Raw genomic sequence first — 72089 nt, 5'->3', positions numbered from 1 at the left:
TCGGAGCAATCCCAGGCACAGCTACAGGTTGGGCAGAGAAGAGATTCAGAGCAGCCCTGCAGAGAAGGACTTGGGGGTGTTGGCTGATGAGAAAATGAACATGGGCCGGCAGTGTGCGCTTGCAGCCCAGAAAGCCAACCGTATCCTGGGCTGCATCAAAAGGTGCGTGACCAGCAGGTCAAAGGAGGTGATCCTGCCCCCCTACTCTGCTCTTGTGAGACCTCACCTGGAGTATTGCGTGCAGTTCTGGTGTCCTCAGCATAAAAAGGACATGCAACTGTTGGAACAAGTCCAGAGAAGGGCCACGAGGATGATCAGGGGACTGGAGCACCTCCCGTATGAAGACAGGCTGAGGAAGTTGGGGCTGTTCAGTCTGGAGAAGAGAAGGCTGCGTGGAGACCTCATAGCAGCCTTCCAGTATCTGAAGGGGGCCTATAGGGATGCTGGGGAGGGATTCTTTATTAGGGACAGTAGTGACTGGACAAGGGGTAATGGGTTAAAACTTAAACAGGGGAAGTTTAGATTGGATATAAGGAGGAGGTGAGGGTGGTGAGGCACTGGAATAGATTCCCAAGGGAGGTTGTGAATGCTCCGTCCCTGGCAGTGTTCAAGACCAGGTTGGAAGAAGCCTTGGCTGAGATGGTTTAATGTGAGGTGTCCCTGATGGGCAGGGGGGTTGGAACTTGATGATCTTAAGGTCCTTTCCAACCCTAACCATTCTATGATTCTATGATTCTACAAAGATGTCCTTAAAGCCAAGAAGACCCAAGGTATTTTACTGATGGCAATGACAATTATAACTCATCACTTTGCAGCATGCTTCCTGTCTGCTCCTAGAAACAAGTTAATAGGGAATGACTGATTGGATACATATTTCTTCATTTTTTTAATTTCTCACATCCTCCAACATGTTGGTTTAACTTACAAGACTTGCTAGTGAGAGGGATTGTGATTCAGACCCTTGTGACTCTGTCACTTTCAAGTAGAGCTGAAAAACTTGGAATCTTGAGTCCAAGCATCTTCACCAAAAGTTTTCTTCAGCCCATAAATAGGTTTCTAATCCCATGGAGAGATGATGAAATTATCTCAACTGGCTGGGCTATTATGGCAAGTAGAGTTCAGTGAGGCTCACTGTGTGAAGATACTGTTTTGCAGACAAAGGTAATGGACTCACTAAAGCTCAGAGTCAAAAATAAGGGCCCTTCCTGCTTCACCGATCATCCAGCTGCAGACTTCAGTGTGTATTAGCAAGGCAATTTATGGAATCACAGAATCAGCTAGGTTGGAAAAGACCTTCAAGGTCATTGAGACCAATCATTACCCAAGGACTGCCAAGCCCACCACTAAACTATGTCACTAAGGGCGAAATAATCTTCCTTCAAGATCTCCTCTTATGGCTACCCCTCATGAACTCCACTTGCAGACACCCCTCATCTGTGGCCCCACACTACATGTCTGCTACCCCTACCCTTCATGGCCACTCCTCATCTCCCTTCAAGATCTCCACTCATGGCCACCCCCATTGCCCATGGCTGCCTGTGCTCTCACCTCACAATCTTCCCTCACAACTGTCCCACCAGTCCTCTCATGATCTTCCCTCATGGCTGCCCCTGCTCTACTCACTATCTCTCCTTACCCCTCATGGACACCTCTCCTGTCCCCTCACAACTGCCCCACCTCTTCTCTCATGGTCTGCCCTCATGGCTGCCAGTCCTCTCCCCTCATGATTTCCCCTCATGGCTGCAACTGCTCTCCCCTCACGATCTTCCCTCATGGCCACCCCTGCTCTCCCTTCATGATCTCTCACCCCTCATGGCTGCCTCTCCTGTCCCCTCACAATCTCCCCTCTCAACCGTCCCAACTCTCCCCTCATGATCTCTTCTCACTCCTCATGGTCTCCCATCTCCGACTTTCAACTGGAAGAAGATTTACAAACAAAAAAGTTAGCCAATATCATTCAAAGAATATGTGGTGGTAGCTGATGGAAGTGGCTGGATGAAGAATAAGACAGTTCACAGTGAACAGATGGGAAAAACCCTCATAGCCTCTCTTGAGATGCTAGCTTTCTTGGCATAAACCACCGGATAGGGCTGACTGAGCTGGGAAAACAACTACAGTCATATGCCAAGAGGAAGGGTCAGTTCTGACACTTTTTAAAGAAAGAAAAAGCAGCAAAAGTAACAATAGCTGAAAGGGGTCTTTCCCAAGGCATTTGACAAATCTGCCAACAGATGATGCAGTATCATAGATGGCTTTGATTAGTCCCTCTAAAATGACACAGAAATCACCATTGACATTAAATCCAAAGAATGCTTAAAAGTTGCTTTTCTGCTATGAAGAACAAGCTGCACTTCAGATGAAGGAGTGGATTTAAATGTTCTCTCAGGGTTTTCAGAAAGACCCTGAAGACAACACTTGATAGCTTTGAACAGCCCCATCTACAGTCGTGTGGTCTATGTATTCAGTTTAGAGTTTCCATTCATCAGAAAGAGGATCTGCCTGGAGCAAATACTGATTGTCTTAGAAAAAGTAATTTAGAGAATCAGTAACAGGGGTTTAGAATTGCTCTTCCCAGTGTGGATTTCTTATCCTGGCTAACTGATCAGTCCAGAAATAAAGGAACTCTCACTTTGATGAAGAAAAGCATTCCCACTATTTACAACATAATTACCTTTTCATTGTAACTTTTACAAGTACATCTGGAACTAATTACTGAAAGCTATTTCCCTTTGGAGTTAGATTTACATCAGCAAGTGCAAATATTTCAAAACAGCCTTAACTTTTACTTAATCCTGGTTTTCCTGAGTATTTACACCTATTTAGTGACAATATCTACACCCAGGACAAAATATTTACTGAGCCTAATACCATGCAGACTATAAGATGGATCTTTTCTACTGTTCCATGAATCATACTGCATAGCTTGAGCAGTTTCTTTTTCTTGTCATCAAAGGACAGAATAAAGAATTTCTGCCTTTTTTTTTTTTTTTTTAACTTGACAAAAAAAGGGTATGACTACACAACATCCGATTTCGTATGCTTGAATTTACTCAGTCTGGCATCCACATTTCCCTCTCCCCTCATTAAAGCCCTAGAGATCTACACTCTGGCAACAGATGAGGGCATCAAAACTCTCATGTATTCTACTTTTTGCAGCATAGTCTTCCACAACCTGTGGCACAGCTTTGTAATTACAGTTAAATTGACAGCATATGAAGAGTAAGAAAAACTCTTATTCTTTTAAAGGATATTGGAAAATTTTTTTTTAATCAGGTTCTGCCTGAACCAGACTAAAATCAATCCGACATCACAACTTTGATGAAAAAGGTACATATTAACTTTTATGTAAAAATCTACTATGTAAGTTTGTTTGGAAGAAGCCCCATTAGGTGATTTTTTTCTTGCAGGTGAGGCTGCAACACTTCCAGTCAGTACTCACTACAGTAATGACAGTAGTTTTGTCAATATTTATCTCTGGGAACTGGGTTAAATCACCAAAAGATTTTATTCCAGTCCCTGACAAACATTCCATTCAGCCTAATAAGAGAAGTTTCATCATCTATTACTGGTCCCACAAACCACTTATGCATGAATTCATAAGTTTCCTGAGGGGAGGAATTAGTTCTGTCCATGCATTTACAAATTAATGTATTAGGAGTCATCCTTTTGTGCTCAAGGAAAAACATATATGTACTCCATAAGGCTACAATGTACAACTAACTACAGAGTAACAAACATCCAGCAGACAAGATAATTGGGAAAAATAGTTGAACAGATTTTGGTTTTGGTTTAGTGTAGTTGAGGATTTGAAGAGATTATTATGGTTATCTCAGTTTTCTAGTATGTCTTTGTATTCACAAACATGTCAAAAAGAGAGTCTTCTTTATTTATCTTGTAAAGCATGCCTCTCTTGCATTATGAAAGCACTTCAAGTACTTCGTTTCCAAGGATGTTGCAAAATCTCCAGATATTCCTCTTGGCAAACAGCAGAAACCTACAGAATCACAAAATATTTTGTTGTTCAGAAAAAGACTATCAGACACTAACTAAAAAGCTTTCTGAAGTTACCACATCATGAGTACATAATCTACTGAAGCAGAATTTGTATCAGCCTCCTGAAAGCAAAAGCTACAAGTCTTTGACATCCATATCCTACAGTTCTAGTTACTTCATTTAGATTCCCTGTACCTTCTTTTTAATTAAATATAAATAGCATTTCTTTTATTTTAAACCACTAATACCTCTCAGGGAACAGGTGTTGTAGTAGAAACACACTCACACTTTTTTATACCCTGAAGTAAAAATTGTTGAAATGTCATCCATAACTTGTGCGTATTTCTAGAACAAAAGAGAATTTTTACCATAAAACAAGATAATCACTAAACCAATTAAAAGAAATAACATTATGTAGTGAAATTTTCTAGTGTTACTTTCTGATTACAATTACAGCATACTGTCCAAATTCCAGAGAATGATTAAATTGCGGTCTGAGGTACAGAGAAAGTGTAGATCCTGTGTCTAACAGAAGTACATTTTTTCATTATAACAATCCATCCATTCTCAATGCTCTCTCACAGTTTTGCAAAATAAGATTTGTTTCCTCTAGCCGCAAAATTCTACAGAGAAGATTTCACCTCAATGTCATTTCTAAGTACACAGTGCAGCTATAACTTCAGAAAGTGCCTGGAGGGTTTTAAGCACCATTGTACAATGGTTTACAGCAATACTTACAGATGATTGATGTGCTTAAAATGTGTTCTGAGCCTGAGAAGCCTCTTCTGACTCCTAAGACCATTTTAAACTGCCTGCAATCGCTGGCACGTTTTTATGAAATGCATCTCAGCCATTCCTTAACTTAAACAGAAACATTTATGGTGATAGACTGCCAGTTTTACCATTGTATAAGCTGCACATAAAACACCAACCCTCTCACAATGACAAAAGAGATAGCATTTTCGGATCCAAAACACTCTGTCTCTGGGCAAAATACCCAAGGACTCCCTGTGACAAGTTGCATTGAGTGACAGAGGAGCTTTGGGTGATCCACAGAGATGCTTTAATTTCGTACTCTGTGAAACATCCTCTGATCTAAAAAGGAAGTGTCCTTCTGCCGGCCACAGGCAAGTCCAGTTACTGTTTAGGAATCCCAGTGTGGTTTTGACAGACCACAGAAAGGAAAATGCATTTCCAAAGCCTGGAGAACTGCAGGGTGTTCCTTCAGCAATAAACATACGGATGACACTAAAACAAGTGGGCTGCAAACACAGAGAAGCACACTGCTGTATAGTCACAAGACATTTCTACCAGCTTTCATGTGGTTTGTCACCATGCAGATCTTGACCCTTATTTTAAGAGCATTATGAAATCTGATTTCTGCTGCAACTGTCAAGAAAAACAATTGCTCTTTCTTTAGATTTTCGTTACAGAGAACAAATTTCTTCACATTTTGTGTAGAAATTTCCCTCTCTTTCCCATGATCCCTGCAGAAATCAAAGAAATCAGGAAAAAGAAATTCAATGAGGAGAATACTTAAAATTGTACATGATTGCACATGGAATAGTTTATAAAAATAAAAAAGCATCCTATAAGAACCTTATGAGCATGTTTCCATCTTTGTCACTCATGTCAAAGTGCACATGCTCATATAACAACATGCAGATCTCAGTTTTACAGACAAGCAATAGAACCAAAATATCATGGGCTGCACCGGCTTTCTTGCACATCTATGCAATTTCTGCTGGCCATGGCAATTAAACCTTAGGTGTAAAGGGTGAGGCCAGTTCTGTACATGCTGCGCCTCACCTAAAAAATCCACTGCACAGGCTGGAAGGGCTTACTCTCACTTGTCTGTACGGACAGGCAAGGGTCAAAACGGCAGGTAACAAGGTGCATGGGAAGCTGCAGATCCAACCTTGCATGTGGGTGGACCAGGGCATGGGCTGCTCATGATTGCCCAGGAGACGCCAGTCCTGGTTGGACACTTCCTGTTTGCCTAAGCAGCCTTTTTTCCAACCAGATTTGCCTATCCCACATGCCCTTGGTCATCGTGCTTGTAGTAAGCGTGGGTAAAGCCTTTCCCAAATCTTCATTCGTGAAGCCAAGCCATCAATCAGTCAACCAATTTTGCACTGGGATTCCAAAGAACTGGATACAGCCAAATTTTGCCTAATTCCATTTTTTCCTTTAAGAGCTTTGCTTTCACTGAATTTCATCAGAAGGTAATTTGGTTGTGGAATAAAAAAAAAATTAAAAAGAATTCTGAACATCTGCATGTTCATTTTAAAGTAGAAGTTAACATAATTTGAATTTCAATGAAATAAAATGAGAAAGTGTTCAGATTTCAAGCATTTTTAAATTTCTCATGAACACTTCAGCAGCCTCCAGAACCTGTGTTTGTTCACAAGGGTATCTGCCTTTTCAAATCTCTGTTTCCTGCTACTATTGCTACGCTGCAAAGTTCCTTTTTATAGTATCTGCTTTTTCAAATCCTAATGCAGGAAGAAATGATCTGCCATACTCTCAAATAGAAGTACCTCATTTCCACACAGGCAATAAGTATTATTACAAACTTGATTAGTAAAGAGAGAGTTTAAAAATATTTAACTTCCAAAGCCTACATTTTGGCCAGAAGGATTGGCAAAATACCACAAATCCTCTGAATGGTGCAGTAATTCTCCTCAAAATGAACTAAGTCGTTAAATTCCCACAAAATCTGCTTGTAATCAAGCTAGAAAAACTATGAGAAACTGCCTGTCTTACGACATTTCAAGAATTCTGATTCTGATGTCGTTTAGAAGCCAGAAGTGTCAAACCTGATAATGCAGGAAAATAAGCAATATTCCAAAAGCTGTGGCAACATTTTGAGAAGATCAGCAAAAATCTACTACAGGTTTATTTTGAATTTTGTTCAGCTTTCTCCAGAGTAATTTGGTTAATTTAAGTGTATGCAGAAGTATGTTTCCTTACATTCTGATTACTTTAGAAACAGACTTATTAGCCATACAAATTTCATCTCTTATGCCTTAGTAATTGCTGGCTTGAAAATAAAGTGTATAATAGATATACAAACAGGTACTTGCAAGACAGCAGTACTAGTAAAAGCACTGCATAGCCTTTGGAAGGGAAAGAAGTTCTGGGAACTAAACTTCAATGAAAATATAGCATATGTCTAATGGCAAGAGTCAAAACCAGTAGGTATAATCCAGAAAACATGCAAAGAAAATTACCAAGTATCTGAGACTGTATATACAACTGTAAAGAATATTAAAAAATATAATTGGAATATAAGGTAATTACTTAGAATTTATGTCAAACACCAATCCAAATAAAATATATCTCTCTGGGGGAAAAATTATAATTCCATTAATTAATAAGACAAACTAGATTAATGGAATTAATGAATAATAAAATAAATTATATTAATAATTAAAATAAATAATAATTTAAATAAAAATAATAAAAGAGGGGAGATATTCCCTAGTTACTGTTTCTGATTTTCAAAGATCATTTTTGTACCAGGTAATTTCCTCATCAGACATTGACAGAACAGCAAAATTGGGATAAAAGCTGCAACTTTGGTGGTAAGCCTTTCCAGTAGCTTACTAATGACCTGAAAATTTACAGAAAATTCATTGAACAGTAAAGAACTGCAATTTTATTCTAAAACATCTTACTCTAAACCCTGAATTTTCCCCAGAAGTTTGTTTTGGTTTGTTTGTTTCTTTTCTTTTTGGCTTGAAAAATAAACTAGAAATTGCATTAAGAACTGTATCTATATTCCTATTTTACAGTTACGTTTATCGCTTCTTCATATGCAAGATTAACATTTTGTGTGAAATGTAATGGCATTGAGGAATGATGGGAATGCATTTAATAAAGCTATTAAAAATCAGATATAGGAAAACAAAAATAATCTAGCTATCTTTTGTATGAATGCAAAAAAGGAAAGCAGAAGAAAATACAACTTTTTTTATATATATCTCGATATGAAAGTGATATATCAATTATTTCTACAATTAGTTATTAGAATAAACTTTGTTCTTACTCAGTTTTAGGACTGGTTCTGAGAGACAGTTAATGGTGCCTGGAAAAGCATAACGAAAAACTCAAATCTTGTATCACTGGAAATCAGACTAGAAAACATGCCCAAAAACCACCTTTTAAGAAATCATGAAGTACTCGGAGACCCACTGGGGACCCATTCCAAAACATAGGACACTGGAATAGTTACCTATAAACTTAAGGAAACCCTTTGAAGCAGCATCATGAGACAGTACTGTTCCCTCACAAGCAGCATTGACCAGGAATTTATGTTTTTTTAGACATTATCCTCAGTAGCTCTGAAATTACCAGTGAAAATACCGGTGGCACAAAGCTTCAAGGAAACCGTTCTGGCACAAAAACCAGAAAACAGCTGTCCAAAAGCATGGAACAACCATCGTTCATATTTTGCTTACATATCCAAATAATACCAGAGATCCTGATGACTGAGGCAACAAAAATTCTTTTTCCTCTGATCTGCTTTCACTCTTCAGTTAACATCATTTGGAAAAAATGCTATAGGAGGCAATCATATAAATTCTTAACTGTTGTGCAACTTCTGGTTGAGTCTATGACAATCCAGTTTGTTCATGGGAATACTCACAGTCTTAAATAGGTCTTCTTACTGTGTAAATGTAATTATAATTATTCCCATGATACTGTGGGAAATGGTACTGAAGCTACCATTTCTTCAGATGTCAGTTCTGCAAAAAACAAACTGCAGATGCCTTGTGGACAAATTCCAGAAATACAATCAAAAAGTTTATAGTGTGATTTCGTATCATTTTCCCCAATAATATGTTTGCTGTATTTGAATATGTATTACCAGCAGCAGCCACAGTTTCTGGCAGTTTGTGGTTAAATATCCCATAAAAACTAACTCACTTGTTCTATTCTGAACTCACTACATTCATGCTGACAGCCCAAATTACAGTATTTTATTATATTGCATCTTTACTGTGTATTTTATTTATCTCTGTTGCGCCTTCTGGTTTCTGGCATTTATTCAAAACCTTTACCTGCATTCTCCTGCTGTTCTGGGTTTTTCTGTAGCTTCTTTTGCTTTCTATTCAGAGCAATATCTTTTACTTTCATACACTACAAAGTTCATTAGTTTATAGAGCTTAGGCAGTCTCTCAATGACACCAAATTGTGCTTCTGAATTGCTACACAGCTGTAAAGATAGCCTACGTATTAAATCGCCAATTTTGACAACCTGTGAAACACTGCTCATAAATATGCTATTTACAGCATAAGGCCAACTTAATTTAGCAGTTGAATTTTTAAGTGAAACGACACAGTGAATATGTATGTTACCTATAAGCAATGCACAGTTCAAATTACTTGCACACTGTCTGTTTACTGTTTGTTAGAACTTCATGTCTCTGTTCTTTATGTTTCTTCGCGGTTCCGATAATATAGCATTCATAAAAATTGGAACATTTCATGGTGCATCTAAGTTTGCTCCATTCTTTAACAACTACATTGACTTCATTTTTTCTGAATCTCCTTGAAAGAGGACGTTTTCCCTAGACTTGAAAAGCTTTAACAATTAATGCCTTCATTTGACAATACATTACACTGTGTAGCTCTTAGGAATAAGTACTTTTTCTTCAATTAACTTTGGTTTTCCTCCAGAGTCTGAGATTACAGCCCAGTCTGCCCAGAGGCATAAAATAACATGCTTCTATTCACTTCAACAGTTGCCCAGATATGAACAGTTAGAGAGCTTCAATTGGTGACAATTAACTTTATCATTCTTCATATCCATTGCAAAAACTTGTCTCTTTAATGTTTGCGAAGACATTTTTATCAACAACATTTTATTTATCTGCTTGCTTGTTTGGAAGACCATTTCTAAATAGCAGCTTTTGAAGAGACAGCTTTTATCTATTTTTGTTTGGGTGAGACTTTTATAAGGATCATAAGCACCTGTGTCCTGTAAAACTAAAAGGAATGTTGGTGGCAATATTAGGCCCCCTCTTTCCTGTGAAACTTCCTACCATAGGTTTGAAATCTTGTATTTCAGAAGTGAATTAAACAGAACTTAAGTCTACAACACTTAGAGAAAGTCCTATGTTTTATTATAATACTTTTATGGGACTAGTGAGTTACTTTGCTGAGCATATCTGTTGGATAAAAAAAAGTCCATCCTGTAAAGAGTTAGCTTCTCCCTACACCAATTACATTCATCAGAATCACACTTCTTCAACAGAAAGGGTGTGTGCTTCCCAGGTTGTTCAATCAGCTATATCCTATCAATCCTCTGCTTTCTGCCCCAACCACAATATGATGTTCACCCCACTCTCCCCAGTTCTTCCTTTGTCCTGTCTCTTCTCCGTTACATGTGGGATATTTGTGTGCTTATACAAACTCCTTCTACTACCTCTTGATTTTATGATGCATCTACTTTTATGTTTGTTTGTCGTACTTGTTGGGATGCATTTTTATAGCACTGACACTAAACCTCTTCTGTCTCAGCAGGAAGCTGTTCCTCACAGCAATTACACCTGATGGCTGTCTTTCCATTTTCCTTCAGCTATTCAAGAAATTGTGTTTTCTGAAACCGTGTGAATTCTTCCTTAGAGTCTTACCTAACTCAATGTATTCAACCATCTCTTTTCCATCCATCTTCTCTTTTCCATCATGCTTTTCATTTTGTTAGATATTTTGCTCTTTTGCTCATAAATTATCTACTCTGATACTTTATATTTTCCCCCACTATTTCAATTGTTATTTTCTTAAAAATTTTTAGAGTTTACATGACCACAAGGTATGCAATTCCCACTGATTTTATTAACTCCCATTGACTTTAATGTGAGTTTTGTGGCAAACTCTCTGGCAACTCTGAAAATACAGAGACTGGTGGGTATAATTTATTTTTTCTACCTTTTTTCAATGGGAGTTTACAGTCACTTACAGTCACTTATTTTAAGGAACAATCTTCTAAAAGCTTTTTCTGGTTTTGTAATCTCATATCATCACTTTTAATAGCTAAGGGACCAAAGAAGACATTTTCATGCAACTTGGAGTAATTGAGCTCTGCATGTCCAGATTCAGAAGAGGTAAGGAAGATTAGTCATTTTCCCTTGAGTCACAGCCAAATTTTGTCCTTGCTTTTATCACTGCAGTCTATGGTGGTCTTCTCTTGTCTATTGCAGATGAGCACACATCTTGAATAATGAATGAGCCTGCATCAAAAATATGCAGATCTTGGTCTTTATTTCAGTATTTGGACATATCAGTTTCAATTTCCTAAATCCTCTCTTCTAACTTGAGCTATTAATGATGCTAAGACAATTATCTAACTCCACCAGACTGCCTATTGTTCATCCAACAGAAAATCCTATTTTTACTAGAATGTCAAACTATTTCTGTCATTGGTCACATATAATTTCCTTATTCTTCCACAGTGTTTCTGTTTCTTAACTAGTAGCCAGGGTGTCTACAGCTAAAAGACAAGGAAGCTTTGTCTGAAAAATTAATGTATTCTTATAGACCATGTAATATAACAAAGAAGAACAGGTGAGCTTTTATGGTCATAACCCCTTCATCTGTATCTTAATCTTGTGTGCTTTACAGCAAGACTAGAATCTATTGTCGCACTTCAGTCATCTAAAAAAAAAATCTCCTTTTCTTCCAAATTCTTCATGTATCTCCAAAAGCAGTTTCTCCAAACCTGGGTATTTTTGCAGCCATTTTTCATTCCAGACATCAAGCAAATTCTCACATAGCTACAATTTCTAGTGCAATTGAAGACAGCAGGTTTTAGCTACTTGTCATATTTACTTTTAAATTCAATCCAGCAGTTTACAAAATATGAAACTGAACTGAACATTTAGAAATACCTACTCTAAATGAGAATGTGAAGTTGTTATTTCAGGCCAGACTGTAATTATCCTTTATGTAATTTAAAGGGAAAAAAAATAATGGAAGGATTTTATATCATAATACACTGGAAGCCAGCTGCTACTGTGGTCCTGAATACTTCCTATGAAGACTGAGGTATTGGCAAAGCCCTGAGTTACCTTATCAGACCAGTAAGAAAGCTGGCCATGGAAAAGAGATTCGGGTTCCAAAAAGCCCAGGGTACTTTCATGCACAAAACTTTTTGCATTCCCTGTTTCAGAGAGGTAATACAGTATCGCTTACCATGAGCAAACAACAGGTTTATATTCACTGTCTGCCATTGCTTCTTAGTCAAATAAGGTATGGTTGGAGTCAGGGTCACCACATGTCCTGCATATAAAGTGATTTGGAAACACAATGACTGATACGATACGCATCCTGTCTTCAAATTATGCAAGTTTGTGTTGTAAATAGATTTTTCAGTTATCAGCATTGATTTTAGTTGAGGAGATACAGCTTATTTGTCCATATTTTTCATATTTTCTTTATGGAGGAGACATTTACTCCATGTGAAAGAAAGCTTCATATAAAATTGATAGCATTTATCCAGCAACGAAAGCTGTGGGCATTGGAAAAATGAATATTTGCCAAAATCATTCATTTCTCAACATTTTAATTACATGAAGGATAAAAGCTGCATGTGAACCAAATAGAAATAAATTTAGAAAAACAAGCTATACAAGTAAAAAAAAAAAAAAAAGAAACAAAAGAAACACTCCCTGCCCAAACCTGCAGGTGTGGAAAACAGGTTGGCATAGCAGCAATATGATTTGTTTCATTCTGCCACCCTTATTCACACTATGTCAAATTTCAGCTCGAGAGTCCTGAAAATTGCATAAGGCAGCAAAGTTTTCATTGAAGGTCTGCCTGCAGCACTTTTCAGGATCAGGGCCTGCCTCATCAAGTGGTCCTACCAACATAAATTACACTAGTTCAAAGTGTAGCTCTATACAGACTAATCACAGCACGTATTCAAATATTTATCAAAATGCTTCTCAACATAGTAATTTCAGTCTATAGAATTTTGAGATGTGAAATAGATTAAATGTTTTACCTTAGACGCAGATTCCAGTCCTTTTGACCCTTGAAATGCAGGATTTAATCTTATTCTTAAGTGGTGACCACTCATCTGCCAAGTGAATCTCACGTAATGAGAGAATTCCCTGCATTACAAATGTACAGAAAGTTCTACCTCAGAATTCAAATATGAGTATCAATACTTGCTATTCAGAGCAACAGCTCCAAAATAAAGCTCTTTAATTTCAGATTATAATTTAAAATGTAACCAAATTATTGTATATTTTGTTGCCTTTTGCACCACTGACAAACACAGGAACTAATCCTGTACCTACTACTCAAATTAACAGTAATGCAAGTAATCCCATTCAAATTAAGAATGTGTAAATAAAGATTATTCATGTAAGTATGTAACTGAAATTGAATGATAGAATCCATTTACTTATTTTCTGTCTCTAAGGTGTATGGTTTCACATGCCCAGCTGAAGCTAAAAGTGCAACTGAGAATGCAAGACCCTAAATAACAGCACACAAGGTGCAGTTAGCAGCCCTGATACCAGTTGTTGGGCTTATGAGAAAAGCAGCTTCCAAGCCCTCCCTGCATCCTTCAGTTAATGTTTTTCCACATGCTCATAAAGTCTATGGGGTTCCTGACTCAAGCATAGGGTGCAACCTTATGAACTGTGACTTAAGCAGGTAATAGCATACTGTCATGACAATCCCATTAAAGGAAATGAGACAGAAACAAAATGTTGGCAGGATGACACCTAGAATTTTCTTCTGTATTCTTCTGCCTCAGTTTTATAGATTTTCATCCCACCACTGCTCAGTTACAGCACAGATGACTTACTGAGAAATGTCATTATAACCAAGATAACAACATCAGAAGAGCATCTGAGTAAGAAAAAGTTTCAAAAGTCATATCACTATTCTCCTTAGAAAGGGTGAATAAAAATGCTACGGATAAAAAACAGTTGGATTTAGCATAGTTTTCCAAGGTCATGGTACTTGCAAACATCTGCATGCTTAAAATCTTCTCATACACAGCTCCACAACCAGTACTGGACCATTCTAACACACTTCTGCTGCTGCATAGCCAGGAATGTAATGAGCACACCTGAGCTGGTGAAGAGAGGAGTTCACTTGTGTGGACACAAAGCTTACTTCCCAGTCAGTTTCCTGTGATTTCCAGTCACCCTGAGCCACCAGTCATTTTCAATCTGCCTTTGTAGCAGCTGGACTTCTTGCCAGTCCTTACTAACCAACCAGTGCTATGTAAAATCATCAGTCCTTCAAATGACAAGGTAAATGCAATTAGTTTGTAGGGTTAAAAAATAAGCTTTGTGGATTGACACCCTAATCCATGTCATCACTTTCATAAGCATAAGTATTTTTATATAATTTGTTTAAAAAATAAATCCATATTTAGAGTGAGCATGTCTTCTGTGCAAGAGTAATAATCACATTTCACCAAAAATTGAATAAGTCTATTGTGTAAATGAAGGACTCCCCAAGCACACATTACCAAGAGGGACCATAGCAATCTATCATTTTAATGATCCTTGAACAACAGGAACTGTAAGTAATTTTGATAGAACAGATTGTGACAGCTTCATAGAATTATTACAAGTTGCATAGACAAAAAACTGTAGAATAAAAGGAGTCAAAATAGGACGTAGGCTCTTGTGTTAATTCACATATGATCAAGCATTGAAAGTAGCTTTGCTAAAATAAGTGAAAGAGCTCACTAGAATAAAAAGACACAGTGATGGTAGAGGAGAGACTGAAGTGTCATGTATCAACTAATCATACTGACAAAAGCAAATGCAGATTTTGTTATTAAATTAAAATATAAACAAAAAGATTTCTTTTCATCTTTCAGAAGAAGCAAAACTGATCACTGTACTTCCCATCATACATAAAAACAGCATGCACATATGTGTTTTAGCTTGACTGGCCTCCCAGTCAGCCTCCCAGTCCTGCAAGTTAAATATGTGAGAACAGAAAAATCTGGATCTTTTTATTTACAAGATAAGCCCAAGTTATTAACGTATGGCATAGGCTGGTATAGGTGGAAGTATGTGGGCTGTCCTTATTTGGGTTATACATCTTTCACCGTCACCTCCTTTGTCCTTGTGTATCATCTTACTCAGAGATAGTCAAAAGAAATTTGCCAGGTAGGAGGACAATGTTAGAAAACCACGCTAGTGTTCTCCTTGAGGAACAATTTGGGTTTAAGATTTTTTTTCTCTATTTTACAGAACTCTCAAACAAGACACAATGCAATATTTCAAAGATAATGACAGCCGATAGCAAAATAAGTCTCTCTCCTCTCAGCTTCTCTGCAAAAGAACTAAGTTGCTCTCTGTGAAAGTGAATGAGTGGAACTTATCTGGCAGCCCATTCCAGTGAATAGTCAGAAAAGAAATAAGGTAGAACAGTTCAGAAATTCTCACCCATGGTAGTCCTTTCATGTTAACAATGTCTTTTACTAATGACATTAGTGTATCTTGTAAATAGAGTGGTATTTACATTTTGACAACTTTGCACTGGTAAAAAGAAACAACAGAAAGTTAAAAAAAGATGAGCTGAAAGGAAAAAAATGTTTGTGTGTTAATGCCCTAGCAAAGGGCCATTTTTGTACTTAAAATGTGCTGCCAAAGTTTCAGCATCTTGATGTTATGTAATACTTCATTTACGTTCCTTCTCCTCTGCTCAGGGATCATTCCTTGCGTAATGAGCAAAAGCAATTCAGACTTTTGCAGACCATTTAATCAGTACCTCAGTGCACTTGACAAAAGCTAGTAACTGAGCTCTCTGCTCCCTCCTGCTAAATTCAGCGGGAGCTTTGAAAGTTCACGGGAGTTAGAGGTGTCTCAATTCCCAGCACTGTTGCAAAGTACAAGTATGATTTACAACAACTTTAATGCATTACAGGAGATCTAGGTCACAAGATGGTGCTCTGAATGAGCATTAGAAGCCAAAACCACCAAATTGCAACACACCTTGATAATGACAGTTTTACCTAAACAGTAACACCTCTTTTCTACGTTTTTTGAAACTCTGATGTCCCTCAGTGTTATTGATCACCAACTTCAAACAACTTTTGTAAGTAAAGCAAGCTAAAAAAGAAAAGAGGCATATAACTTAGTAAAATGTGATGATAACAATAAAATATGATATATTACATTGTAAGCTCTACAGAAAGAGCTCTATGGAAACGTTGCAGCATTTGTATTTACTAACACGTTGTAATCCAGTGGGCTGTGTTTATTTTTCTGTGCTTGCCTTCCAATGCTCATGAAACTCTTCCCTCATGCACTGAATATCTTCACTGAACACCTTTCCTTTTTGACTCCCAATCACTATTTTCTCCAACTGAGAACGTCGGTAGCTTGTGTGAAAAGCTTCAGGGAACAGCAGAGACATCAAAGCTTCTTCTATCCTCTTTCACCAATAAAATATTTAATTTTGGTGACCAAAAGTGACTTCAGTCACTGTCAGTGGCTTCATTCATGTGCCCCTAACACTAGAAGACATCTTCACTTTTTTCACCCAAGAAATAGGTGTGTTTTCTAGAAAATTCTGATTGAGACAACCCAAATCAACCTGCCCACTTAGTAAAGAGTTTGGACAGCTACCAAATTATTACTTTGGTGCCATTTGTAAAATACATTAGTGTTGGCAGCCTACTCCTTGTACCTTCTCTCATATAAAAACTCAAGAGTACTTGGTTAGGAATCGAAGTCACATTATTTATCCCATGCTTGACCTCTTTAGAGAGTGCCCTCTCTGAGAACCTTTCCCCCCCTCTTTCCCTGGAATTTCAGGCGAGAAACTTCAAGAAATCAGTTGTCCTTCAATCACTTTTGTTCCATTGAGCTACCAAAACTCAAAATTCATTTTCCTAATTCAGGCAGCCTCCAACACATTTACAAAATTTAAATTTAGTTGTAATAAATACAAAAAGCAAAGAAGGTGGGTGCTATAGAATGCAAACGTGATAGTGTAGTTTTACCCTGCTGAAGAGAAGGATTATGTGACACCAGTTCATAAGCTCAGTGCAGACACAAAAGTGAGACCACAGCAGTTAGGGTCAGACTCAAGAACTGAAGTCTTCACTGAAACACCTTCTCTGAAAATCCAACTGTGTTTGATTTCCAGATTCAAGTTCTCCTGCTCTCTGTTTCAGGGCAGTCAAGTGCAATTCAGCTTCGGTCTAAAAACCCTGTATTGTCACAGTGTATATTAGCTCAGGAAAAACGAAGCACTAAAACAGCTGAGGAGGTTGCTTTTAGACTGAAGTTACCTTCTGTCCAGAGCTCAGTAGAACTTGTGTCTGTTAAAATCAGTCTACACTGGCAGAGACAGTTTGATTCATCTGCTTACAGTTAATGATGTTCTGTCCTGATAACTTTGAAATCAATTTCACTGTACTAAACCTATTTTAAAAACAAACAAACAAAAAACAAAACCAACCAGACTGTAGCTACAATATGATTCTGGGACAGTTGTGATTAATCACATTTCAATTGCTGCAAACAAACCATTTTCAAAAGTAGAGTCCTTCTCCCCAGTAACTGCCAATTACAGTCAAAACATCCTGGCTTTCCTTATCTCAACTGAACATACACATTGTTTTTCTGACTATTCAAGCAGCATAGGCTGTGCTATGTTCCTAAGCCACTGCTTCTTAAAGTACAAGACAACAAATTGTATTTAATTTTGCACACAGCTTTAATATTAAAGTGATTACACTAATCCAATATACTGCAACATTTCAAAAATTCCATTAAACTGAGAAAATACCAGTGCAGAATCAAAATCCTGCTCTTTAACAACTCCCCCCCTTTTCTAAAGCTTTAAGGGATTGTCATCTTTTAAGTATAAAAAACAGTCTTAAAACTTCTGAATGCATACACTTTGATGGAATTTTTTTGACTCCTTCTTCTAAGGTCTATTTTGAAAATCTCTGCATAAGCACATTTCAGGTTCTAAAAATACATAAAATTATTCCCATAAGTTTGAAGTCTTTCACTTCTATACTTTAAGATTTCTCTTAATCATACATATAGCTGTGCAATATCAGCCTGTGATAGTAATGATATCCCTGTAAAATAAATGAGTAAAAATTGTTTTGCTTTGCATATCTTGATGTATAATAATACACGTTAGAGGTGTATGAAATACATAAAAATATATGTCTTGACAGAAAAAAAATCATAAGAGATACATGTGCATTACTATGACAGTCAAGGCAGATACTTAGTGGCATCAAGGAGATCTGTGGTAGAGTGATCTGAATAAATCAGATTTCTAGATTAGGAAGAGGGGCAGAAGCAGCAGCATTTGGACCTTTGAGGAAGATGTCAAATTAAAAAAAAATAAAAACCACAACATGGATTGACATCAACCTGAAAGTTCCTCATTCTGAAGATTTCTGTCCTTCTTCTTTTTACAAATAAATGAAAGATGTCATAAAACCCACACACAAACAAACAAACCCACCCAAACCAAAAATCCCCAGGACAGAACAATTCAGCTTTAGGAGGAAAAAAATCCCCAAAACTTTGGTCAAATGCTCAACATCAGATGTTCTGACTTTATTAAAGTTTGCTTTAATTTTTTCCTGACAAAAAATTTTGCCAGCATTGAGCAAAAAGTTAGGAATGGTTTGAATTTTTCAAAGATCCTTCTATGATGCATACACTAAGAACAGTAAAACCCATCATCCTACCCTCAGAGCTATCTTTTCCTCAACATGGTGAAGATGTAGTAAATATTTACATCCTCATACTTCATTCTACTCGCCTGTATAATGATATGCTGCCATACCTACACTGTCTTTATCTAAAGTCTGATTCATTAATGATTGTAAGGCACAATGAGGCTCACTTAAAAGCATAATATCAGAAACAGCTTTTGCAAAGAGCATCATAAATGAAGTGTCATTATAATAAAATTCAACTTTTTTATAAGAAAAGTTTCAACTACATTCATATGTATTTCTAAACACTAGACAGAAGGATACCAAAAGTTTTTGATCAACAAAATTGCACTGCTATCCAGGTTTAAGTACAGAAGAGATCACTTAGTAATGATTCTATTTTTAACATCTCATATTCGTGATCTGGAGCCCAAGTATAAGAATAGGCTAAAGCTAATCCTTATCAGACACCAGACAACTGAGGGTTAAAATCCACATCTCTGCTTTGTTCCTGCTCTCCTATGGCAAGGTGCAAAAAAGAGGCCCAGCTCCAGGTGATTCAATGTGCCATATGTGCTGCATTTCCTGCACACTCTAGGAGTTGAGAACAGCATTTTCAGGTTTACAGCTAGTCTGATTTTCTTGCTTTTCATCAGTTTAAGCCTGCCCCCTCCTGTTGTTTGTACATTTTATTTAATTTGTGCTTTTTTCTTTTTTTTTTTTTTTTTTAATACCTAGGACAATTAAAAACATACAACAAAAAGGCAAAGGAAGGGAAAATGGAAGTATTCCCTGAATGACTTACAGCCAAATTCATCCCTTTGGAGAATCTGCTCACAGAAGCATGAAATTTTCACAGATGTCTGTGTAGTGCAAGGTTAGCATGAGTGACATGTTCTGCTGCCCTTGCTATTCAGAATATTTTTGTGGGTGGCTTGGGGTGTAGGAGGGATTTCTCTTTCACTGTGTTTCAAAAGTCAAATCAGCATAGACATTTTCAAACGGAGAAGACGTATACTAAAAATGCTGAGCTTTAGCCCCTGTGAGTGGTCTTGCTGACTTTGATGGGGCCATTCACATGCGAACGGCACAGCATTTGGCATGGGCTCAGTTGTATGGTCAGATTTTAGGATGTATGCCAGCTTTGTTGAGGTACCTCAGACTACCAACTGGTTTTGAGCTCTGTCATGGAGGGCAACAACACGGGAGGCAGAGACACTGTAGTTCATGCTCCAGCCATGCTTCTACAAACCTTCAACACCATTGATGCTAGCAAGGGAAGAAAAAGAACAGGGAAACAAGACCATTCAGACTACAGTTTTGAGGTCATTATTATAGCTGCCATGCGGCATATCTTCTACTAGAACACCCTGCTGCAAAAAGTAGTTCCTCGCACAAAGACTCTTAATGGAGCAAGCATATTCACCCAGGTTTGCAGAGCTAGAGTACTGCAATCACTGGCAGTAATCGTCCTCCAGCCACCACTTCCCCTTGGGATTTGGCACAGTGATGGTCTAGGCACTGCCAGAAACACCAGAACAATGAGATTAGTCCAATGCTGCAGACTAATCACATCTCAAATTAATTTGGAAACTAAAAGTCTACAGAAGCAGCTAGCATTGGTAAACATTTTGCATTTGTTACAAGTACTGTGAACCAGACTTCCCCCTCTCCAAATAATTCTATTCAAACCTCCCCAAAAAAAAGACCAAAAAATTTTTAAATAAATTCCATGCATAAACCTATTTTTAGCAGCCACGTGATACATCTACAAAAACAAGACTTAGGGTCAACAGTACGAATCCAAAAAACACTGATTACAACAAAACCATATACTTAATATCACAATCCTATTCTATTTCTGCATTATGTTTTCTGACCACACTCATGTAATTAAATAACAATGAATTTCTTATTAAATACAAGGCCCGATTCTCATCCCACAGGAATTGATGGCAAAGTTCCTAGCTGAAGATTGGAACTGATCACACTATTTATATCTAACATATATAACATGCTAAGTTTTTGTTCATTTGTTTTTTGTTTGGTTTTTTTTTCCCACAGGAAAAGCTCTGGCATCATACATCTGTTTCACAGTAAAAACAATTTATTAATATTACCCAGTAATTCAGCTGCTTCCCAGCCTTTGGGCAAACTTTGGTGAAGTAAGCAGACTCCCTGTTTTCATACTTGTTAATTCTGCCAACTTCCTCATGCGGAATTTACATGAGAATATGTTCATTTTCATGCAAGTTAAAGTCTAGGGTTACTTTTTTTCCAAATAGCTTTCCAGAGTAATAAATATCATATGGTTTTAAAGTTACACCCTGCACTATGAGTTAGCTGCTGAGTGCCTGTTTAGTAGAGAAAATGTAGTAAACCAATATCATAATTGAATAAAATTTAATCCAGATACAATACCAGTAGGTTACATTAAATGCCAATCACTAAGGAGGGAAAAAATAAAATCTTTCTGATAGTGTATCAATAACTCACAGTAACATTGGAAAAAATAATAAACTGTAAATTGCTTTTTGTATTGAACACATTCACCACCAAAACAGGAGGAAGAACTTTCTTTTTATAGAAACTTACATTGCTGTAGGAAATGTACCTTCTGGAATTCCAACTGAAAGGCAGAAAATGAGTGATATTTTCTATTTCTCCTGGGAGACATCTTTAAATTATCAAGGTAGGGACTCAGTAGGAAGCTATTTAACATACGAGTTTTATTGATCCTATCTGCCTTTGGAGTGAAATTTTGGCCTCAGCTGCCTTGAGTTCAGCCACTCCTGCCTCTCCTTTTGCCACTTCTCAACCATTCTTTCAGTGTATCAGCACAGGTCAAAAGATGAACACAGGTTTACATGCACTGCTCCCACAATTCTGTTTCAGAACAGGCTAAGCAAATGCAACAATGCCAGGGCACTGGAAGGGGGCCTTTGTGGAAATAAAATTCAAGTCTTCACGTTAATGGCCTAGGGAAGACCTAAATAGCAGCTGACACCTCTGAGGTAGCCTCCACGGGTATCCTCAAACTGTTGACTGAACTCCCAAAGTCTTGTCCCAGCATGCGCAGGATTCAGAGCTGGCTGCCTGAGAAGACAGTCGTTTCAATCTTCTAGTTTGGAAGTGACTCTGACACAGTGATAGATCCAGATTCACTCTTTCAGTTGAATGAATGAAAATCATTTCTTGAAACCAGAACTACAGATAAGCTAAAATATTCATCTCTCTCTCTCAAAAAAAAAATAGTGTTCTCCTTTAAATGTGACGGTGCATACAATAGCAAAGAAGAAAAAAGAGGGGGGTGGGGAGAAAGTTTGCATGTGAGAGATTCTGGAATACACAGAGTTAATTGCTTGACAAGAAATTCTATCAGTGTTCAGAGATGATCTACATAGTTCAGAGTATAATGTAATATGCTCCTCTTAAAGGAAGTTGTCAGTGTCTGATGGGTTTTTATTACAATTGCTCACTATAAAACGCACTATTTAATTACTAGCATGAAAGTGATTCTAGCATAAAGGAAGAAGGGGAAATGAGACCTCTACACCTTTTCAACAGTTAATGCACTTGTGCACATAAAAATGCAATGCTTTTTCATACTTATTTTTAATGATGCATTGCACTTTTTTACATCTATGGAATGTAATTTCTCTGTTGATGTCTTTAGATATGATGCAATACCAAGCAATATATGATTACAATGGATAATTTAAGTAAATCTAAAATTCTTAAGATATTGGTCAAGAAGAGATTAGTGATTTTGCACCCCACTTGACAGTCCATTAAATGGCACACTGCTAAGTGCTCAGCTTCTAAAATACGCCATCTTTCCCAAGATATTTCATGTTGAACTTCTAAGATCAGACAACTTTCCAAAAGGCTGAATTAATATTTCTGCAATGCTATGTAGAATCTGGAACTTTACTTTTTTTTTTTTAACCAGCCAACCAGATTTCAAAGCATCCCTTCTTGGAGACTATACAGATACTGTAACAACGTAATTGTCAAAATAAACAAACTAACACAGAACATAATGACAGAAAACACAAATATTTTCAACTGTGAACACCAGGTTCTAAACAAAGCGGAGCACAAATCACAGTTTCTGGCAAACAGAGGTTTTTTGGTGTGCATTCTGGAATCTACAAACTGTAAGTGTACATGGCCATTCAATATATGGATGCACTCTCAAAGAAGTAACTGATCATAATGTCAGTTTTGCTTACCCTGACTGAAAACTCAGGGCAACCATATCCATTGGGAAAGCAGTATTATTTGGAAAGAGGCCAAGTCAGACAGATGGCAGAGAAAAGGGGATGTGAAATGTTCAGCGTTTGGAAAGTTTCAGTAGCAGTGTAATATTTTAAAGGACAAAGAAATTGGTCGGTCTCTTTGGCTTCTGATATTACTAAAAACAAAGAAAGGTATGGCATAAACAAAACATGTTTTTCTAGATTAAACCAAATAAATATAATCACCTGTGGTTTTGAGAAAAAGATGTGAAATATTTCTCAAACCAAGGTGTCAAAATGTATATGTTTTGTATAATATATAGTTCATATATAACAGAAAATATTTTCTTGTGTTTTCTAAATGACTATACACTGTATCAAGAAAACTTTGCCTCTTAGCTTCCTTGATTTTAAAGATAAATTTTGAAATTAGGGCAATCTGATTACTATTTTCATGATCTGTATGACCATCTGTAACTTATAGCTTTTTAACTATGATAAAAACGAAACAGATACAGTTCAGGTGTGTGATCAGCAGGCTATTCACTTCAGACCACTGCTGTTTATCTGACGTAGTGCTGCTCACCAAAATCTGAGATAAACGAGCAGATACTGTCTGTTTTCATGTTGCGTGCACTGAGTTTATAGATACCCAGTGAAACCCTAAAGATTTAACCAGATCTAATCAAGCTATTAAACAATGATTCAAGCAGATCTGTTTCTGTTGCCAACAACCAAAAAACTGTTGATGTGGCTCTATAATCCAGTCAATTTGACTCCCACCTGAGTGTCTCTGGGAGATCAATGAACTTGGGAGTGAAACTCTTGACTCCTGCAACTCCACCCATAGTGCTCAGGGAGATAAGTGGCAGCTAATAATGCAAGAAGCATCTGCTCAGACATTGGGGGAATCCTGGCGAACTACAGTGAAATCAGTTTTCTTTTACAGACTCTCTGAACCATTCAGGAAATAATTTAGACAGCCACATTATCAGGTCTCCTGCAAACATTTTTATATTAAACCCAAGTCATGTATGTGTACATACTTTTTGTATTGGCTCCTATCCAGCTCAAACACATGGGCAATATGGAACCCACTGTGACAGCCATCATGCTATACAATTATTTTCATTTGTGCTGCCACAAATAAAGAATTAAAGATAAAAGTGGTACCTCTGGTACGAAATCTAGCTTTTGTTGTTAAGATTATTTCCTTGCCCAGTGACATAAAAGTGATCAGTATGCCATTATGTGGATAAAACAATTAAAAAGTTTCTCAGAACTAACTCTGTCATCTTGGACAACAAAATTACTGCTGCAAGGAGCCACCAGCACATTTGTTTTCATTATTACCAAATGTACCATCCTCATCAAAATGATAATTTGACAGGTTTTTTTTTTGTTCAACTCATGACAATTTATCCATGTCAGTGTTTATTATCTTACTGTCATGAAAGCTCCTCTACAGACTGCCAGTGCATTATCTATACATGAGTTTAAAGCAGTATTTTGCCTGATCAGAAATGCCAAGCAAGTTCTCATTTTGCATTTGCCAAAATTATTTTGTAATAGGCCACTGTTTCTTTTTTCTTAGAAAGCAGCCTATACTGAATCTTTTCTTAAAACATCAGATAGCCAATGCATCTACTAGATTACTATAGTTTCATTGGAGTACAGTGCCATAGTTTCAATGGAGTGTATCTTGGGACAAAAATTTTGGCTAGCTGTAATGAAAATAAGTATCAAATCTTAACCATATTTTCCATTAAATTCTTTAATCAATTCTTAGATGTCATGCGTTTTGTTCACTTAGAAGAATATAAAGCTGGAAAAAAACAGGTTTATTATTAGCAAAACAGGAAGATTCATAAATGCTGAGTCTCAGCACAAATCTGAACATTTTACATACTACTCTGGAAAATCTGCAAAGACATAGCAAAATATAACTACAAGATATAGCCATGTAAAGAAATACAGAAGACTACATTAGTGACCAGTGTCCAGTTATGAGGGAATTGGATTTCTGGCTGCAGCTTGTTCCTTTGAATTCCTCCCATCTTTAAAAAAAAACTCCTATAATCTCTGTTGAACATTTCCTAATCACCACCAACCCTCAGTATGTTCACCTTCATATGATGCTGCCATGTACTCTCTAAAGTTGTTTTCATTTCTTCTGCCTGAAATTTTTCTGAGGTACAGCAGCCCCTGACTCAGTTGGCCTCAACTGTCAGCAAGACTTTTTTTGATGCCCTATTCTTTCTTGACTTGAGGTTTAACATTTTCTTTTACTTCTAATATCTGTTTGCTTTTGTAGGGTCTGTATGGAGAAATCCCTGTGACTGCCCTCCATCTTGCCAGTCCTCTATCAGGCATTTTGTTTCTTTGTACTCCCCCATTCATGCTCGAAATCTCTAACCTTACACCTATGGTGCAGCTTCTTTGGGCCTCCGTCCTTGGTTAGTATTCCCCCTGAAAACTCCAAACATTACCTCCTTTGACTTCAAATAGAAACTCCTCTAGTGGACACTCACAACACAAATTACCTCAGTTTCCCAGCACCTGCATCTTTCTGAAAATACGTTTTCATCTACTCTCTGAAAGCTCCCTCTGAATTACTAGCGGATGATCACTGTGGCTGAAATAGAGCTGTCACTCTCCCCATCCTTCTCTCTCAGAGTTAACCTTGCACATCTTCTGTCATAGGCACAGTAATACTTCCATCCTGCCCATTGCTCAAACACATAATCCAGACATCATCTTCAACTTAGACTTCTCTATAGGTCTACAGAGCCTTGCTGGTTAGTGCTTGAGATATTTTTCCCACTCGTCCATATAGATAAAAGTCTTCTCAAAGTTCCCATCATCTCCCATCTTGGCTAGTCCAGTATTGTTTCTTCCAATCCTGCCAAATGCCACTTTGTTAGATTGTCAAATGAGAACACATGCACTTTATCCTACACCTGGGAGGAGCTTTCCAGAAATACGTGTGCAGGATTCTATCTTCAAATCATTTTCTTCAAACTCTCTTTTAGCACAGTGTCAATTAAATAAATGTTGAGAAAACTGCCATGCTATGCTACCAGAATTGCACTGTCATTGGGTCCTTCTGTTTGCCTGTCTCCGTGTCCACTTGCTGTCATCTCGTTTTACACCTACACTGCAAGGTCTTTGGGCCAGGGACAGCCTCTTGTGTTTGTATAGTGCCACCCAGAGCAAAGCCCACTTTATGATTAAGAATTCTGCAGAACACAGACCAGTATTGCAAATTACAGCAAAGTGTCACTGTGGTGAGAGCAGCTGTCTCTGTCAACATAGCTTTCCTTACCGCAGAAGGGAGAGAAACCCCAGCAGACCTTTCTTCCCACACTTGTCTGCTTGCATCTTCTCTTAACAAAACAGTGTCTGCTTGACTCTAAGGCAGTTTCTCCAAGGGACACATCAGTGTCTCACACTTTGAAGCCTGTCTTGCAGTCAACCAGTCCTTTTTCCCTCTTCAGAGAAGGAATAACGTAAATCTTTAAAGGATACAGCAAACAAAAAGTGTCAAAACAATCAGGGGCCAGATCCAGAACCTATTATGTTTAAAGAAAATGCTAAATTTACTTCAATGGGCTTTGACAAAGGTCTGCTGTTATATAGAAAAACAGGCTTTGGGTGAAATTAGTCGAGTCATCACAGTAAGAAGCAGAGTCCCACCACTTCCAAGTTATCCAGCGATTCCCAGCCACCTGCTGGCAATTCACACTGTCTCTCTGGGCTGCCTTCCTGTAAAACTAACATATTCCAGCTGTTCTGTGGTCCCAGGCCTTAACCCTTGCCTCCTCTTACTAAGTATTTACTGTCTTCTTTTGCATCTTCCCTTTTCCTAAGCAACTTCAAGTCTCGCTCTTTATTCAACTCTGTGATGAGGCCTAAGACAAAGGGGAGCCATTTATATTACAAAGTAAAACAAACAAGCAAATGAGACCCAAATTGGGAACTTCTTGCTTTGAATTCAAGCAATTCTGTAGGGGTGAATAAGACAAAAAAAAAAAACTTAGCCCTGTTCTGAATCTGAATATTTTGCAACAATTTGGTATTCTAATGGGAACATAAAAATAAATTATAAACAGGTCTTTAGCACTGCCCTTTCCAATTAATATTTTGGGAAACAAAATTAGTCCTTGACACCCAAGCTTATATATATACTCTATATATACTTTTCATATATGTATGAATATATACTTCCTTGTTCTAGTTCTATAGGAAAATTGCTGCTTTGGTATATTTATAATATGATATTAAAGCAGATATAGCCTTAGCGCTGTTGCCATGTGCTACTGGACATCATGACAAAAAAGTCAAAGAAAAAACCCTACAGTTTCTTTATGAAAATAAAAAAATTAGAAAAAAAAAAAGTCTTATTTTGCTTTCACTAAACTAACCAAAAAAAGTATGACAAGAATTTTATATGTGTCTTCTTGTCATCCACTTCTGTTCCCAAACACTATGGTTTATACTGATAATCAGATACAGCACACAGAATGAGTAGTTATTCTTCAGCTCCATCTGTGGTTCCCACCTACTAGGGGAAGGGTAAGTAAGTTCTTGGTGCCATTAATTCTTCAAGAAGATTGCCTTACTTTGCTGCTTTTCAAAATACATTTTCACATCTTCAGGCACTGTGTGTGGCCAGCCATCATAACTGTTTCAGTTGAAAGGAACATGAAGAATCTGTCAATAAGTCAAACACAGGGAAATAACTGGGGTTCTAAAATGTGAATCTGGGAGATGGTGGGGAGAGAATACATACACTTCTGAAAGAAGCCTCTCAGGAATAAGAGGTAGTGCACAGAGACCAAGATAACATGGTAACATACATTTATATGTATAAATATACCCTCTCACATTCCAGCTGTTCACATATGAAGAATTAATTTATGTTCTGCCTGTTCTGTCTGTTTTGTGGCAGGACATACACAGTTCATATTACAAAGTCATTAGCTGATATACCTTATTGCAGAACTATTGTATTCTGTCAAATTCCTACAAACAGAAGCACTTAGGGCTGTAAATAAAATATCCATGACTGGTAACATTGACTTGCACATCCTCAATCTTTAAAAATACTTTTTAAATTATATATTACTTCTAAAGGCATCAGGAACTGTACAGCATGGAAAGTAATTAGAGCATTGAATATCCATAGGAAGTACTTTAACAGATATAGAAAAACAGGGATAAAATGGATTACCATAAAGCATGCAGGAATTGTTTCAGAGATGTCTCAAAATTTTGCAATTGAATTCTGAAAGAAACAATGAGCAAATATGGGAAATCCTATGCAAACCATATAAACAATTCTGTGGATGAGGACTCATCTTCTCTGCAGAGCTCATATCCAGAGGCTTTTCCCTGCCCCTAAGGAAGACAATCAGTGAGATATGGAATCTATTTTGGATATTTATTTCCTGATTAAATATAAATTATTCCTTGGTTCCTTTCACTTTTTGTGATTTGGGAGCTTTAGGTCCTGCTTCTTAAGCTCTCAAAACTCAAGAGTCCATTTGAAAGTTTTCACTATGAGTATCTTTTGAAAGAAGGAAGACAGTAGTGTCTATCAACCTAAACAAAAACTGACTTTCAAGACAGTTAAAATAGCAGTCACATGGGTTTTGGTACGTGCTTCGTTTGAAGATGCTAAAACCTTATGTCAAAAAAGTGGGAATTTGAGGAGAAGTACTGATTTTAACCCAGAGTTACCCATTTCTCTGATTTATTTTTCTATTTGACTCCTTAGGAAGATTTATAGGGAAACTGAAAACATGAATTTTTTACTGAAACTTTTTTTTAATGGAAATTGGTATCTTAGCAAAATAGCCTTCAATTGCCAAGCTCTTAAAATGACTGCAGGAAGACCAAGGTATGGGGACACAGGGCAAGAGGCCTAACTTCACCTGTTTTCTTCACCATTTTTAGTAAATGGTGCCCTTACTATAAGCAAGGTTGATATATAGTGATGATTACATCCTTCTAATATACCGTACAACAATGAAGTTTAACAGAGATGCTTTAGCAAGCTCTTGCAAAGCAATGTATCAACTTCTAAAAGCAGAAACTGACCAGTATGTAAAGGCACAAATTGCTATTACAAGTTGCCAAGTAAGGTGTTTAAAAGCATTTAAAAGTCCTGCTGTCTGGGCTAGCTGGCATTTTCTGAAGATATTTGCTAATATTTTTCTTACTCAGATGGCTTCAAATGGTGATTTGGGCAGCTGGAACCTGGGGGCATATTTGCTTCATTACATACATTATTTTGTCAGCTGGAGCCGATTTTTTGTTAATATACAGATGGACACAGAAAACCTTCAAAGACTTTACAAATATATTTTGTTTAAAATGTAAATACGACCCTGGTATCATTAATAGCCAAGCTAGCTTGTTTCTCTTCACATTCTACGCCTTATATGCCAATAATCTCAGGGCTTTATTTTGCTTGATATAAATTTTCATTAAGCCTGAGGAGGGCTCTTTCTGTCTTTCCTGACTGATTCAGGTTTAATTGGCCTCTAAGGATAGTAAGCTGCTTGAGGGTTCTTTCAGAATCTGTGTTCCTCTGCTGCTTTGCCAAATCATCTTTTTTTTTTTTTAATTTCATCCAGCAATTTGTTTCTATCAGGTCTTTTCTCCATTTTCCCTGCCACAGACAAAGCTGCTACGTTTTTCTTCTGTCATTATACTTTGTAAGTTTTCTCCCCCACCAGTGTTCTCAGAAGAAATGCTGTTTTTCAGGTAGCTCCACCTTTTATTTCAGTCTATTATGATACATCCTATAAAAAGGTTTAGTCAGGAAAATTTTGCTATCTGTCTCTACTCCAGTCTAACTGAATCTCCATAATAGATGTGTGAGTTGATCATGCTATTTAACCTCTTTCCAGCAAGGCCAAACCAACTGTAAGGAAGTCAGAACATAATTGAATCTAAGACAGAGGCAGTATGAAAAATATGGAAAACCAAAAACCCCCTCATACATAAAGAATTAAAAAATAATACACAGAAAAGCTCTTTCTTTTCAGCTTGCTTTCTCTTTCTTAATAATCACATAAAATTCTTGGAGCTTTTTTCCCTTCTTTTTAACAGGGATGACTAGGTTTCTTACACAATTTCCTTTAAACTGAATTAAGAGGTTTGCTATCATTGTGTGTTTTCCTCACTTTTCGTTCTCTTCTGTATGGATATGGAAGTCTCTATTTCAGCAGCATATTATTTCCATGAGCAGTACTAGATCTATTATTTGCTTGCTGTACCTCTAATTTGGCTTTCACAGTTTCAGAAATAGTCCCATTCTGCAACTTAAGTAGCAGATTTCTAAGCTCGCAGCTCACAATTTGCTTTCTCGGGCTGTCTTTGCAGCCAGTACTCCTCAGTTCCTCTACGCAGCTTGCTTTATTTAACAAATTTCCAACCATAAAGTTTGTGACAGCCAAAGCCATCTCTCTTTACATATGGCTAAATACTCAGAGAGTCAAGTTTAGCCTGAGATGGATTCTGATCTCTCACTAAAGATACTTGGGTTTTCAGTAATGTAAACTACAAATTTTTAACCATGATATTCTCAAATACGCTCTCATGTCTGCATCATTTTCATTGTGTTCAAGAGCCTTTAAAAACGGAAAAGACAACTATTCCAGAATTTGGTGAAGTTCTGAATACTGACAGAGAAATTGTAACAAGAGGAGTCTAGTAAAAGTCAGTAATTTACTGTACAGTATTTTTTATGTCTAAGAACTAAAAATTGCACAGAAAAGCTAAAAATGTATACTAAGTACTTTCTGTATCAGGGAGAGAGGGCAGAGGAAAGACTCTGGAGAGATAAAGGCAATGGGAGAGAAATAATAAGGAGGGGATAGAGAAATCAAACATTAAGACAGAGAGAGGAAAGACACAAGCCCTCTGCTTCTGACCCGAATTAAGCAGATGCTTCCCATTAAAGCAGTCATCTCAAATTAATACCTTGAATTAAATTCTCCATCCACTGAACATCAAGGAGGACATGATTCCATCACAATCTTTGAGATAAAACCAAATAACTGGATAGATGTTCAAGACTGCTGTTAGAAATGTTTTCTGTAGTCTGTCTTGAAATGAAAAGAATGAGACGAGCACAGAAGTAAATAAACAGTTTCACGCAAGTACTTATGTTTACCTGGCTAAAGAGAAGCAGGAAAGCATGTTCTCCTAACTCAGATGCTTGCTTGTAAATAGCCTTGGACCCTTTTACTACCTTTGTCTTCCCCAAAACATGCAAAATTTTCATGCTCCAAGAAAAAAGAATCTAAGATAACAAGCAATAATATTTCATTGCCTTCAAATGGTTGCATATACAAAGGATATATAATGAAGGATACAAGATCTCTTTTATAAACAGTGAAGCCACACATTACCCGATAGCATCAAATGCTGTACCTGTATCTCAGCCTGTTTGGAAAGTCTTGGGATTGCAGGACCACAACATTTCACTTGTCTGCTATGCACAGATCTTCTGCACACACTAAACTGACAGATCACAAACTGTTGCCAGACAGAGAAACTAAACAAGAAAAAAGCAGAAAACTTTTGGCCTCTGTGGTCTTTTCCAGTTATTGCTACTTCAAGCATTTCCTTAGATAAAGCGCAGGTTAAAATATGCTCAAAGAGAAATGTCATTTGAAATTGCAAGAATCCCTAAGATGTACTGAACAGTGCATTTGAAAAACAAATCACATTTTACGTGCACACACCAGTCTTTTAACATTCAGGTTGCAAACTGTTTCTATTCGACATGTCAAATGTGTGGTGGTTTTGGTGTTGTTGGTTTGGGTTTTTTAACTTACATAACTTTATCCATTTTTTTTAAACGATTCTGTTGTAATCTTTTACAGCTGTTCACACGCTCTGGTCCCAAAATCTGCAATTTTCTCACAGTATCTGGAGATGAATTTCAAAACTAGCCTGATTTTAAAGTATTAAAAAAAGTCATGAACACTGGGAGAAATTCATTCAAAATACTTTTACTCAATAAGTGTTTCATCTGATTTTTTGTTGCATTACACTGAACTCAACTTTACTGTGGTGATCACCCACACATGTCATAAAAGTAGATGTAAGCCTTACCATAACAAAAGCATAAAACTTGTTTGTAAGCAATAAATTATTTATGAATTTGCACACTTAATTGTATTTTTTATAAAGGGGGGGTCTCTAATTGTATAGGCTTTATTGCATGAAATTATATGGACTGTGATACCCTATATGATGACTGGACAAGAGACATCCACAAATAGCTCTTTTAGCTTACTTATCATTGGCAGATGTAAAGATCCCTAAGTGACATCAGGCCACAATTAACTCTTTTGCCCCTTTTATGTGTTCAACATTCAAGAGCAGGGTCCTCATTTTCTTCATACTGCTCCTCCCATAAGCAGGACAAAAAAAAAAAGTTATGAATATTTCTACCCCAGAGCTTTCTGCCTCCCACAAATAGACAAGGAAACATCTGTTGCTCTTGCTCATAAGAGGCAGGAGGAGCAAAGGGGCTTCTTTGGAGAGCTGCAGAAGAGGCATGTGTTAAGTGAGGCTGAAAATGAATGCGGTAGGAGCTTTAATGCTGGAAGTGGCGGTTCACCTCCCTCACTCTGCTCCTGATGTCGGACCTCATCCACAATTGCTCTGTATTCCTATTTGACATCATACACATACCGAGAGGGAAAACTGTAAAATATGCCAGGTCCCTCAAATCTCCCACATTTGAAATCTCCCATTGCTATTCCTTCCTCTGAGTCACAAAATGCATTAAGTATTGATATAATTTTAAAAGGTGTGCTATTTACAGGAGAGACTTGAATGGCTGCTTTGGAAGCATTTCAAGCTGTCAAACAATTATATATTTAGGGCAAATTACATTTAGTAAAAACAGCTACAGACACACATGGAAAAAATATGAATAAATCCCATTATCTCAGACAGCAGCTTTGCCACAAATAACCCTAGATGGAATTACACATTTAAGCCAAAAACACGAGGCACTGGCCTGCACATGACACCCCCTCACAGCTGCAGTGACCCTCTTAACCGCCATGGCAGCACTCTGACGAAACACCACTTAAAAACAAAGCCCAACACTGACCAAAGGTCACTTAAAAACAAAACCCAACACCACATGCTCACACCCTTGGCCCGCACCCCCACCAGACGCATCCCACCCTCAGCCCCACATGCCGCCTGATGAGGGCGATGGGGGAGCAGGGGGAGCTTGAGGCCCCACGGCTAGGCCGTGGATCCCCTGCTGCAGGCAGGACCCGGGCCAGCCCTTTGGACCGGTCTCCAAAATAAATAATGTTACTCAATTTGTGCTGCCTGTGCGTGTGTACGTGTGTGGAGATGGATGCAGCACAGCTGTGGCAGTGTGAGGAGGTCTGTGGGTCCTTTTGTCTGGCACAAGCGTCCCTGTGGTGTCTAGGCCTATGCTGCTGTCACTGGCCAGCTATGTCTATGGCCTTACATGGCAGGAGAGATGCGGAGACCAGATCTAGCCACAGCAGGCAATCAAAGCTTTTGTGGTGGAGGGAACTGAGAAACAGCCTTCTCAGACAACAAATAAAGCCAACATGCAAAAGAGACATAAAAGACAAGAGGCAAACATTGATTTTGCCACAGGACCAAGCCCCACTCTCATATTTAGTTTCCAATCCAATTCCTAAACACTGCTATCCCTGCATTTAAAATGAAAGAACAGAATTACCTCACAGCAGCCTTCTAGTATTTGAAGGGGGGCTATAGGGATGCTGGGGACGGGCTCTTCATTAGGGACTGTAGTGACAGGACAAGGGGTATCGGGTTAAAACTTAAACAGGGGAAGTTTAGATTGGATATAAGGAGGAAGTTCTTTACCATGAGGGTGGTGAGGCACTGGAATGGGTTGCCCAGGGAGGTTGTGAATGCTCCATCCCTGGCGGTGTTCAAGGCCAGGTTGGACAGAGCCTTGGGTGACATGGTTTAGTGTGAGGTGTCCCTGCCCATGGCAAGGGGCTGGAACTAGATAATCTTAAGGTCCTTTCCAACCATAACTATTCTATGATTCTATGATTCAGCCAGACACCACCCAAGCAACAGCTCAGTCTTCAGCACATAGCTGTTCTCCATCATAAATCACCTTCAATTGTGTATATTACCAGATACAAGCTTTATTAGTCCTCAAACAACAACGCATATCTGTGGCAAACCTTCATCTAGCATGTGCTCTTGCTGGGTTTATGGCATATGGTGACCTGTCAGGAGAACTATGACAGGAAAGGGAGGTGCACAACAGCAGTAAAGAGACAAAAAGCAGTAAAGACTGCTATGGAAACATCACAAATGCCGGAAAGCTCTACGTAGCACTCAAAGTTTGCCTTCTGGCCCCTTTCCTCGCTTTATCGCATCTCATCTGATCCGTCTACAGCATTCACACTTGTCTGGAACCTGGACCCCAGAAGGTTTCAGTGGAGGGTTCAGAGATTAGGACCCATAAACTATACAAACTCTCACTGTTGTGCGTCTCCACGGCCTTCTGCGGTCCTGCTCCAAATCCCTTGTCCAACACATCTGTTCATAGCTCTTTGCTGCCATCCTCACTTGGTTCTAACGTTTCACACGTCTTCCTAGCAGCCCATAGGCTGTGCCCCAGGAGCACTACTTTATTAACTTCTTGTTCAGTGGCTAACTAACACTGTAACTAACAAGCTGCTTGTTACCAGCCCACTTACCTCAGCTCTTACCCACTCCCCAGTTCTGCTCTTGACAACATGGTGGTGCTGCCACACAGACCTGTATCTGCTGTAGCAGGGGTCCCAGCCAGGGTCCAAGGCTTACACAGTAAGGGATACAGCCGTGCCAGATTAGCTTGTGCTCAACACCTCCAAAACAGGCAGAGTGTGACCTGAAACAGTAGGAGCTCAGGGCTGGTAGAAGGTCCCAGTGCAGGCTGCAGCCAACCTAACAACACAAGACATCTCTTCTTCCCTTTCCAGAGCCATCATTTTCACCACTAAAACTTCCAGTAGTACCATCTGCAGTACTGGAACCAGACTACAGTACCATGGGAAAGAAAGGCTCGCAGAATGCACACACACAGAGAAAAAGTCTCCAAAATCCACAGAAAGTAGAAGCAACAGGATTTTGTTGCATTCAGCCACCTTCCCTACATACTGACAATGACTCATGCAGTGGCCTAGGAGAGGATAGAAAGCAGGATCCAATTTAGCCAGTAAACGTAGATCATTCTCATCAGAAACATCACCATGATGTCTCCACCATAGGGTGAGCAGATGCACAGAATCCAAATGATTTTTCCTGCAAACCTATACTAGGGTGTCATTTCTTAACACAGCAGCCATGGTGCTTGCAACATGATGGAGTAGACTGTTATTCTCCCAAGTGTTTGACTGCCAAATCAAAACACAATCTGATGGAGGGAAAAAAAACAAAACAGTTAGGAAGTATCTGTGATGAAGTAGCCATTTGTGGGCTTTGTGCATAAATTACGAATAAAGTTCTGTGAGTATCTTGCATAGGGGAGTAAGTTCTAAAGAAACAGAAGGAAGAACTTAAAAATGTGGGTGGCCCAACATATGTGAAAGACAGGGACTCCTTTGGATAACATAACGTTTCAGAGATATTTTATCCATGCCTGGAACCCAGCTCAATGATCTCTCTGAGGGCTCTTTTCCTGTCAGAGTCCTTATTTGAAAGACCTTTCTGGAGAAAGGTGTGCTGGAATATGATACTACTAATCAACTAATCATTAGTGCTTGAAAATTACTTGCTACAGTGATCTAGCAGCCTGTAATCCTTGGTATTGTTCTTCAAGTAGTTTTGTGATAAATGCATGTGTTTTAAGATATACAGAGAAGTAAATCTTGTTCTATCTGTTAGGCATGCCACTAGCATGAGATTTGAGCTTTCAAAGGGAGCTGAAAAGCTGTGCACAAACAATGAAGAGTCACAAGTCTTGCTTTGGAACCTTTTCCTGCTGGTGTCCCTCTCATGTTGAGTTCAAACTCTGCGCAATTGGTCTGTTTGAGAAAGCATAGCAGGGGAAGGAAAGTTATTTCCTTGCAGATAATTTTCAGAGCATTCTTCTGCCAACTCAGCAATGATAGGGCTTGAGAATGTGTACCAACTTGTGTGGACAGGGGCTTGGCCAGCCTCAAGATGCGAAAGTCAGTTCAGGAGTTCCAGAGAGTCTCTGGCTTGAGTCAGAAATGCCTTTTCGTTTGTTTCATCATTATGTAAACCTATGTAGAACCCCTTTTATAAAATATTTCCTTTTGATACAATCTTTCAGAAACTAGAGCACAGAATAACCTGACACAAACCACCAATGCCCCCCTGGTGTGGAAAATGGGTGTGATTCCTGTCTAGTAGAGACACTAAGAGTAGCACAGGGTTTCTCTCTACTGTGTTACCAGAGAAAAGCAGCAGACATTGTTTTACGTGTTCCTTCATTTCAAAATAAGCAAACCTTAAACCTTCTTTGTATGGGCAATTTTAGGTCCTAATAAGCATCAAACTGTGGGATTTACCATACAAAGTTTGAAGCTAACTATAACTGTTAGAGAGAGTGAAGACTTACCACTGAAGTGAGGAAACACTGTCAGGCACATTTCTGACTTCTGGGTGAAGAATCTTCAAATAACATACTACCCCCCTACACATACACAAAACATAGAAAATCTTGTATCCAACACAATACATCCTGTATGGTGAACCTAAAAATCGAGTTATGTTCACATTTTATACACAGTTATTTTCCAAGTACAGAGTCTGAGGCACTGCAAAAAGGCATGCAGCACAATTCTAAGCTAGGGGACAACTTGAATCTTTCAACTGCTGCAAAACCCCAACGTCACACTGAAGAGCTTTTTTACTCTTACCCTTTTTTTCCTTTGCTTGTGGTCTCTTGCTGGTCTCAGGAACTGGAAAGGACAGATGAATCTGGAAGAGGTGAAGGCTCCCACACACCACTGCTTCACTACCAGGAAGTGATCACAGGTTCTTGTGATAAACTACTGATCCCATTCAGAGCAATACTGCTAAAAGCACCTACACATCTGACTAAGATCCTAGCAGACGTCCTACAGATTACAGATACAGATTATATGAAAGATGTACCAGAATACATTGAAGTAGTAATGAACAATTCTGGAGCATCAAAAGGAGGTGGTCTTTTAATAGAAAATATCATCTGCTAGATAAGATTTGAGCCAGCCACATCAGCTGCTTCTGCCCTGTTCTACAGTGCATGATCCACACTTCTGGTCATAATAGTGGTGGTAAAAAGCTGGAGGAAAGACAGCCACCTGCTCGTTACTTCTTTACTTAAAGGAACTAAGAACCAATTAAGAGGTGACTATTAGCTTCATTCCCCAGCACCCACAACTAGTTAAATGCACATATCAAAGCTTCCCTGAAGCCATTGGGAAGGCTTATCTTACAGATTCCAACATCTCAAAATGCCTCAAACCAAAACCTGGTATTTCTTGTCCAGACAAGCTGAAAGAAGAGCTCTGTGGAGTCCCTTCCAGGGGAAAATCTGAATCTTCAAACCAGAAATTCTGCTACTCATCAGTGTTTCAATGATTATATCATTCTCCTTAGTCATAGTGCCCCTTGGGCTAGTAAATAAACCTCATCTTCTACAAGAATCAGTAGTAGTTTGTAACTTGCAAGGATCAAACCATCAGTTCATTCAGGAATGAGGCCAAGAATGCTTAGATTATAGCAAGTTACATAAAGGCCTTGAATTCTGAAAGTAAGTACTCAAAACTGTTGAAATTGGTAACATGGACTGCTCTCAAGCTCACACTCCCTTGCAGAACTATTTTTAATGTCTTCTTAATTAGCAATTATGTCAGACTGCAAGAGATACAAACCACCCAAGAATCTAAAGACTACTGTACCAAGAAACCATGCACGCAAGGAAGTCTGACACAAAGATAAACATGTAAAGTGCAATAGAACCTACCAATAAGAAGCAAGAAGCACACCAAGCAACCATCATCAGGAACACATGAAGAACTGATCCACAGATAAACTCAGAAAGCCTTCTAGAGAACACACAATTTTGTCTTGGTATCATACAAGTTGCTAGAGTGACAATGAAGAAAGCCATGAAGTAGCAACAACACAGATACACCAAAGTTCTTATACTTTGGGTGGTGACCTTTGCCCTGGAGGTAAGCAGAGATCTTTCAAAATTTACAATCCCAGAACACGCAAACACATGCAGCAGTGTTCTCAACACAAACACTATGGCTATGAGCCATTCTTTTTCCTACATATTTCCAGAGCTACTTTCTTCCAAAACTTCTACCTTCTGAAGCTTCTTAACAACAAAATATCTTACCGAAAAAAGGTGCCACCTAAACATTAATTAAAGTTACTACTTGATGCACTGAGCCTTAAAGTTCTGAGAAACTCAGAACTTGAATCTTGTCTTCAGAACCCTTGGCACCAAAACACCTTCATCCACAGATTAGCACGACTGAAAAGTGTCCTTCATAAAACTTTTGAAAAGCAGCTTCATTAAGAAAGTAGCCCTATTCCCTCCCTCTTAAAATAAAGCACAAATATAGCTATAAATGGCTAGAGATATGAGGAACAGAACCTAAGTATTAGCAATTGAAGTAATTTATACTAACACTCTGTGAACTAAACTTTCAGAAACCAAGCCTACTCATCTGCGTGAAGGAAGTGGATTCAGAGTATATTAAAACATTGACAATATCCATGGAACGTTGCAAGACTAAGTAGAACTGTCTTCCCTCCCAAGCTGCTGCTTTTGTGACTTCCCAACCAATTTAATTCTCTTATTTTATTGAATAGAAAATTAAGCTGATAGTGAATTAACTCCCTTTTCTCTGTACCTGTCAATTCCTGTTGCTCTGAGTCTCAAAAGATTGTCATCACTTTTTTTCATTTTCCATTAAACTACAAATGCAGAAAATCTTCCCTTTTTTCCAGTTCTCTCCTTTCTAGGCTGAACGCTACCATGTTTATCTTAAATTATTCAGGTCTTTCCTCTGGCCATTTGATACTTCAAGACTTCAGACTTCACAAATAAAAGCTTTTCACTTTCATTACAGCATAATATACAACCATCGCCCTCTTCAATCTCAGTTCTCACTGGTCTTTCCTACTCCACGTACAACATCCCTTTCAGCCACAGTTCCCTATCGAGACTGTCTGTATTGTGGCATTTAAGTAACAGAGGACTTAAATGCAACTTTATTTTGATATTCTATAGGATATGGACCATGACTCCTGGCACTGCTCAGCGTAAGGTCAGAAAAGTTACCACTTTATATACCAATGTAATATACAGCAATGTGTGTCTGTGCACATACAGATGTGGTTTTTTTGATAGCGAGGAGGTGGTATATTACCATTTCCTCACCCACAAAAGCAAAGGAAACACCATTTCTACTTCCCACCAGCTAATGCAAAATAATAAAACATCTCAGGCTATCAAGAGGTATTATGAAATTACACCTTATTAGTTAACAAGAAATACAGTAAACATAAGTCAAAAGAAAAAAAAAATAGTGTTTTATTAACTACCACACTGTTATAATACACTTTAAACGTACAATAAGGTAGCCTTTAAATTTGAGGTGGTTTTAAGAATAACAAATGAACAGAATTCCAAATGTTTGTAAATAGGTGAACTGCAGTAAGTATCATTGTACATTTTCTGAAAATGGTATAGCACTTACAGACTGGCTATATAACTTCATTTTGTACATTTTTCTATAATTGAAAATATAAACAGTAATTAAAAAATAAAAAGAAAATTCAGCATAATAAAAAACATATATGTTTATCAGTTAAATGTACTGGATACATACAATTTTTAAGGGAAGAAGCAAAAAACGAAAGATGGCTGATATTTAAATGCAGATTGACTAACCAAAAACTAAACAACAAACAAATAAAAACCTCATAAACCCCCTAGTTCACTATGACTATATCCATATGTTTGGGAGTACTGTCAATATGGAAGTGATTTTTCTGTTGTATTTGCATATGTTATATTTTACTGGTAATTTACATAATGGCTTTTAAGGCCCTGGCAGACAGATGTTTTTTGGAAAAAAGATTTGATAAAAATCACTGCTGAGACACAATACACCTTATTTTTGGTCCTCCAATGTTCAAAAGAAGGGATATACTTCACTATAACATTTGCCTTACCACCCAAATGCCTCAACCTATACATATTTATTTCTTTAACATTTTAAGCTTTTCAAACATTGGTTATATTGCCCACCTTGGTTATTGAAAGAATATTAACAAGACATCATTTTGGCAAATTAAATCTTAAACATGGCTTTTCAATAGGATTTAAAAGGTGACTATCCCTAGAGTTCCATGTTAAAATGTAGTTTTCAAAATCTTACAAGAGTAATGCTTAAAATATTGTACATAGTTAACCTAATTAAAATAATTAGCTTCAAAATGACAAGTTGATGAGCTAAGTAAAGCCTACACTATGTAACATTTGCTTGGAAACTTGATTTGTCAGTTATGCATAATAAAAATTCCAGTCATCAAGAAAATTACAAAATTTCTTTTATCATAACATGATTTCTTTTCACCCATCAACTTCTTTTATCTTACAATAGATAAATACCAACATGTTCTCATTTTTTACACTAAACCACACAGGATTGATGCATTTGGTTAGACTACCATTTCCATCCTTAAATTCCTTTTTTTTTTTTTTTATTATAACTTGGTAAAATTTCATCTCTTCTAGATTCCAAAAGTACCTACAAAACCCATGCAATTTTACCATTTTAATATACTATGGAATATCATACAAAGTAAGGCATTTCAGTGTCATGTATAACCAAGTTACTGTCAATCCAAAAAATTTTTGCACATCAATAAAAAGATATCTAAGAACTTAGGAACAATATTCTTCTCACTACTGTATAAAAATAACCACAATTAATAGGTATCTTGTGTAATATTTACTCCATTGTCTCATTTCCCGAAACTGTGACAAGCTGTAAAGGTATTTCAGTGTTGGTAAGAATATCCTGATTGCTGGTGCCAGATGTATTAACAGTTCCTATTCCTGAAACAGAACCTTGTTGAATATTTGCAAGGATAAGTGTTGTTCCTCCTGCAGTAATCAAAGTATCATCAGGTGTTGCTTCTACTGATGCCAGCACTGTACTGCTAGAGTGAATACCTTTTTTATTCTGATGTGTTTTAATGTGTTTGGCAAGGTGGTCACTTCTCATAAAGCGTTTTGAACATTCTGGACAGACAAATTTCTTCTCACCTGTCACAGAAGATAAGAAAAAATATGTTTTCAAGAACATTAAAAATATCACATGTGCACCAAAAGGTGGGGTAACTTACTGCACCTTTTAAGAGTCAGAATTCTAACAACATTTATACTGAAGAAAAAAACAATCCAATATAACAAACTTGCATGTTAAATTTCTAGACACCCATACTTTAAAAGAATTGATTTATTTTTCTGTCTCACCAAGCTTGGAGAGATCTTTCAGACAAGCTAAAGACTACTGCCATGTCACACCCTCAGGCTACCAAGTTTCACTGCAATTACTACCAATAAATAACTTTTAAGAGGAGAACAAAACAGGGAAGACTATAGGAGTTCCTGCAGAATCACACTTTAGACTGATGGACAAGATTACATAATTGTTTGGGTTGGAAGGGACCTTTAAGACTATCTAGTTGGAAGGGACTTTTAAGATTACCTAGTTCAAACCCCCCTGCACAGGGAGGGACACCTTCCACTACACCAAGCTGCTCAAAGCCCTGTTAAACACTTCCAGGATGGGGCATCCACAACTTCTTTGGGCAACCTGTTCCAGTGTTTCACCACCATCACAGATCATACCACTACATGCCCTTGTAAAAAGTCCCTCTCCATCTTTCTTGTAGGCTGCTGTAAGACATCTGGGAGTCTTCTCCAAGACTATCAGCTCCAACTCTCTCAGGCTGTCTTCACAGGAGAGGTGCTCCAGCCCTCTGAACATTGGTAATTCAAGGTTGAAGGATCATCTGTGGGTCTCTAGTCTGATCTCTCACTAAGCGGGGTCAGCTATGAGGTCAGACCTAGTTGCTCAGGAATTTATCCAGCTTCATCTTGAAAATCTTTAGGGATGGAGACCACATAATCTCTCTGAGCCTCCCATTCTAGTGCCTGACTATCCTCTGGTTTGAACCTCTCCCGTTTCAACTTACATCTGTTGCATCTCATCCTTCACCATGCACCACCATGGAACGTCTGACATCTTCTTAATGGGAGCCTTGCAGGTATTAAAAGGTTGCTATTAAGTTTGCCCCTGCCCTTATTGTTCTCTTTTTACAGCAGAATAAGCCCAGTTCCTACAGCCTCTCCTCGTAATGCAAATGCTCCGGCTTCCTAATCATCTTGGTTGCCCTTTAGTGAACTCAATCCTTGACTAAGTTGATCAATGTCTTTCTTCTGTTGGGGCTGAAAACTAGATGAAATACTCTAGATGTCATCTAACCAGTGCTGACAAGAAGGAGATAATCACTTCCCTAGAACTAGTGTCCCTGCTTTTGTTGATAAAAGCCCCAGCCATCTTTGCTACTTGCTCCTGCTCATGTTTTGGCTGTCCATTGAGACTTCCAGGTACTTTTCAGCAAACCTGATTCCCAACTCAGCGTTTAGCCTGTGTTGCTGCAAAAGTTAATTCCCTCCCAGGAACAGTACTTGGTGTTTACCCTTGCTGAATTTCATAAGGCTCCTCAGCCCATTCATTCAGCCTCAGTCCTCCGAATAGCAGCCTTGCCCTCAACTGCATGGACCAGTTGCCCCAGTTCGGTGTCATTTGCAAACCTAAGTGCACTCTGTTGCCTTCACCAGGTCAGTGATAAAGATGTTAAAACAGGTCAAAGGACAGATCCCTGCAGTTCTCTACTTTTTACTGATATGCAGGTACACTAGGAACCACTAATCATACCTCAAAGCTGAATCATTCAACCCACCTCTTTTTTTTTTTTTTAACCCATCGGGCTGTCCATACAGATGGAACATAACATCCTGAACAATGATTTCAAGCATCCAACATGTCTAGCAAAAGCATGTCATTACAAAATATGTAATAAGTACAAAATATGAAATATTTTTCATGGACATTGCAAAGACATTTTTCTAAGCAACGTAAATGCTGATAAGCACTTAACTTATTTATCTGTTGTCACTGGGTTTTTCAAATTGTCCAATTTTAAAAAGTAAGCATCCTGTAGACTGTAATTATGGGTTCAGTTTGTAGGAAAATAGGCAACACAGACAACAAACTGCTCCTTGAAAAGATGGTAAATCTAGACTGATTTCTTTTCTTTGTATTACACAAAAGAAGAAGTGTGAACCTGGAGTCCCTAATGGGGGGTCTAACCATGAAACTAGAAGATGCAGAATGATGCACCACCACATGCTCTTCCTTAATTTTGTTAATGATAACTAATCTCTTAGACAGCTAGTCCACTTTTTTTTTATTTTTCTTTTTTAAAAAGAGAGGAAACTATTGAAGTTTTAAGCTGGTACAACACGTCAATCTGGTTCAAAAAACCTAAATGCACTGCTGAACCTGAATCAAAGTATTCTGATTAAGCTATATTAAATATTACCTTAAAAGTCAGTTCCGAATCAAATAAAGGTAGACCATTTTCCTCCTCAGACCTACCAATGACATCAAAGTGTGTGCACAGCCCTAAATATTACCTGATTTTAGAACAGTCACACATTAAAATCAATCCAATACAAAGATCTGTTCTCCCCTTAAAAGTTATTTATCCAGGCCCCCTCAATGACACATCTTTAGTTAAATGCACCAGAAAGAAAGACTGAAAACCTGTGTGCGTTCTTCGGTGCCGCTGGAGCTCATCGCTGCGAGTGAACCTTTTGCCACAGAACATCCAAGTACAAACAAATGGACGCTCTCCAGAATGCCAGCGGAGATGAGCTCTCAAATGTGAGGTTTTCCCATATACTTTACCACACCCTGGTATGTGACAAATATGTTGCTTCTTTTTTCCCAAATTGGAGCCTCTGCAAATAAATAAATAAATAAATAAATAGATAGATAAATTCTTCCTAAATAATGGTCACACATGTAAGTGAGATAATATATCCCAAGAGATCTGCAAACAAACCTGAGCAGCTTCCCATTTTTATTTCAAATACAGAGTCCAGTACACTCCATAAGAAGCTGGAACTAAATTCTATAATGCCATCCCAATTCTGCAGCAAACTATAAATTATCATCATATGAAATGTAAATGATAGAAGTGTAATCTTTAGCAAGCATACATGAAGTTGGAAATACAGTCGTTACAGCAGTTTGCACCACTTTGATGCTGAAGTGCCCATGTTTTAAATTTCTCCCAGTTTGTTTTTACCATACACCAAAGACAGTTTTGGCAAAGAAAAACACGAATGACTGTAATTGCCAAAACGGAAACTGGAGATTTTGGCAACTGAGAAGAGAACAGATGGGATTTTTGGCATCTTGGAGAAACCTGAGAAGCAGTTTGGGGTTGGTGGACAAGCGTACTAACCTGAGTATTGCCACTAAAGGAGAGGCAGTGAAACAGCTCATCTTGCTGAAACTTAAATGAATTCTTTGGTATTTCAGAAAAATAAAATTCCATCAAAATGAACAGGTCACTCACAATATAATCCAGACCACTGAGCTTGATGCTTATTTTCAGGTGCTGTCTCACTGAAATGGCAGGTGATTGGTTCAGGGAAAGCACCTAACACAAAAGCCTTTTTGTTTTGTTTTGGGGTTTTTCTTGGTTGGTTGGTTTTGGTTGATTGGTTGGTTGAGGATTTTATTTTTTTAAATAAAAACACAGATAAGAGCCTCTGAAGACCCAGAGAAAGAGCTCAGTCAGGACAGTGCAGGACATCGTGAAGGATTTTAGCCTATTTAAGTGTTTGCTGCTGCTGAAAGAAGCACCCCAGGGAATAGAATTGTCTGACAGTGCAGCTATACGAATGGTGAATGCTGGTACAAGGGAGGAGATTGGAAAATGCAGCCAAGGATTAGGCTATCTTATTCATCAACAATGTTAACTTAAAACAGCTTAAGTGGATTCTGAAATCACAGTCTTGGGAACTCCATTCTCCATGGCTGATTATACAATTTTCAGTTGCCTCCCCAGGGCATTTTTTTTTCCTTAAATTGAATGTTCAACTTCTTAACCGTCCAGTGATGAAAGATTTGCCAAGCAACTATTAGACCTAGATCCGCATCCCTGTATTCAGATCAGTTCTGGTTTACACATAATGAGGGTTCAGTGTAAAATGCACATACACTTTTAAGGAGCTAGTGCTCGGAACAAGCATTTCTGAATAGGCACAGAAATTAATTCACTCTAACAAGTCACAGCATCTAAAGGGAATTCCAACCTAAGCACATGCGAACTGAAAACATTACAGACAGTCGTGAAAAGAAGGTAAAATCCAATTAAGTCCTAGAAAATGTTTCTAAGAAGTCTTAATATAGAGTGATCTTCACAGTACTTCTTTAGCCATTTTGTCTTAGAAGAAAAAACTATTACTTCTACAGAGTAATTATTTGGCATGACAGTGTAGGTTTTGACTTCAGAACAGGTTCAATGGCAGTAGAAGTAACAAGTCCAGAAGGCTTTCGACCCTGCTGTGGTAGCATTAGACTCATATGAGCCTATGGGTATGGTGACAGAAGAGATTCTGCTTATCTGTCTGTTTTGGTTTGGGGTTTTTATTTATTTTATTTTATTGCCACCCCTCAATCCTTAGCCTTAGAGACATTTCACCTAGGCCTGTTTTACCTAGCTTGTTTGTAAATTTCATGCAAACGGTTCTTTGACATCTGACCTGATATGACCTGTTAAGCTATTCCATCATTATTAGTCTTGGCAAGAATACTTGGGACTTAATTTTCCCTTTTTAAATGTCCCAAAAGAAGATCACTTCTTTGGAACAGCACAAACACTGCCTTTTTTACATCACCTACCTGAGCTGAAACACCCATTATTGGTTAACCTTTGTTACATCTAAACTGTCAGATTCATGCTTTTCCATGGCCTCCATTCAAGCCAAGGTTAGAAAGCAAAATTAACTGTAATGTCACGCATTTAACTTTGTAATATGCCACCTACACAAAAGCTCAATATTCATAAGTTTCGAACATTCAGACAAACTCAGGCACTCAAAAAAGTGTCTTTAGCTTGCCTCCTTTCTTTTCTCATTTCTCAGCCTCTGCAGATGGCTAGGCCACCACAAAAAACACACTGTATCTATAACAGTTCCTGTGGCATTCATCTACAAGCCCAAAACTCCCAGCTCCTGGGACTCCAAGGAAGTTGTATTCTCCCTTTTGTCCTATTACAACTGTTTCCACAGTTCTCAAGCTCTGTGTTCACCCTCACATAATGATTCAGTTCAGGTCCCCTTGTTTGGTGGCTCAAGGCATTCAGCAATTGCAGTGCAAGGCAAAAGAACACCCATGGTCTTTCCCCATTATACAATCTTGGTAACAGAGAGAATTCTCCAGAGGATCCTTCTGTTCTGTGTCTTTAATTGCCTGTTCAACTCCATGTGACCCTAAGGAGTGCTCGGCCTTACAACAAAATGTATTTCTGCATTTGAGAACCTATTTCTGTATATAGAATTTTTTGTATTTGGCATTTCATCCTCACACCTTCTCCAAACATATTAAATCTTCCCCTCCACAATAATCAGTACAAGTATTTTGTAACCTTGCATGATACAGTACATAAGTGTGACACTAATGACATAAAATCACATCAAAATTCCCCTAAAATAATTTTATGGTTCTTATGTCCATCACTTGTACTTGTTTAATTGCACCTTTAGTCTAGACTGAAGGAAACCAAGGTTCAACTCACAGTCAGCTTAGATGGTGTAGCATATGTAGTTCTAAGCACCTCACCTAAGTGGTGACCAGAATTCCTTAGTGGACTTCTAAGTTCAAAGAAAAGGGAAAGTTAAAGATCCACAGAATTTAAATCCACAAGACTACTGTGGATGAGTACCTAAGTGTATTTATTCTACATAGCTTCATATAGGCATCTGCATGTTTGTTTCATGTGTGCTCTAAACTGACTGGATATGAGCCAAATTCTATCTGGATGCTTTGCAGCTGTGAGTCTGGCACTATGCCCCAACATATCATGCTAAGAGGCCTTTCCTGCTTCACTGGCCAATAACCATCATCACTGAGTAAAACGATACAACTCAGGCCTACTCCTTGACCAGAATCTTCAAATCAATTAATATTTACGTATTTTCATAGTACATTTTAGCTTTATAAAGTTCAGAAACGATGTTTCTCAGTAACCATTCAGAATGCAATGGTTTCAGCAGGAGACAGCTTCATGCACTGAGAAACTAGACTTTCAGTCCAGCAGTACTTCCAGAAGGAACATGAAGTATTTCAAGAGTAAAACACAGCCCTATCAGTTATTTTAAGAACGTGTATTTTAGAGTTACATACCTGAAATGGTATTGAGAAGTACTGTTCCTCTATAGATCCAGACAAGTAGTAGTTAACATCTCAATGTAACTCTAGATGTAACTGAGGGAAGGGTGAACTTTCCACCTAACTTTAGACACCCTAACTAGAAGCTTAACACAGATGTTTAGGATGAGAGTCATTGTTTGAGGTACATATATCTCTCTCCTCTTGCTTATCCCCCATTTACAATATAAGCTTGAGGCTATAATGTTTTAATTTACATATCTAATACATCATCCTCTTCCTTTCTTATCTTCCCCCCGCCAAGTAAGGTAAAGATAACAGTGCCTTCCTACTTCACAGGACTGGTACAAATAGAAATTCTTTGAAGACTTTAATGCAGTCTAATTCCGTATCAAAAAATAAAAAAACACCAAGAAAAGCCAACATCAAAAACTAGAAGGAACTGTTCTCAACTCCCCTTTCCATCCAGAAAATAAAAAAAAAGGCAAGAAATACCAAAAGTAGGATTACACAAAAGATGAAGTTATGAAGAAGTCTCTGCATTCACAAAGCCATGCGCTACCTTTTTCTACCACATTCAGTGCACAGGAGGGACAGTATTCGCTGAGTGAAATGCTATGTATCTTTTCTGTACCAATTTAATGTGATTTTTTTGTCTTACTAGTTACATATTATTTAAGTACTATCTTAAATACAGAATTATTCAAGTTCCCCTGGGTTCTTTTTATCTCATCACACGCACTCACAACACTCAGTGCCTAAGCAATTCACAAACACTAACAAATTTATCATCTTGGACCACTCCTACGTAGTGAGCTTGAACTAGTACAATCATTTTGTACATCCAAATCTGAGGTAGAAAGAGATTAAGGCCAAGACTGTCAAGCAGCTACAAGTTTGAGGCATCGAGTTCAATATAGCAAAAGCACATTTTCTTAAGAGTACTGCAGATGTTCACAATTCAACTCAATCCACTTATTTACAGAAATGAACTCGGTACTTCTGCAGTTCTGCAAAAGGTGGGATGGATAGACAAACATCTCAGAAACTTCAGAGCCAGAGCCCTGTTGCTGCAGTCCCATATCTCATTTCATAAATGTCTTCCAGTTTCTGCAATTAGTGAAGCAGGTGCCAATTGCTACACAGCCCTGATTCACTACCTGTGCATCATCTAACCCATCCACTAAATGTCAGTGAGGTCATCTGAAAAAAACAGTCTGTGGTCATGTAATTAGAAACCAAATTATAATATATATGCACACGGAATTAAAACTGCCCACAATACCTTAATTTTGGCATTTGCCAACTTCCAAGTTTTTGACTTTGCTACCTTTGCATCATTTTAAGAATTGTGAATGCTATCTGAAGAAATTTATAAAAGCAAATGTCCTATTATTCAAAACTCTGCGAGTCATCAGCAGATTTGAAAGACAAAAAACCTCAGAACTACAGCACTAGAGATACAAGTAACTGCAGCAGCTATGGAATGCGATCAACGTATATCAGAATGAGAAAGAAAATATTTCTCCAAGTGGGCTTTTTTTTGCTAGACTCTGATGGAATTATACATTCTGGTGGGAAAGTTGCTCTAGCAACTGTAGACACTTTCACTCTTTCTGTTTCCCACCACTGTCTCCTTCATTATCCTGTTTCTATTGTAGTTTAATTCTTCTCACATCCTGACTTCCTGTCCTACTTTTTCTACTTACTTTGTACACTTGATGTGTTCAGTCCTCCCTTTACAGTGGATTTCAGTTTCTCACCTATCTAAACTCCGTTCCAGCTCTTATCTCAATTCCTCCCCAAATTCCCACATCTGAATTTCAGTCAGACTAAACCCTTCTTCAGACTTTATCATCTCAAAAAGATTCTCTCTTGGGCTTTGACTTTAAAATTTGGCGTTATAACAACATCAATTAGGAGGAAGAGGACTTTAAAGTAAAGATACCTCTAGGTTAAAGACACTGTAGTTTGAAAGAGAGCATGAGGAAGATGGAACATGTGAAATCTCTATGTTTTCTAAGAGCATGGCCAGCGCAAATAACATTTCCAGAGTTCAAATAACATTTTCAGAGTTCTCCTAGACTGAAGTAAATCTCAACCCAGGGTATCCTTTGGGCAGATCTTCAAAGCAGAGCCGAGGTTCACCAAGAACTTAGAAATGTCTGTGCTAGGTTTCAGTGAACTATACATAGGGATTTAGGAAGAGGAAACTGATAGACAAAGATACTATATAACCTTAACTGCAGATATTATCACCAGCTTCATCTGTGATGTAGATGTTTAGAGAAGTGTTTTGTCTCAAACACTTAATATTTACTCTGCATGACCACCTAAAGATATTACCTCTCCATACTTGCAAAACGGGTATCTAGGATATACAGCAGAAACCCACAGAGTTTTGACACAAAGACATATTTAGTACTATTCAGTCCTATTAGAACTCTTAAAGCCATAGAACATCCACAGGTTCTTCAAAAAGAACTCAGTAATTTGCACTATAGTTCTCACATAAATAAAGATTTCTATTTTAGAGAAGAAACTATTCTCAAAATGACAAATTTTAGTGTACTGGAAAGAAGCCCCTACACTATTACATCAAGCATATACACTCCTAAATATTTGCACTTGTAAAACACCGCCTATTATGCCTACTTCCTCCCTTGTATACATAATAGACATGTTTAAAACAAAGGGATTTGGAACAGAATAAAAGCTTTATAATACCAACAAAAAGCTGAAGAATACTTTCATGAGATAAAGAATAAGAAAATACGGCTTCCTATGCGGCCCTGAAGTTTTATACGAATTGGAACTTAGTACCTCTTTGTTAGCCGCTGACCCTCCACTAACTCCACCGACTGAAAACCAATGCAAAATTTGGTATTTAGTTATTACACAAACCTTGTTTTTCTTTGGAAACCAGTGAATAAGAAAACCAGGATAGCTGTATTTTTATAACACTCTCAAAGCAATCAAACTGTGGAAAAAATGCTCAATCAGTGAGGAAATGCGGGAATACAGGATTTAATCAAGTCCTTGACATGCAATAGGAAGCCAATCACGGATGTGCATATTCCAAAATATTTCATTTTCATATTATTTAGGGCAATGTTCTATTCCCCCTCACTTGTACTAGGTGGCATCTAACTCCATTTTTTTCCTAATTAATCTCAATGGAGTAACTCAGAGAGGATGGAATAATCTGCTCATTCATTTGCAAACTCAGAAATAAAAGTGTCAGTCCTTTATTGTATAAGCTCTTTTACATAACCCTCTAGTTTTCTTTCACTGCAGATAATTACTGTTAACTATGGCTCCTTTTTTCCTCACTCAGTTTTTGTTTTCATCATTACATGACACTGAACATTACATACCTTCCACCACCTTCTTTGCAGTTGGGACATGTGCAAGCTACCCGTCGCAATCTTTTTGCCTCTTGATGTGGTTGGTCCCCTTCCTCATCTACCACCTGTACTCTCAAATGTGTTAGATCATTGGTATTCAGTGTAGAATCACCACTGAGCTGCCACTCTTCTGGATCTGGCTCCTCTTCTTTAATCCTAATATCTGAGGAAAAGAACAAACACAGATCCATCAGTAGCCCATTAAATAGAGAGAAGGAAACCATAACGATCAAATCTGTTTTAATGTTGAGAGCGCTATGGCAGTCAAAAGTCAACATCCTTCAGTGCCTACTGACACTGCTCCTGTGCCCTTGTAACCTGTAACGTATTTAAAAAGTTTATCTTACTATACATTTCAAAGTTGAAGACAAGCTATAATGAATTATTAAAGTTTAAGTTTGAACTGTTCTTGGTAAGGAAGCTGTCACCAGAAGGATATAGCTTGCTTGAAACTTGGGAAAAACCTGAAGAAGTTGGACAAAGGTTGAGAAAAAAAAAATGTAAATGCATGTTTCAAATAATCCTGAGTTTGAAATAACCCATTTATATTTCCTCAGGATTTCTCAATTAGTGTATTGTAGTAGAAAAAGCTTTTCTTTTTCAGAAGTTTTCAGTATGCACAGTGATAGGAGCAATCAATTATATAAAAGGTTTTGACCCACGAAAGACCAAGATACCTAAAGAAGCCCAAAAAAAAAAAAATAATCATTCTTTTGTTCCATTTTCCCCTTCTCACCTCAAATTTATGCCTTTTCCACCACACATAGAGAAGAAAACATCTAGGGAATAACGTTATTCGGCATTAGAGAGAGGTGAGCAGCACACAGTGTACTTCATTTTGATGAGCTAGTAGTTAAAATATGTCTTTGCCATTTCATGGATGCAAAGAACCCTCTTAAGTTATCCTTGTAGGATGGACATTTGCAAGTATGTATACCCTCTCCCCACACACACAGAGTATTCATTCAAGCTAATCCAAGAACTAATTACAGCATCACAGCACGTTGCGAAACAACAACTATTTTAACAAACGTACATATTAAGAGGATTTTAAAAGACAGTTTCTATGTGTCATTTCAGAAACCTGAGCCCCAGACCCTTCTTTGGTTCAGCAGAGTAGCTGTGTGTCTTTCTGGATATATTTAAGAGGCTGCTTTCTCTGCAGAAGAGGCTTAGTTACCACGTATATTTTTATCCTTGACTCAATCTCACTGTAACACCAAAACCTTAACTGAGCACTGTGGCCACTCTAAATTCTTTCTGGGAGTCTGTGTATAAGCCATTATCTGTATAATGAAGACGAACTGCATGAAGAAAACTTAAGAAAAGCTGTTGTGTCAGATCATAAACAGCATCCTGTCCCATTAGAGGTCAGGGAAGAAATTTGTGATAAAACATGTAAAGAGTAGTAGCTACCTGGTCTACCTTCCTAATCAGCATTCATCAGACAACGGGTGTAGCTACACACAAGTTTGCTTGTTAATAAAGTCTCAGTCCAGTCTCTCTTAACACCACAGCCTGCCCGCCTTTTACTTGCACATGTATAACCATTTGCAGGACTGTACTGTAAGCTACATTATGGATGTGACTAAAGTTAAAATAATTCTCTAGGAAGCCACTGCATTGGGAAGAGAATTCCAGGTTAGAAACAGGGAAATCTAGAATATTTATCTGGTTTGGCTACAAAAGTCAACACTAGGAAATTATTTGCATTAGTATGACAGGCTCTGAGCTGTGGGAATCCAGGAGCTAGCACACTCACTTTTGCTGACTCTTTGCACATGTGGCAACATCCAGCAGAATTACAGTGGTAAGCCTGTCCAAAGTCACCTGCACACTGAGCTCCACTGTTACCATAAGAAGTTCACAATTTCACACAGCAACTTAACAAGTATCTTCCATGTGAAGACCTAGAAAACCTGTGGTGACCTCTAGACACCAAACTGTCTTTCCTATCAAATTAAGTCACCTTCTGAGACTCACCTACAAAACCATTTTATTATCTGTAACAATCTGTATATACATGTCATCTATTAAATTTATTCTATATAAGCCAAGACTAAAACACAACATACAATGACTTATAGAATTAACCTTTCAAATTTGATACTATTAAGCATACTAATACATTCACATACAGCAACTTCAGAAAAAGGCAAAATCCTGATTTACTCTTATACAACAGGGCACATAAACAGGAATTTAATACAGCAAAGTGGCGAGGCTGCCAGCACAGGCCAACTCTAGCCTCCAAGTAGTTCTTAAGGACTGGGATACATATGCACCATACTCTTCAGTTCTTTTACCAACCAACTGCTCCACAAAACATACACTGCATAAATTTTGGGTTTATTTAAAATAAGAATTAATGTTAATGAAACACTGTAGTAAGAAGTTAATTTCATTATGACCTTACTAACATTAGACACAGGCATATAATGAGTTTGTAATGTCCGCAGCTGCATCCAGTTAGCACTGCACACACATACAACAAGAGATATACGTCCTAGCAAAGATGAATGGATCAAATTAGAGTATGGATCTGTGTTCCCAAGCATCAGCTCTGCTACTGAAGTCAAGTATTCCACGTCACATGTGATTTCTCCTGTTACACTGACACACCCAAGTCACACTCTAATAACAGAGATACACCTAACAATAGAAACATGTCCAGAATGTCTGCTACTGCACACTACTTGGGAACTTCTCTCTTCAACTCATGCAACGTTTGTTCCACTTTGCAAACTTTCATCATGACTTCCTTACACTTTTTTCATCAGTACCTCTCTATTCCCAGTCACCTCCAAACATCACCACTATTACAGCAGCACAAAGGCTCATAATAGCTTTATAATGGTGGAGGAATAAGAAAATTGGAACAAGAAAAAAAAAAAAAAAAGAGGGGCATGTAAAACCCCTAAGAGTTGAAGATACTGAAGAAAATAACAATTTGCACAGACATATAATAGTTTATAATACTATTTAAAAAAATGCAAAACTGAAATGAAATTACTGTCTGTAATTTTATGCTGTTTCCTGGTTATCTTGGTAAGGCAGAAAGTGTAGCTATTTCTTTAGGCATTGCTCATATAGACCATCTTCTACTCCAGACACACGGAAAAGTACAAATGTAGACTAGCAATTCACAGACAAGACTTTTTAATAATTATGTACATTATATTTTAAATAGAACAAAATTAAAAGAATTATCAAGAGATGAAGTGTTTATCTAACCTCCCTAGAATGTAGTATAGCAAAGAATGGACTGTACCAAATCCCGTATTGAATGTGATTGCCTATTTTGGGGGGGTGCCACTGTAATTTAGAGAACAGTATGAAAATGAAGGAGTAGAAGGGACAAACCATGGAGAAAAGCAAAAGGTAAGAGTCATCTCCAGTGTAATGGAACTGAAGATTATGCAAAACCATATAGATGGCACCAACTCTGCATTTCTCCCTCGGTGGTCCTCTGGACACGCTCCATTCTAATTCAGTCTCAGCTGACAGAACACTAGGTTTTACTCACACTCTGAAAAAAATTTGGCATAAAAAAGGAAAAAAAAAATTCTATAATCACTAAAGCCATGACAAGCTGATACAAACACCAGCAAATTACAGGCAACATTTTTCCTACCAACTAAACAGAGGCTAGATAAAGGTTACATTTTCGTTACTATTTTATTTTCATGCTTTCAAATTTCTATATGCCCATTCTTAATTAAGTTCAAAACTTAGTACTAGTTAAGTATGAAGGGGAAATTTTGACAAAAATACTGTTTCAAACTGACTACAGGATGAAAATCATGGTCTGTTCAAGCTGGTTTTGGTATCTAGTGAGCTAGATTTGTTATAAGTTTTGCTTTCCTCTAAAGGATGGAAATTGGGAATTTTGTGTACAACTTTGTTCCAAAGGTAGTATTTCATAGGCACAGAAAGCCCAGAGCTGGCTACAATATGGAGCAAATTTATGTGTATATGGCAAATAAAAACAATAACTAAGAGATTTGTTTAAAATGCTTCAGAGAAGAGTAACTAAACTGACAAGATGAAACTATGCAGATGTAAATGGAGTTTAAACTATTCTTGAGTACATTTCAACTATAATCTAGTGTAGACAGAATTACTGCTGCCCACTAACACACCCAGATCATTTACCTTCTTGATCGACAAATGCATCAGTACGGTTTCACGTTCTATCTTGGGTCTGTTTCAACTAGGACTTTAAAAAAAAAAAAAATACTGTTTTCTTCATCTATGAGAAAAGTTATTAGCTTATCCAACAGCCACAAAAATAGGGGTAAACTGAGAATGGAGGAAGATGCCGTGCAAAAACACTTCCTTTGAGGACTATGCCACCACTTTGGGTTTTTTATATCTGCCTCTGCAGAATATGACATAAAGGCACTCTCAGCATTACCTGTAACTTCTCCAAACTGCAGGCTTCTAGTTTAGCTGTTTTTCCTAGATGCTGAAAGCCATCCTGCCTTTTTACTCAGCTAAGCTTTACAGGTTCCTGAGCTGCAAAGCAGAAATATAGTCTTTCAACTGAACAGATCCACAGCAGCACTCCACATACCTTCACACCAATTTCCTCACAGAATCACAAACTGACTACAGTTTCAGTGTCTTGTAATCAGTCACGTTTATTCATTTCTTTTCCCAAACAGATGCTTCCCTTCCCGTCCAAGAAAACTGATGCGAATTCCCATCCCCTTTCCATCTTTTCCTGATAATTTTATTCTCAGTTTTACCTACAGTGCAACTCACATTCCCTCAGTATCTTGACTTACCTTGCCTTAATCTCTGTATGCCAGGACACTATAATAAAGATGTTCAAATTTCTTGGACACTGTCCTTGTTCATTCCCAACCAAATTAAACTTCTTAAACTAAACTATGTAATTAAACCCTCCCTATTAGTTGGCCAGCTGTGCAAGTCTTTTAGACATGAAACTCAGAGTTAACGATTTCTACACTGATTTGCGGCCTAAAAGTTTTAAATTTAGATTTAGGCATTTTTATTATAAATTACACGGCAACAGAAGATACACTACAGAATGTCATCTTGAAATACCTGTGAACCTCGGCTCAGAAGACTATCATCTAATTTCAACAGTTCTAAATCAGATTTTAAGTTTCTGAAGAAAACAACTGCTGTGTACGAGTCTAAGCGCATGATCTCACAGTGTTGAATATTTAAGCAGTAGCACCAAAGAGATTAAAAATAGGGCTACAGATTTTTTTCTCACAAGTAACGCCACATACCGTACTTCCAAGTGATCCTATGCATTAGCGTAAGCTAATTATTTAAAATTTGAATCACGAAAGTATTTAAGCCAATGCTACAACACATATAACGCATCAAAGAACAGTTACTTAACCCTACAGTAACTGTAGTTCTTTGAGATGTGTTACCTACAGATTCACAACATCTTAAGATTCTTATGGACAGTGATGCCCTTATTTTTTCCTTTTATTTTTCCATAACTGATAATGCAAGAGGGGATAACTAGAAACAGGGAAGAAGAGTTATCATGCTTGATATAGAAGCAGCCAGGAACTGCTGAAATAGGTAAGAAAAGCAAGATGACACAGAGAAGTCTGTGACCAGCATGGTTAACTATTGCTACATAAAGGAGTGTTAGATTGCTGCTAAGGTCAAACAACAGAATTGTCAGCAGTAATTCAAGAAGGCAGGACTGTTCAATAAACATTTCTGTTCTGTATTTAGGTAGAAGCCAAATAATGGTCCTATCACTAGATGAGAATGAAAAGATTCCCACTGACAGAAAACAGGAAGATGTAAAAACAGCTACTGAAATAAACACTTAATAAATCAGCAGATTAGGATAATTTTCATTCAGTAATTTTAAGAGAAGGCTGAAGAGCTCTCTGCAGTTTTAAGGTTGCAAGCCTTTGGCCCTTTGAATGCTCCAGTAGGTTAGAAAAAAGCTAGCACTGTGATAATACTGAAAAAAGGGTAAACAAAGACTCAAAGAAGGAAAGAATTAATGACACTCAAAATGGGATTACAGGAACAATTTGATTCAGAAGTTGTTTGTTTAGGTTTTTTCTAAAAACAAGAATGACCTCATTGTTGCTATAATATACTTGAGAATTCTGCAAGGAAGTGACTTACTGGGTTACAGTAAAACATTCAGACTAAGAAAAATGAAGTACAAAATGTATGTGGAACACATGGATTAAAAACTGACATGAAGTTTAAATGCAGATTGAGAACTATCATTTCTGTATGATAAATAACGATGACATGTCACTGACAATGTCCTTAGAAGTTACTACCACTTGAAAAAATCTGCTTTCTACAAGCAGTAAAAGACAATTCAGCTTCATCTTCAAGACGGCAATCACAACTAGGATCCTAGTGAACATTCCTGGCATTATGAAAAGACTGCCATTGTCCTTGGTAGAAATTTCAGATACTTTTTATGAGCCAGATGCACTGAGAATTTAGCTTGAGAGATCAGAACCAAAGGATGGGATCCTGCCAGGAGGTTCAAAAGGCAAGAAAACTGCACAGAACCTGAAACAATGGACCTAAAGTGCTGAGACTGCAAAAGACAGAAGATGAGCTTCTTCCACACTTCTTTTTTAAGTTGAAGCAGTACTGGAAATAAAATCCCTTGCCTCTTTCACTTGCCATATACTTGCCATACACCCCCACAGATATAAGAGAGTCTTCCTTTTGGTTCAGGAGTATCTTGCAAAACAGGGTATTTGAAAAATGAAAAAGGAAGAATTAACTGAAACTGGGCAATATATTCTTTCATGAACATCCTGAGGGTATCTGAACCCAAGATAAGACAGGCTACCCTCTTTAACATCCACAGTCCCAAGTTGCAACCAGACACTCAGCATACATGACCGAATACTCACTTAAGAGTAACACACACAACAGAATTACACCTCACCACCATGGGCTGTAAGAAAATGAATTAGACTCTGAGGTGCTTTAGAACACAGAGCAGAAAGCACATGAAGTACAGACACAGTGGAAGCATCTGACAATTCCATTTTTTCAAGAATTTAAAAAGCCAATTCTATTCCACAGCAGTGGATACTGCATTAAAAACACATAATCAGACTAAAGCTATGCAAACTTTCTTCCATTTTAAGTCAGATAATTTACTATATGCTGTTACAAGCAAGACTGTGAAACACATACAAAGCATAATGATCTAATTCTTCCACAATTTATTAATTTGCTTTGAAAATTATGAGAAAATAAGGAATGTAATTTAAGCATGCTGAAATCAAACTATTTACACAAGATTGGTACATAAATAGCTCTAATTCCTGTACTAACTTAAGTTTGCCGGTTTCCAATTTAATCTTTCATATAAAAAATAAAACAGTGGGGGAATTGTTTTTAAACTATTTTAATTTTATGACATGCAAACTACATGCCTCAAATTTAAATGGGATAGCCCAAACCAGATGTTGTTAGATGAAAATATTTACTTAACATCACTGCTTCAGTTTGCCTCATGCATTTCAAAAACCTTTTTTTTAATAATCAGATTCAATTTCATAATAATACCATCCCCTTCTCTTGAAACCTTGGTATAAAGAATGCCTCAGAAGGAAAAACTGCGTAACTGAAAGTAAAAATAAATATGGTTAAAAACTGGAACTTAAAAAGAAAGAGAAAAACCTAAGTTGTTTAATACTGAAAACCAGCCAGAGCTTTTAATAAAGTTCCAGATGCCAGAAGAAAGCTATGCTCTAAGTAGTACTACTTCACCAGAAACATTAAAACACTGAAACAACCATCCCTACAAGTAAAACTGTAAATACTCCGCTTTTAAATTTGTTTGTTTGGGGTTTAGACTGCTTCACCTAACAGGAGTTAAACCAAAGCCTCACAAGACACCAGCAGATGAAAGACAAGTTGTCACCTGGGCAACTATTTACCTTGAAAATTGTCAGCCAGCTTTTTGGCCAAATTTTGAATAGCTAAATTACTGCAGCATGACAAAGACTTCAGGTTCTGGCAGGACTGGAATGAAGTCCCCACCACAAACAGCCAACCATTCCCGCTTGCTATCAACTGGTGTAAGCTGATCAGCAGGCATGACTGTAAGCTTCAATGGCAGCAAGCGGATGAGTCCATTCGATAACTGGGTATACCCCTGCAGAGGAGGAACTGGGAAGAAATGCAGAGCTCAGTTTTGCACTGGCACTTTAAGCCAACTCTTGAAAGGATTCCTTTTGACTTGGTTCCAGCTGTAGAACAACATGGAAAACTGTTTGTAGGATTTTTTATTTTGAAATACATAAATCTTCCAGCTGAGTGTGGCTGGGTTGATAAGCAGCAAAATCCCTTCTCAAGCCAATGCTACTTTCTTTCAGGTCACTTGCTAGTTTCTTCAGATGCTACTGGAATTGTCAAAAGAAGTATTAAAAAAAATTTAAAAAGAAAAAAAAAAGAAAAAAAGGCATTTTTATAAAAAGTTAAGCAACCCAGATAAGACCTGGTAAATCAGCTTTCTTTTCAGGAAATAACAAATCCAATACTGTGATTCAACACATTATAAATTAGCTGAGACAATATTACAACTAAATTTTCGTTAGCACTGTTAAGTTTGGACAATGGCTTGGGGGGAATCCAGTAACTTAAAAATTCTATCAAATTGACAAAACTTACAGGTTCAGAAACACAAACACCAAGCTGGTACACTTCTGTATCCTCTTTTTTTCCAAAAGGAAGGCTACTCTATATGAAATGTTTGAAGAAGAAATCTATAAACATGTTAACAGAAATAAATACCTTTCTTGAACACGTAAGGTGCTAAAGAGCAACGGGAACTGTGAGTGCAATAGCTCTTTTTGTTACACACAATGCAGTATTTTGTTACAAACTGCTAATAAAAGTAGACTGCTAGAGAGTTATCTCAGATGTAACTCCGTCTCAAGCCCAGAAGACTAAAGCCAGGACACAGGTGAGAAAGATAGCCCTTTGCCAGAGTTTAACATGTAGGTACTATTTGATACAGCTTTTTCTTCTGAAAAGTGATGTAACCAATATCCTTCCCTTCTCCACTGCAAGGCACCAGCAAACACAATGAGAAGGAACATTCTAACATGCTCAGGCAAGACTTTTCAGTGCATGGAAGTTTCTGGCTATGGACACCCAGCAAAGCAGATGCTTTTGGTAGAAGAGTAATTACTGGTCATTTTTCAAAGAAAATTGTACATTTACTGGACAAAGCTATTAGCTTTGCATTAGGTTTGTGGTGCCTTTCCATAAACAAAACGTAGGACCTAGTAAAAGACATTGTTTTGCCTCACACACTGTTGCTTACCTGGGAAGGAAGGCTTGGAAGAACAGCTCTCACGCAATGGGCTGTAGCTACCAATTTCCAAAACCTAACCCATGGTTCTCACAGCTACATGGCTAACAGAGCAATCTATGTTATCTGGACTTCAGACAACTACCACCCATCTGTGACCTGAGACCAGAAATATGTTCTTTTTATTTCTGCCTCAGGTAGAAAAGTTTTCTTAAGCAAAAAGAGAAAATACAGCCTGATTGTATTTGTTATGGAAGGAAGCACATTATCTGGGCTGGAGGGAGAAAATACAGGGAAACCCTTCTTAACTTGCTTCAAAGCTTGTCAGTAGTCTGCAGAAAAGAGGAATCAAGAAGCCTCTCACCCTTTTAGCTTTAGTTTCTCTCATTCTGCTGTCCCTTTCATGTATTTTCCTCTTTCAGTTTAAAACTAAACTGGTCTTCCTCATTTGCAGATCAGAACAACAATGTATTTCTGACCTGCAAAAAAATTTTATAATTTCATTACCTGCTTCTAATTGCATTATTTGTTCTTCAGCCTGAAAAAAAGGGTGCCACACTTATTGTGAAGGGTTATAAATGAGGAACATCACTGAAAAAGATTCTCTCAGATAACTTCCATGTAGACAAAATATTAGATGCATAAGGAAAAGACACTGAAAGTCAATCAAGATAATTCAGTCTGATTCTGTTAGTTAGAAGCAGTTTCACATTGATCGTTCCTCTGGAAAAGTGAGTTTCTTGTAACATAAAGGATGGATCAATTAAATTCTCCCCAAATTTAGGGGATGTCCATTTAACACCTTCCAGTCCATTTACTATTCCTAGACAAGTAGGAAAAATGTCACTATAAATCTCCACCTTATTTTTCATACAGCCAGGTGTTTATAGCTATTCACTTCAGGCAATAGTTTCTATTCATCTACTCCTTCTGCCTATTTAATCACATTTAATCACAATTACTCTTTTCCCTTCCCATGTGAAATTTCTCACAGGAAAATACCATTAAGGAATGCTTGCATTTTATTATGAACCACCACTAAAACACTCTCAAGGGCTGGCAATAGACAAACTAATGCACACAGCAAGCTCAACTTTTTTTCATGTGTCTCTTCATTTGGTTCCTCCCTCCCTTCTCTGTAAAGTTTCTGCTGTGCCACTCCACATTAGCTGCATGATCCCATACCGAATATAAGTATCAGAAATAAAAAGGTTCTCATCCTCCCTGTATCTTACATTAAGCCAAAGAGCCCTTATTGCACAAGTTAGATTTTGGCATCTGAGTTTAGCTGTATTATCATGCACCATACATGCTTTTTGTTACTGATGTCTATACCCCATGTAGGTAACAAGGTGTGATGGAGACAAGACCAAGACTTTCTGTGGTCACTGAAAATGGAAAATTTAAGAATAAAGACTGTGCATCATCCCCGCCCGAACAAAGGCTGTGAGCAGTACACTCATCAACAGTTTGGTGCTGCTCCCTACAAGCCAGTGAAGAGTAGGCTTACCTAAGTGTAGGTAATTTTGTCTTGCTAACACATAACTCGCTTTCAAAACAAAATGAACAAAAAAGCCCATCCCAGCTTATTAATTTAAATTCAAATTTCAGATTACAAAGGAAAAGCGAACTTCCTGATGTAGAATAGACCAACATCAATAATTACGTAAGTATTACAATCAGTAGGGTTTTGAAACAAAGCGGCTTCAGCAGCTCCTCTAGGCATTCTTCTCACATGCTTAAATAGGGATACAATGCAAAATATTTATGTTTTACTTAAACATTTATGTTTCAGTATCTTAATGAATCAGTCTTGGATCACATGATTATAGTAAAGCAGTTATTCCCAAGCTACTTTGTGCAACAGTGTTCCCTCCCAACTTACCTCTACTGCTCACTCTTCCCCTCATAACTAGCCTGGGCACAACCCTGCAATGATGAGATTAAATGGCTTCTGGTACAGCAAAATGTCTTGAACCTCAATCATATCTTATCCTTTCTTTTAGGTAGCTACACCCTGAAATTTGGAATGCACCGTATCAAATTTAACAAAAATAAACAGGCATGTTTATTTTTTCTCACATTAAGAAACACCTATTTTAAGAAAACATCCTTTCTCTGCTTACAGAGATAAAACACATTATGAAGTTTATCGTTAACAATCGCACATTCTGAAACATAAGGTAAATAAATAGTACTGGAAATTCACATACGTTCTTAAGAACAGCTTCCATTTTGATTATTACATGCTTTTTTACTTCTGCTTACATGAGTTTTGTACACCGTAGTTACACCAATATTAAACCAGTAGGAAACAAATTTAACAAAACAGCAGATGTATAACAGCACCTCAGGGGGTCTGAAAATTTTCAGGGGGAAAAAAAAAAAAATCTATAAAGGGAAATGTTGGGATTTTCCATGAAAATTTCATCTATTCAGGACTGGGAGAACAGGGTATGCTAATGATACTGCTTGATAGTCAGATAGTCAGATATCTCCTTTCCCAATTTAGCACACAGGTCTTCTCCATGGTAAGACTTTTAAGCACCAATAAACATTGTATTAGAAGTGCGGTTAACCAATACGACCAGCTGGGAGTTACAGGGGCTTATACTAAAAGCAGCAAGGTGGGGCCATATTCTACCATTACAGGAGTTTCCAAAGGAACATTAATTTCAAATAAAATCTGTCATCACTACGTTTAACCCACTGTATTTAGTAAGCTTCTGCAGCAAGTCAATAATGTCATTCCCATTATAAGTATGTAAACCAACCACACACAATAACAAAAAACAACCTTCTTCAAAAAGAGTAAAATAAATACCTGCAGGACTGCCAGCATTTTCTCCTTGATGCAGCTGAATACCAGCAGAATCTATAGAGTTTACTGTAACTGTCTGTAGATTTGGCAATTGAGCAGTACTTAGACTAACTGGAGTTGATGTCAACGCCCCACCTGCCGCAACTTGACCAAGAGTGAGAGTCTGCACAGGGGTTAAAGTTATTTGTTGACCAGGTGCATTCTGAATTTGCAAGTTCTGCAAGTTCTGAACTCCTTGCACTTGAAATGTCTGCCAGGTTATCTGCCCAGAAGGGGTCACTGTTTGTGCCTGAATTAAAAAAGTTCCAGGATTCAGCTGCAGTTGAAGATTTTGAAGAGCCTGTTGAGATATACTTTGACTTGCTTGCACACCGTGGATTGTCTGTTGCGCAATACCTTGTACAATCTGGGCTTGACTGGTTGGCTGCTGAGATTCTTGAAGCTGTATGTGTTGTACAATTGGCTGTGCTGTGGAGACCTGAATATTTTGAGCCTGCGTGTCATCAGAGACTGATGTCTGGATGTAATTTCCCTGAAGATCAGAACTATGAACTTGACCACTAGTTGTGGTCAAGTTGTTTGCATTTTGTTCCAATATACTTGAACTGTCTATGGTAACGGGCAACTGGGATGAAGATGATGTTGGCACAAATAAGTCATTATCAGTGGCGGTTTCTGTGATTTCAGGAGAAACTTGCTCACCAGTCCTTTCAGAAGTATCTGAATTATCCATGGCTTGTCCAGTATTTATCAAGTGCCCATCTGCATTAATGCCTGCTGTCATGGTTTGAGAACCACTGCCAAGTCCCAGAGAATCTAGATCAACACTATTGATGGGTACAAAAGTAATATTTCCTGGCAGTCCAAGAGGGACGTTAGCAACTACTTGTGCTTGGCCAGGGAAAGACGAACCACCAATTGCAACTCCCTGAACCTGGACTTGACCAGACTGTGATAAGATATTCTGAATATTTGCTGAAGGTGTTCCAGAGGCAATGATGGTTTGATTAGAGCCAGGAATGATCTGGATTTGACCAGTTTCTTGATTTATACTGCCATTATCAGAAGAGGCTGCAAAGCCAAGTTGAACCTGCTGACCATCCGCTGTCTGGATCTGGGGTATTACTTGGTATTGCACGTTAGACACTGTACCATTCGACGAATCTGATCCTGGTGCAACAGAAAAGATTTGTTGATTTTGCAAACTCTGAATAGGAAGGACATACTGCCCACTTGAAGTTACTGTGGCCGCACCTGGTATCTGTACTATATTACCAGCTTCATCCTTTATAGTGGCAGGAGCTGCAGACAAGACCTCCCATCTATTTGGAGCTCCTGTTATTTGCACAGAAGCCAAATCCCCTGTCTGAATAAAAAGAAAAAAAAAAGAAAACACAAAATTAAAACAAGAGAGGTACAGACTACATGCTAGCACAGCCATGCAATTCGACACTAGAGATTGATACACTACTGGGAAACATGCAGCGCAGCCCATATGAACAACAGCAACATGATTAGAACTATGAAGTACAGATATTGTAAGTGAGCTAATGCCTAGTTCAGGGTAACCAACCTGTGGGTCGTGAGCTGCGTGTTGCTCGCGAGCAGGTCAAAAGCAGCTCCTGTGCCATGGCTATGCCTGGTGACCAGCAGCAGGGTTATTCTGGTATGGGGGCTGCTGGGTAATCCAAATCCCTGGCTGTGGGAAGAAGGGAGCTGGCAGCAGCTGTTGGAGCTCTCATCACCAGGTTACCCTGGGACTCAGCTACACTCCTTACCTAGCCCAGCATCTATCACACAGAAGTGAAGGAATCGCCATGAAACCTGTGTTGCCTGTATCTCCTGGAGTTCCACTGCCTTTTGACTCTGTGTAATATATGGCATAGATGTGCATGTTGTGACTCTCAGGAGTACGGAGAGTGTTAAGAGGTGACTTAGTCACACAGTTGGAAAGACTGAGTAGTCTCAGTTTAAGTTACACATAATACAAAGTCCTAGTATTTATAAGCTTGTATGAGTTACTGTTTCACTAGGGAAGAAGGCCTCTGAACTAAGGACTTTTATACTGAAATCACAGTTGCATTAGTTATATGTATCTGTTAGGAGACACAAAAAAATCTATCTTCATTAAGCTGGAACAATAGGAAAGGTCAGTGTTTCAGAACAGACCCCGAATGGCTAAAGAACCAAAAGACTAATGAAATCTGCTTTTGTTTCTTATTCAGTAAAGGTAAATTGCACTTACCTTTTTTTACCAAAGCAAGCTTTTTCAGAATAGAGTATTAAGAATTAGGTTTAACATCCTGCAATGCTTAGGACAGATCTGTGTAGTCAATCAACTTGGTAAGTAACCACCAATCTAAAAAAGATGTAGTTAAGTTTCTCCTTATCTGTTTTATGGCACTACAGTAAATCAATGGAGTAAATTTTATTCAGCAACAAATAAACAACTTGTCTTACAACTCATTCAGCTCTGTGAAAAAAAAATTTCTCTCTTTGGCAGAGTCCACAGGACACAAAGCTCTAATCTGGCCTTCTACACTGATGCTGTGATCACTCCTGGTACGAAAGTTACGAGAGCGTACCACAGCTTCCTTCTGATGCTGCACTCTGACTTCCTTTAGAAAAGGACTTGGATATGCAAATTACAAGACACAGCTTATTCTTCTCTAACATTACATTGAGACTCAGCCAGCCTGAATGAATCCTGTGGCATGCATCCGAGTGAATTTAGTCCACAGTGTAGGCTGGGACTTTCCTAGTTTCACTTTCTTATCCTGTTCCAAGCTGCAACACTAAAATGTTTACGCATACAAGAAAAATACTCTATTAAATAGTTTTATTATGCTTGGTAAACTTCATTTCCAACAACACACATCTTGGTTCCAAATTCCTCTGTACCAATAATAATTGTGAATTAAAAAAGAATTCTAGCCTTCTTTTGCCCTCAAAAATACATATAATCTTTCAGGTAGTTTATGAGTAAATAGATACAGAATCACCAGAACAAAACTAATTTTATGGCCTTAATGCTTGAAGGATCAGAAAAAGAAGTAATGGTAATTCCATTTTATTATTTTATTTTCCTCTTATACTGATCACTCTTTCAGTTAAACAACATATTTAAATCCTTTACTTTTTCACACTTGTAATTTATGAGATTAGGAAAAAAATATACAATACTCCATATCACACCATTTTATCTTAAAAAAAAACGTTTTCCTCTACTACCATATTAGCTTTATACTTTTATATTTACATATAGGTACCGGCTGCTGAAATGCCGCTAAGAAGGTTGTAACTACTCAGCTCACTAGTATAGAAATAATTATTAATTGAAGGTTTTATAAAGTAGCAAAAAACACAGAAAATTCACAGATAAACGTAAGTCAGAAAACACCAAAAGCAAAAATAAGACTGTTGTATGTTTAATGTTTTTCATTGTAAAATAAATGTATAATATAATGTGCTTATAGTATCTGTTAGATCAAGAGAGAAAGAAAAAGTAATGGGAACCATTACAAGTCTAATATAATTTATCACTAGTTTTACACTATGTACAAGCAAATGTTGAATATTTAGGCTATAGGTGAACTGACCTAATAGGCCATAGTATGTCTATCTCTACTCACATGTAATACATAGGAGTATCCTCCACAGAAATAGATCAAAGAGAGCCCATTTCCTTCATGAGATGGAAATGACCTGCCTTATTCTTCTCCTCCCCAAACATATGTTAATTTCCACATCACCATCCAATGGCTTTTGCCTTTTTTCATGTTGGGCACACATCTCTCCTCACTTTTTCATGATCTGGTGAAATCATCCCTCAAATCCTACTCTGTAAGGGTTTTAGCTCAACAGAGCCATTCTTTTAGTAGATGCACTTGTCAGTCCCTTGAGGAGTTCACGGTAGCCGTGGACATGGACAAGAAACTACTGCTACACACAGTGCATGAAATGCCTGTTATTCACATGTTGCTCTTATGGCTGGCTTTATCAGACACTACCAGATGAATCATGAGGAGGGAGGAGCAAAAAGAGGGCGAGGCTTTCAAGAAGTTATCTGGCAACTATCAAAATTACTAATTTTGAAGCATGAAAAAAACCTGTATAGTAAAGAGTATTTGAGGATGATCTCTAACCTCAACTGGTTATCAACCTGTCATAACAAGCTTGACTTACACCCTTTCTCAAAGTCTGCTGAGCTAGAAAGATATTTCTTGGGCTCCTTTTTCCTACTGAAAAGAGTAGTAACTTCTCACTGCATACTCAGCAATAAAGCATTGTTTCAGTAACTCAAAGTTCTACCACTAACGTATGAGCAGCAACATCTGCAGCCCCCTCACTGATCTTTACAGTGCAGTCACAGTAGACCCAAGTTTGTTTGCTGTCTATTATCCATCCATCAAAAATACTGGAAAATTCTACTAGGGTAGAAATAAACCAACAGCCCTCTTTCTTATCAACTGATACTCAGACAGCAGTTATACAAAAACTGATCCTTTAAGAGAAGGCTAGACAGTTGCAATCCAAAGGCTATGTGACAAGAGGAAGGGACAAAGATCTGAGGGAAGTTCAGCATTAGCACTACTCTGCCAAGGAGGACAGAACAGGAAGCAACAGGGTGTTCACTGGAAGCAGTATCAGGAAATGAGAGAAAGAGACAGGAACAGAGCAAAGAGTGGCTGGCACAAGGCATGGGAAGAATTAAAATCAAATGATAGGTCCACCTGGAGAAAGGTCAAGTACCACCAAAGACTGGAAGCAACAACTGCTGTTCAGCCTGTCTTTTGATTCTTTAACAAGCCTTGTATAGTTTCCAGTGGGTAAAATAAAAAGATCTCCCTGAGCCAAAATTCTCATCCCTGAAGAATGAGGGGTCATAATAAATAAAAATCTAGTAATTATCTTGTTCAAGTTGTTTAGAGAAAATTAAAGCAACATTAAGTCAAATGTGGAAGGAAATAAAAGAAACACATACAAAAGATAAGATACTTTTAAAAAGCAATCTAAACCAAACACGTTTAAAAAGCCATCGAAACCATGCTGAGGGGGACTTGGGGGGGAAAAAAAAAAAAAAACTTTCACCAAAGTAAAAGGGGAAAGGGGAGAAACACCCCTGTAAGAAAGGGTATATGTGGTAGGCACCTGCATTTCCACATGTTAAATGATATCAACTGGACACATGCCAATACCCATTAGTATTTTACTGCTACAGAACTTCAAAACCTTTATCTGCGCCAGTCTATTGCGGAGTGCTTTTTGCTGCACTTTTCAGAAAGTCACTTTTGCCCCATTTAGTCCTGGAGCAAAAGCATCAGCAAAACGAGCAGAGGTGGACAGATAATGAGTCACGAGCTCCTAAACATTTAAAAATCACATACCTAATGAAGAAGATTGGCCACTGCCTCATCCAAATTGTTGTTTTATGAAAGAGCTAGGGCTCTAATGCATGAGCTTAATACCATGTGTTTACCAAGCTACAGTAAACTATCTGTGCATTCTTAGGTCATTACAAATATAAGATAAAATGCACTTGCTTCAACTCTTTCATTAAGGTATGAGCTAATACATTCTATCTTGTATTTGCCATAGGTTAAACACATGTTCAACATCAGTCACTGTGGTTCAGATGACACAAAGCTGCTTGTTAATGCAAATTAATTCTGTTGCATGTTTCAGACATCTTACAATGAAGCCACTCAATTCAGAGAAATGCATTTTCCCAAATCAAAAGTTTAGAAAACTGAAGAATGTTTCAGGGGAAAAAAATATTATCTGGGGCTGCTTAAAATGTTATTTTAAAAGCCAATTCCAATCTGGTGAAATGTATCTAACATTTAATTGTGCCTCATTTAAGGAACATCCACATCTTTTTGCTTGAGATGGACAACTGGACCCAAATCTTTTATAGCTTGTTTTTAATCAGCAGAACTTCAGGACCCATCTAAACTAAAACAACATGACATCCTTGACACCAGTAGACACATGACAGCTGCAGTATTAACAAATGAGCAACAAGGAGGCATTTTTAACTAGATTGTATTTAACTTCATTTGTTTAGCAATTATTAATCTATATATGTGTAGTATTCTCTATGTAACTCCATGCCAAAATAGAATTTTGCATAGAAGTTTGTGTGAAATGGTTCGTTTTCTTCATGCCTTCAACTCGGCTGCTGAAGGCTCTACCAAATAATCAAGGACAAGAAAGATGAGCTGGGGGCCAGTCATTCTCATCTCTGGGAAGGCAATGAAGCAAATAACCTTGAAAATAACCTTTGGAAAAAAGAATTACCTTCAAATAACCTTGGGGGGAGGGAGGAGATGATCAGAAGTAGCCTAGATTTAGGAAGGGGAAAACAATGCTTAATTAACTAACCTGACAACTTTTTTATGATGAGACAACTGGCTTAGTAGATGGAGTTAGGCAGGGGGTATTATTTATTAGAAATACCCCCTGACTGTGCTTTAAACAAGGGGGCTGGGAACAGACAACCTCCAGAGATCCTTACCAGCCTCAACTGTTCTACTGAAACCTTAACACTTCTTAATAAATGTTCAAATGCTAGAGAGAGAACTTTTTGGTTTAAATGTTTTAAAATACGTATTTTCAGACTTCTACACTTGGCTCTGATCCAGCCCTAGGAAGATATAACTGGAATGCAAAAATCAAAGAACATTTAAAAAGGTGAGCTTTTGAGAAGTATACTATTAGGCACTACAGTCTACCTGACACTTTTCTGCTTTGCAAAAGCGTAAAACGGAGAGAAGCAAGACAATCCCAGGAAGACTTTTCTATGGTGGCTGAAAACATTGTATATAAAAACACTGAAAACATGGTGTATCTGTTCACATCCAGAAACTTAGCATCAGGAAGCTATATTATCACCCATAAAGGAGAAAATGGATGTCAGAATAACTTTGAGCTCCCTCAAAACCATCATATAAGCCAGAGAACTGAGAAGTATGGGTAACTCAGACACATGGCATTCATCCATACCTTTGCCTAGCAGGAAACATGAAATTTAAAATGCCTTCATATTTCTCTATCCTATCAGCACTATTACTATTTCCACCTAAACTGAGGTTAAGCTGTTTGCATCTCAGATGGCTAAAGTAATGTTCTGAGGCATAAACAAACTGGAATTCCAGATTTTTGTTAAGTTCTGTGAAGTACGGATACTCGATTCTAAAGCTCAAGATATGCCAAAGCAATCTTACAACACTCCAACACTCTTTGCAAAAGATACAAACAAATGCTTTGTCTACAGCAGAGAAGCGATACTCATCTTCTCCACTTGCCCCCATAATTGCTAATCATTAACCTCTCCAAATGTTTTCCACATACTGTTGGTAAGCAACAACACAAATAAATCATTCCCCCTGCCTTTTTTTTTTTAACTAAAGAATCAGTGTAGCCTGCCGCACACTAGATGCAGCTACATACTGTAACTGGGGCAGCCATCTCTGACAGCTCTTATTCTTTGGAGACTGAGAAAGCCAAGAGTTTTCTCATCCAGCATGCCTCTTTCCTCAATTCACCCACCTTCCAGTTATCCAACCTCACACTCTCATCATAGAATCAACTAGGTAGGAAAAGAGTTCCATGATCATTGAGTCCAAACACTACCCCAGGACTGCCAGCCTTGCATTGTATCCGAACCTATCCCAGTCATGGCCAGCGCAGCCAGAAAAACGGCACTCGAGAGCATGACAGTTCAAGAGGGTGCCTTCAGCTTTGTGTTGCAACAAAGAGAACATAAAGAACTGGTTATCACCTCAACTCTGTAACTTCTTAAACAATCACCTGATCATACAACCACACAACTAGCCATCAAGGCTTTGTTGGAACTGAATTTTAGAATCTGTTTCCTCTTTTGTTTTCTCTCCTATGCAGAGCTCTGCCGCCACAGCTTTGCTTCTCCTTTTCACCTAATGCTAAGGTCTTCACAGAGGTTTAGACTGGAATGAAACTAGAGTATTTGTAACTAAATGAAAAAGAATCTGAAACTGATAGTTTAAAGTAGAATTACTAGTTAGCAATAAACAGTAAAACAGCAAGACCCAAACTAAAACTTCTCAGACATTAAATTCCTAAGAGAGGAAAAGACATCCATAGAGGTCAAAACATACAATCTGCCATTCTAGGTCAGGCAGTAGCATATACCATCCCAGCAAGGCTTTCACATACACCTGTAGGTAGCAATCAATATTCAAGGAGAAGTTTCCACAGCAAGCATTTGAACCAGCCATGGATGCAGCAGTATGGCAACTGAGGAAAAGATTTTCAGGTAAGCAAGCCACAAGGTCAAGGCCATCTACATTAAAACCAAACACCAGAAGGCAAAACACAAAGCACTGCTGTAGGATGATTGTAGGCAGAAAAAATATCATGGTGTCAAAGCCTAAGCTGAAAGGCTGCAATCTCCATCAATGTATAAAGACAAGATTAGCAGTAATGCCTGCTAGTATTTTGTCATCCAAAAGCTAGTAGAGGTCTAATCAGAATCCTGGGCCAAGCTGAAAACCTTGTGGACTAGAGACAGCCTGCCCAGTTCATTGACAGAATGGAATACAAAGACGGTTGAGTTTAGCTCTGTCAACTGTCTTCTTCACTCACGTTCTATACCAAGCAGTTGTCAGTCTCATTAGTATTTCTATTTCCACATTAATCCTTTCAGTGGCACAGAAGTGGCGTCCACTCAAACTGCAGGCTTGCATTCAGATATCAACACAGAATCATAGAATAATTTCAGTTGAAAAGGTCCTCTGAAGGTCATCTGGTCCAACCTCTGTGCTCAAAGCAGGGCCATCCAGATCACAGCAAATACAATCACATTTGCTTCAGCTCTTCCCTAAATCCCAGACATGCAATATTCCTTGCATTCCTATGGGAGTTTTGTTGTTGCTGTTGCTTTTAAATCATACTGCTGGGCTCCTGGGGAGCAGCTGCAGCATGCCATTTCAGCCAGGAAAGCGGTGTGCTGTAACTGGCTAGCCTAGTACAGTGGCTCCAGCCCTGCCAGCTCCTACCCAAGCAAATGTCAGTAAGGCATTAACAAAATACCC

At 38.0% G+C, this 72089-nt stretch overlaps 1 protein-coding gene and 1 long non-coding RNA gene across 4 annotated transcripts; both read right to left on the bottom strand.

Moving 5' to 3' along the window:
• Nucleotides 1–25965: 25965 nt before the first annotated feature.
• On the bottom strand, nucleotides 25966–31985 carry LOC134156565 (uncharacterized). The gene is made up of 4 exons (XR_009961959.1): nucleotides 31338–31985; nucleotides 31100–31228; nucleotides 27537–27627; nucleotides 25966–26825 (listed from the first exon to the last, which is right to left on the bottom strand). It is a non-coding gene; the product is annotated as an uncharacterized LOC134156565 (long non-coding RNA).
• A 7511-nt stretch (nucleotides 31986–39496) lies between these two features.
• On the bottom strand, nucleotides 39497–66856 carry SP3 (Sp3 transcription factor). 3 transcript variants are annotated; one of them, XM_062604702.1, is made up of 6 exons: nucleotides 66818–66856; nucleotides 64270–64381; nucleotides 63019–64185; nucleotides 50852–51044; nucleotides 43836–44032; nucleotides 39497–41263 (listed from the first exon to the last, which is right to left on the bottom strand). In XM_062604702.1, the coding sequence occupies exons 1-6, from the start codon at nucleotides 66839–66841 to the stop codon at nucleotides 40947–40949; spliced, it is 2010 nt and encodes a 669-aa protein (XP_062460686.1). In that variant the 5' UTR covers nucleotides 66842–66856; the 3' UTR covers nucleotides 39497–40946. The 3 variants fall into 3 exon arrangements, with proteins under 3 accessions (XP_062460686.1, XP_062460684.1, XP_062460683.1); XM_062604700.1 differs by having other exon boundaries at nucleotides 63019–64381; XM_062604699.1 differs by lacking the exon at nucleotides 66818–66856 and having other exon boundaries at nucleotides 63019–64509.
• Between the last annotated feature and the right edge of the window lie 5233 nt (nucleotides 66857–72089).

The sequence above is a fragment of the Pezoporus occidentalis genome, unplaced genomic scaffold (genome assembly GCF_034315485.1).
Source record: "Pezoporus occidentalis ecotype Australia unplaced genomic scaffold, CSIRO_AGI_Poc_V1 ctg88, whole genome shotgun sequence".
NCBI lineage: Eukaryota > Metazoa > Chordata > Aves > Psittaciformes > Psittacidae > Pezoporus > Pezoporus occidentalis.
Note: the sequence above shows the minus strand (reverse complement) of the source record. Positions and strands in the feature narration are given on the sequence as shown.

Coding starts and splice junctions, on each gene's coding strand:
- SP3 (XM_062604699.1), bottom strand. CDS start 64,456: ATGGCTGTGCTAGCATGTAGTCTGTACCTCTCTTGTTTTAATTTTGTG. Junction 44,033..50,851: donor TGCAAAGAAGGTGGTGGAAG/GTATGTAATGTT, acceptor ATTTATTTGCAG/AGGCTCCAATTTGGGAAAAA. Junction 41,264..43,835: donor GCACCGAAGAACGCACACAG/GTTTTCAGTCTT, acceptor CTTCTGTGACAG/GTGAGAAGAAATTTGTCTGT.